Below are 72089 nucleotides of genomic sequence, written 5' to 3' on the forward strand. Positions count from 1 at the left end.
TGCCATGTAACGCTCATCAAACAAATATTCACACTAGAACAGTAATTGCGCTATAACGCTCACCAAAACAATTTTATACAAGAACCACGATTGCCCTGTAACGCTTACCAAAACAAATGTTCATACTAGAACAGTGATTGCGCTATAACGCTCACCAAAACAATTTTATACAAGAACCACGATTGCCCTGTAATGCTCACCAAAACAAATGTTCATACTAGAACAGTGATTTCCCTGTAACGCTTATCAAAACAAATGTTCCTACTTGAAGTGATTGCCCTATAACGCTCACCAAAACAAATGCTCATACTAAAATAGTGATTGTCTATAACGCTCACCAAAAAATATTCATAATAGAGCCGTGAAGGCTCTAAAGGCTCACCAAAACAAAACTGATCATGCTTGAGCCGTGAAGGCCCTATAAAGGTCACCAGAATAAAAGTTCAACTTGAAATATATAGTTTATGAAACACTGTCGGTAAATTTATATTGTCACCAATTTTTGTTGAGAAATTTATTGTTTTCAATGCTAACTCGGGTGACATGTTGAAACTAGAAACGAGTAAGTAATATACCTTGCTTTTCTTTTAGTTATAGCTATGATAGCTCTTTGACAGAAAACTGTTCCCCTTATTGCTGAGGGGTTGCCTTTTAAGGGTTGAGGGCATCAGAACTGCAGTCACTGTTCATCATTGTGTGATCGTAAGAGGCGACTATATGGATTCAAACTACTAGAGTCTATGCATCTCTTAGTTCTGACCTCAAATAAAAGGGGTCATCTACTATAAAGACCAACCTCCACACCAAATTTCAAGATTGTAGACCAAAACATTTCCTAGTTATGGTTGCATTCAAAGTCATGACTAGTCATGACCAATCTCCAAACCACATGAAAGGACTGCAGGCCAGACTTCTCCAGTTGCTGACCAGCTTTTAGCAGTATTGTCCACAGTGAACTACCTTTAACCTGAAAATCAATAGGGGTCATCTACTGGCCGTGGGCAATGTTCCTACTAAGTTATATAAACCAGTGATTATTCCTTCTCAAGTTATTGATTGGGGCAAAGATAAGTGATGTACATACAGGAGAATTGACATATGGATGGCCCGAGCTTGGAGCATAAGTAACCAAGTAGAAAGGTTGGCAGTTTGGGTCAATGTTACTGGTATGTTTACAGCAACAATACAATTTTTAATAGATCAGTATTGTTTATTCACAAATTGTTCCATACAAATTTGAACCTTCTTACATCAAATTTAACCATCAATAATCAAGAAATTTAAGAGGACTTTTCTTTACTTAAAGAGAGAAACTAAATAAATAAAATGCTTCTTTTAGGATTTTATTTTGTATTTTTTAGTATTTTTTTTCCAAAAAAAAGCACTGTGCACAGTACCCCACACAAATAATGGCTCTTTAACAGAAATTAACAATTTTATATGTACAATCAATTTCTCTTGCAGCAAGTTTTATAATGTGCTGTTTCATTTTTCCTTTCTTTTGACAATTATGGTAGCTTTCCCAGGTAACAAAACAAAAACCACATGTATAACTTTAAATCATTTGTATACATGTTAAACTACATTCATGTCACCGTTCACAATTGCTACAACGACCATGTTCACTACATCTCTGCAGATCCGTTGTTTATCTGTTACTCTGTAATCGAGCACTATTATTTACTCTGCAGTTTTATAGAGTTGATTTTCAGCTGCTCAAATCCATGTCAACTGTTTGCTGGTTCCCGTTTTTTACCCCACCTTGTTTCTCTGTGGAGTTTGAACTGGTACCGGCTGGTTTTTCTTTTGTAAATGCAGGGTTTGGTATGTCAGTTCTCAGCTCAAAGATCTATGGATAAAAAAAAAAATATCATAATTAGAAGACATGTTAGACTGTATGGGTGAATGCTGTATTTTATGACTAGACAATACAGAAATATCACATATCATATAGAATGAATCAACTACTCTTTAATACATCAATACCTAAAACAGAAATAATAAAAGAAATAAATATTTCAAACGTTACATATTTTATTTGGCCTGATATTGCTTGTACATTGTGAAATCTATCTTTAGAAAGATGTCAGTGTCCTGTTCCCGCATGATAAGTAGATTAAGTTTTGTGATAACATCTGTTAAAAAAAATCAGTATGGTAATTTATTGATCAAGCTGTTGTGCCCAATACAGTGTATTAGCCATATTCTGAAATATAGCTCTTATTTTAAAGGCAAAAGCTAAAGGGTTACCAAAATTATTTTTCTTGAAATAATTAAGAATCAAGAAACTCTTTAAGACCAAAAAAAAAATTGTAATGAAATACAACCAGCCAAAATTTAGAAATTTATGATGACTACTTTCAAGAAGACATTTTCAAGGTCATACAGCAGGAAACAGACAGACACTCAACTATCCTTAAATCTCATACTAAACCCTGTTTTGCTTAAAGTGGGCTCAAATATGCAATAAAAATACGTTTTTACTAGATTTATGTTTTTTCATTTAAACAGAAACAAATCTTGTTTTTCAAATGCAGAAAAACAAACCAAAGTATGAGTACCAACAATATATACGATAAGATTATTGTGTAATCTAAGACAGACATTTATTAAGTTAATGATCTGATGCGATATCAATTTCGACTTTTTGTAAGTGCCTTCTTCAGTTTTAAGTGTCCTAACTTCACCAAGGTTATGATAAACATGAAACATCTCCTTATTTCAAAAGGAATATTATCAAGTTAAAGTTGAGGGTTAAAAGTCTACTGTACCGTAATTATACAAAAAAAAATTCTTTAACTTTGATGGATATATTTTTTTGTCTTATATGTGCCAAAAACATAAAATAAAACCAGTCACAAAGCAAATTAACTAAATCCTTCATTAAACATATACGTTCTAATAAATACATTACATTTTATTTTTCCATGTAACTTTGGCAAGAATAATTGACCAGTTTTAGGACTAGATTGATTATGTCAGTTGTTTTTCAATAATGGTCAGATCAACTGGTTCCAGTACAGAGCTTATCATATTGATACACACAAGGTTTAATAGAGTATTTATTGGGTTTTATGTCACACCAACACAGTATAGTTCATTTGGCGACTTTCTAGCTTTACTGCAGGAGGAAGACCTCGGGTGTTCTTATGTGTATTATTTCAGTGACGAACAGGCTACCGAGTAAAACCACCAATGTTCCGTAAGCTAACTGGATATTTTCCTCACATAAAAGAATTCAAAACCTGTCTGGACTGAACCCACAATGGTGAGGGGCAAGTGGTTTGAAGTCAATGACCGTAACTACTTGGGCATGGATGCCCCAGATTTGATAGTTCATGTAATAATGCTAGAATATAACATGTATACCTGTATATAACTCTCTGATAGTGTGATCATCTGAGGGAGAATATCTGCTACATGTAAATCTTGTAACTCATACCATTTACCTGATCCCTGAAATATAAAACTGACTCTGTAATATGTTGTCTAAACACTTTTAAATCAACTATCATATATTGAAAATCTTGCATGTATACTATAACTTACATCATTGAAAACTGGGAACATAATGCTGAATAACAAATAAAGTAATTTACTAGTATTTGAAATTATACATTCTTTCACCTATTTACAAAGAATCCAGAATTCTCAATTAAAGTAACAAATAGTCTCCTGCAGACATTTTCACAAAAAAACTTACGACAATTTTTATCGTAAAAGAAATCTTACGATAAATCTCCTTTTCACAAAAAATCTTAAGTGCAAAATCTGTTGTAACTTTACGATAGGTTATCCCCGTTCGTAAGTGCATTTTTTTCTCTCTTAAGAGTAAAATATCATGTATCTCTTACCTAAACTAAACAAGAGGGCCATGATGGCCCAAAGTCGCTCACCTGTATATAGGCCCCTGGAGTGGGGCCAGTTTAAACCCCAGGGCTTTTATTTGAACAAACTTGGTTGTATATGTAATGCATGTATATATATATATATATATATATATATATATATATATATATATATATATATATGTATATATATATGAATATATACTATATATATATATAATATATATGTATATGAAATATATATATATATATATATATATATATACACATACATACATATATATATATATCATATATATATCTATATATATATATATATATATATATATATATATATATATACATTTATATATATTCAATATATATGTATATATATAATAGTTATATATCTAAAAAAAAAAAAGTCAAGCTAATGAATGACCCCCGGGGCGGGGCCAATTTTGACCCCAGGGCTTTTTTATTTGAACAAACTTGGTAGACACCCATGAGAACATGTTTCATGCTTAATATCTTAGCTCTAGCTCTTTGAGTTCTTGAAAAGAAGATTTTTTAAGTTTTGACTATATGCATATAGGGAAAATCAATGACCCCCAGGGGCGGGGCCAATTTTGACCCCAGGGCTTTTATTTGAACAAACTTGGTAGACACTCATTAGAAGATGTTTCATGCTAAATATCTTAGCTCTAGCTCATTGGGTTCTTTAAAAGAAGATTTTTTAAGTTATTACTATATGCATATAGGGAAAATCAAAGACACCTGGGGCGGGGCCAATTTTGACCCCAGGGCTTTTATTTGAACAAACTTGGTAGACACTCACTAGAAGATGTTTCATGCTTAATATCTAAACACTAGCTATCTGGGTTTTTTAAAAGAAGATTTTTAAGTTTTTGCTATTCACAGTCATATAAGGAAAATCAATGACCCCCGGGGCGGGGCCAATTTTGACCCTAGGGCTTTGATTTGAACAAACTTTGTAGACACTCACTAGAAGATGTTTCATGCTTAATAGCTAAACTCCAGCTATTTGGGTTTTTTTAAAGAAGATTTTTTAAGTTTTTGCTATACACATATAAGGAAAATCAATGACCCCCGGGGCGGGGCCAATTTTGACCCCAGGGCTTTTATTTGAACAAACTTGGTAGACACCCATTAGAACATGTTTCATGCTAATATCTTAGCTCTAGCTCTTTGAGTTCTTTAAAAGAAGATTTTTTAAGTTTTTACTATATGCATATAGGGAAAATCAATGACCCCTGGGGCGGGGCCAATTTTGACCCTAGGGCTTTGATTTGAACAAACTTGGTAGGCACTCATTAGAAGATGTTTCATGCCAAATATCTAAGCTCTAGGCCTTGCAGTTTCTTACAAGAAGATTTTTAAAGTTTTTTCTATTGGTTGGACGGAAACCAGAGTTTTCAATGGAATTTAATTTTTTGAACACTTTTAACGGGACCTTCTTAGGATCATTTCTGTAAAGTTTGGCTGCAATTATTGGCCTTATAGTTTAGGAGGAGATATTGTTTGAAAAGTTTGACGCCATTTTTTGAAGGACGCACGACGCACGACGGACGCAGAGTGATGACAAAAGCTCACCTTTGAGCACTTCGTGCTCAGGTGAGCTAATAAAAACTAAAAAAAAAATGGAGGACAAATATATGTTAAGCAAACAGTATGTTATAAATAACACAAATTAACGTATAATTATTTTTCAACATAAACATTTGTGATGTCATGACAGAGGGCTATGAATAGTTTAAATGTGAAATATACTATAGTATTATTGAAACTAATAATTTGTACAATTTTGTGAGTTCGATTTTATTGCCATCATGTACTAGTGGCACCTTTTTATTTATAAATACCTTAGCAATAAAGTAGCTGAATCACTTAGATACATAAAATTATTTTCAATCAAGATAGAAAATATTTTAGTTTGAATCATTTTTTTTTGTTCTTATTGAAATTTGACTGTGTTCAATACATATTTCAAACTCTTTATTACTTGATTTTTAAACCGATATCAAATAAAGAGCATGCACATCAATATCAAATGAACGTTGCTAGGGATGTTTTTATTGTAAGATTTATCGTAAGTGAAAAATCGTAAGATTTTTTGTGAAAATGTTTTGTGAAAATGAATAATAAAGATTTCCATTTTGTTTCTTCTCAATCACATCACTATAATGGTACAGTCGACTCTCGTTATCTCGTTGATTGACTTAAGTCTTCGGGACCGTCAAAAAAATATCGAGATAACGAAATGTCGAGATAAACGTATGAGGGTTTGAACCTGTCAAAAACTAATTTTTACAGAAGACATGGGCATACCTTATAAGTCAAATAAGTACGATGTTTCATTATCTTGTGTCAATTCTTATAATAAAAATTAACAGTTCGTTACATAATTTAGCGGATGTTTACCAGCGGAAATACAGCATTTAGGTGCTATGTGATTGACACATAGTGAGGTTTACTCAGTTATATACCACTAAAACATAAACGTTGTTTTCTAACTTTATCTATTTAGTATTTTAACATTGCATAATAACACATATAAATTACATGAAAACATTTCATAGCGATCATTTTGTGAGAGAAATAGCACATTTATACAAGAGCGATCAGTAATCACATGTGTCGCCTCATGATGGCCAATTTCATGTTGGGACAAATTTTGTGACAGACGGACAGACAGACGGACAGTGCACAACTAGACTAACCACTTTGTACTGTTCATTCCTGTAAAATTTGGATAAAATTGCACCAGTAGTTTATGAGGAGTAGTCCGGACAAGCTTTTGCGTATCTGGCAAACACACAGAAAAAAACACCTTTTTATCAAAGGGCCATAACTCAGCCAAAAATCATTCAACCGGAAAACCCAAGCAATATGCGCAAGGACTTGAGCTACAGATCAATCCTGTAAAGTTTCACTGAAATTGCATAAGTGGTATAAGAGAAGTAGTCTGGACAAACTTTAAAAATAAGAATTATTAAAGGGCCATAACTCAAACAAAAATCATTGAACCGGAAAATGCTGATAATATGCACAACTAGACTTGGTACTGATCATTCCTGTAAAGTTTGGATGAAATTGCACCACTAGTTTATGAGGAGTAGTCCGGACAAGTTTTGTGACGGACGGATGGACAGACAGACAGACGGAGGAGAAGTGATCCCTATATGTCGCCACTACTCCGTAGAGGCGACACAAAAAGCACACAATTTATGAATAGTTAGCACGTTTATTTAATTTACCGATTATTCGATAAAATTCACTCATTTTCGACATAAGTCAATCAACACGCTAATTAACAATTTTTTCAAAACACCTTGACTTAATTTTTACAAACATATCATCATTAATTATTACGACACGCACTTTAAGCGATAACCATCCGCTTGGTGTTTTTCACACCTCTAGCGGGAGGGGTAGACGAATAATTATTTGTCAAGATAAACAAAGGATTATAGTGTGAAAATAACTGTTGGGGCTGAAATATCAAATCGAGATACTGAAATTATCGAAATAAAAATATCGAGACAAAGAAATATTTTCAATATAGATAAAGAAGGGGAAAAAACGGGACTTTCAGATTTTAATCGAGATAACGAAATATCGAGAAAAGCGATGTCGAGATAACGATAGTTGACTGTATTCAGTTTCATATTTTGGATGATAAAATCATGCAGTTTTGCCAACACATTAAAGATCCCTGTCATAAAAAGAGTGTATATAATAATACTATATAAGGGAGAGGGTGTCCTAGTGGTCCTCTCAACCTAGGGAACGTAGGTTTTACCCTAGTCTGTTACTTTCATGAAATGACACTGGACATGTAAGTGATTAAACTTGTTTTAAACCTGACTTAGATAAATGTTGTTAAACTAAAGTGAATTCAACTTACCTTATGTAGTATATGTGCCCTGTAAGTTCCCTTCCCCGGCCCTGGTGCTCCGTCATGGATTATATTAGCCATTAGGTCATATGTTGTGTTTCTGTGAATGGCTCGCACCTCCGGTGATAACAAATCTCCAAAATCTATGTTCCTTGAAAATTAAATATTCCATATTTCTAAAATTATGTCAAACAAGAGCTGTCACCCAAGTGACGAATGCCCCCAAAAAGGTTTCTTAAGCATGTATGTATTATGAAAAGAAAAGAGAATGAAAGTAACTAATTGCTTAATATTGTTCTTTGTATTATTGTACCTGTAATCTTTAATTGTGATAGTATGAACCTTCAAAACTTAAGTGTGACCTTGACCTTTGAAAAAGGGACGTGGTCCCTTGACGCGAAAAAATGTTGTTATGAGATAGACATTTGTGCCAAATTATTTCAAAATCCCTCAATGCATGACAAAGTTACAGTCTGGACATGATTGTTGTGTACTGTAAGTGGGGACACACGGACAGACGGAAATGAGCCTTAGCCGCGACACATTGTCTTGATGTGGTAGACATTTGTATTTTAAAATCCTTCGATGCATGACAAAGTTACAGTCCGAACATCGTCTTGATGTTGTAGACATTTATGCCAAGTTATTTTAAAATCCTTCCATGCATGACAAAGTTACAGCCCGACCACGCTTGTGTGAACCTATTAATTCTAATTGTGATAATGTGAAACTTCAAAATGATAGTGTGACCTTGACCTTTGAGGTAGAGACGTAATTGTTGGACGATAGACATCGTCTTGATGAGGGAGACAATTATGCCTAGTTAATTTAAAATCATTCAATGCATGACGAAGTTACAGTCCGGACACGAATGTGTGTACCTATTTAATCTAACTGCAATAATGTGAAACTTCAAAATGATAGTGTGACCTTGACCTTTGAGGTAGGGACATAATTCTTGGACGCAACAAATTGTCTGGATGAGGTAGACATATGGGCCAAGTAATTTTAAAATCCCTCCATGTATGACAAAGTTACAGTCCCGACACAAATTAAGTTGGGACGCTTCAGGGGCATAAAAATCAAGCAAACAAATAATAAAATATATGCATAAAGCATTATGTAGTGAAAATAATATGAAACCTTTGATATAAAAAATTTCAAGATTCTGAAAGAGTTCAATAAAATATTCTAATCTCAACAATTTAATCTATTTTTTTCTTTCACAAAAACATGCCCTACTTACTTGATTGGGAAGTTGACTATAGTAGGATTCTTCTCTTGAACAAAGAAATTCTTTGTAAATCTCTGAAATTATACAATAGTATTACATTTATACTGTTACTCTATTTATTATAAATCTTTAAACTTTTACAAATGTTATTCTATATTTCTCTCACCATGAACAATACCAGCTGTACAAGGGCACATGTATTATATTTAAGATGACACAAAAATAATCCATTTAACTGAATGAAATGTTAATATTACAGCTACCTGCAATTCACAAAATTACAAATATTTGGTTTGAATTTTGAAAAAAGAATAATACAAACATGCCTGTTAGGGAAGAAATATGTTGGTACATGTATAATTCTTTTCGAGCAAATGGGGCATGTACATAATCATTGCTAAAAGGTTAATACCTACTTAAAATACATATCATATATGTTGCTCTAAAATATTTTATTTTGTAATCACACAATTTTCATGTGTGTTACTTAACAAACATTCTGTATTACAACACTACGAGGAACAACCATAAGATAATGGAAATAACATAAATTCACCATTTTTAAATTTCCTTAAAACGTTTCATATTAAAGATAGCTTTATAGCCTTTTATGTTATCACTTAAATAAAGACAATACCTTTATAAATGCTAATGAAAGAAGGATTTATTATATTTTAAACTATGCACATGCCTTGGCAAAACACAAATAATACACAAACTCAAAACAAGGTAAACAATCCACAGTCTAATTCATTTAAATTCAACTTTGATTACTTCCCCTTATATTTTTCAATTAATTTATTATATTGTACTTTACATGATAAAGGAAGAATAATTCAATTACTGAAGAAAGGCAAAGTCTCTGTATTGTCACATACAGTCAACTCTGGTTATCTCGAAGTCATCGCGACAGTCCAAATAATATCGAGATAACGAAATGTCGAGATAAACATATTAGGGTTTGAACAAGGCAGAAACTGATTTTTACAAGACATGTGCATCCTTATGTCAAATAAACTATGATATCTTCATGTCTTGTTTTCATAAGCCTAGTATCGCAAAGTCAATATTTAATAAAATAACATTAGCGGATGTTTACCAGCGGAACATCTGGTGTCTGTGATAAAAACACATAGTGAGGTTTACTCAGTAATACCCCAAAATAGTGAAAACATTGTTTTAAGGGTGGTTGATCTGGATATCCTCCTGGGCTAGTTAACGGGTCCTTCCCGAGATTGTTTGACTGTTATATTTTTTGATTTTGTGAAACAATATTGCAAAGATAACGTTAACTATTTCACTATTTCATTTACAGTTAAAGTCATAATGTTCGAATATTTATAGACAACGTAAAATTCACTCATTTTGGACATAAGTCAATCAACGCGCTAATTATATTAAATTTTATAATAACAGCTCAACTTGTTACAAACATTTTCATCAGTATGACACACGATAAAGAGCAGTTATCCTCTAGTTTGTGTTTTTTATACGTTTGAAGGGAACAGACGAAAACTATTAGTCGAGATAAACTAAGGATAATAGTGTTGGGGCTGAAATTGTACATCGAGATAATGAAACTATCGAAATAAAAATATTGAGATAAACAAATATATTCAATATAGATAAAGAAGGAAGAAAATTGGGACTTTCAAAATTCCATTGAGATAACGAAATATCGAGAAAAGCGATGTCGAGATAACGATAGCTGACTGTACCTGCATTGTCAACTCATAAACACACTTAATATTCTATATGTCAGATGAATAATAATTGGAACTCCCATTATTCTGACAAGTTTTGTTCTGTCTCATCAAGACAGTGATTAATTATAAAAAACAAACTAGAAATGTGTCCATAGGACACAGATGCCCCCACATGCCACTGTTATGTCAATCTTATGACTCTAGGTCAAATATTTTTTGGACTACATGTGCCACAAGTTGAAAACTAAAAATAAACAAAGGGCCATAATTCTGTTAAATTTGGTCACAGCAAAAATTCCTTCCTTTACTACCATCTACACATTAAGGTTGTTCATCCCTGGAAGTTTAAGCAAAATCTGCCATCAGGTTTAAGAGGAGTTGCGTTCACAAAATTTCTATATGGTATATAGTGAAAAAATCAACAAAGGGCCATAATTCTTTTAAATTTGGTTGCACCAAAAATTCCTTCCTTACCATCTACACATTAAGGTTGTTCATCCCTGGAAGTTTAAGCAAAATCTGCCATCCGGTTTAAAAGGAGTTGCGTTCACAAGATTTCTATATAGTATATAGTGAAAAAAATCAACAAAGGGCCATAATTCTGTTAAATTTGGTCGCAGCAAAAATGCCTTCCTTTACTACCATCTACACATTAAGGTTGTTCATCCCTGTAAGTTTAAGCAAAATCTGCCATCCGGTTTAAGAGGAGTTGCGTTCACAAGATTTCGGGACGGACGGACGGACAAGTGCACCGCTATATGCTCCCACTTTGTGGAGGCATAAAAACATTTTTGCTCTAAAAAGAAATATTTTTGCTCTATCAATTTGCAATAAACGATAAAACATTTGCTTATATTTTTCAAATATTTTGGTTAATTTCTAGTATGACAATCATTCTTACAGTAAACTAAAAGTAAACTTACTTTAAACAACACAGAATTATCTCTTACCTTAACATAAACAATGATGTATGGTGGTAACCTTGTTAACTCAAATCTCTTTAATGTTGAATCTTTATATGTTTTATATTCCTTCTCAAAAGTACCGTTGAATTTTGCTAGAATTGTGTGAAAGGGAACCTACAATATATTATATCCTTTCTTAATTTATGACTGGCTAAAGCCTTCTTTATGACAGCTTTATCAGTTTCACTTACAATTCATTTCTAAAGACTTGACCAAGAATTCATTCATTGACAAAGCAATTTAACAGAAACATTAACTAGATATTAGACAAAAATTACAGCCAACTTTTCACATAACAATTGACCACAGACCTTGATGTATGCAGCAAATTAAATACTGTGCAGTTACTTAAAAGACAGTTCTCATATACAGTCAAGACTGTCTTATGTGACCTTCTGCGGGACTTCACAAACAAGAGGGCCATGATGGCCCTAGATCGCTCACCTGATTTATCAAACTCATCCAAACAATTACCTAGACAAGCATTCTGACCAAGTCTCATGACAGGTGAGTCAAAAATGTGACCACTACAGTGTTAACAAGGATTATCCATATTTGAGCAGTGCGACCTAGTTTTTTACCCAGGTGACACATATTCAAACTTGACCTAGAAATCATCAAAACAAACTTTAAGACCAATTTCAAGGATACTTGGATCAAAACAGTAGCAACTAGAGTGTTAACAAGATTTTTCTATTTTTAGCTCCGGTGACCTAGTTCCACATGCGATTTCGAACTCATCCAAGCAATTACCTATACAAGCATCCTGACCAAGTTTTGATGATAATTGAGTCGAAAATGTGACCACTAGAATGTTAACAAGGTTTTCCATATTTGGGCGGTGTGACCTAGTTTTTTTCATCCAAGATGACCAATGTTCGAACTTGACTTAGAAATCATCAAAACAAACTTTCAGACCAATTAACAGAATATTTGGATCACAACAGTAGCCACTAGAGTGTTAACAAGGTTTTTCTATTTTTAGCTCCTGTGACCTAGTTTTCATCCGAGATGACCCATGTTCGAACTCATCCGAGCTATCACCTAGACAAGCATCTTGATCAAGTTTGATGATGATTGATGCAAAAATGTGACCACTAGAGTGTTAACAAGGTTTTTTCTATTTTTAGCTCCGGTGACCTACTTTTTCATCCGAGATGACCCATGTTCGAACTAATCCGAGCTATCAACTAGATAAGCATCCTGACCAAGTTTGATGATGATTGATGCAAAAATGTGACCGCTAGAGTGTTAACAAGGTTTTTTTTTTTTTTTTAGCTCCGGTGACCTACTTTTTCATCCGAGATGACCCCATGTTCGAACTCATCCGAGCTATCACCTAGACAAGCATCTTGACCAAGTTTGATGATGATTGATGCAAAAATGTGACCGCTATAGTGTTAACAAGGTTTTTCTATTTTTAGCTCCGGTGACCTACTTTTTCATCCGAGATGACCCATGTTCAAACTCATCCGAGCTATCACCTAGACAAGCATCTTGACCAAGTTTGATGATGATTGATGCAAAAATGTGACCGCTATGTGTTAACAAGGTTTTTCTATTTTTAGCTCCGGTGACCTACTTTTTCATCCGAGATGACCCATGTTCGAACTCATCCGAGCTATCACCTAGACAAACATCCTGACCAAGTTTGATGATGATTGAGGCAAAAATGTGACCTCTAGAGTGTTAACAAGGTTTTTCTTTTTTTAGCTCTTGTGACCTAGTTTCTCATCCGAGATGACCCATGTTCGAACTCATCCGAGCTATCAACTAGATAAGCATCCTGACCAAGTTTGATGATAATTGAGGCAAAAATGTGACCGCTAGAGTGTTAACAACTAAATGTGAACGGACGACGGACGGACGGACGACGGACAATCATCGATCCTAAAAGCTCACCCTGAGCATGCTCAGGTGAGCTAAAAAGGTCACATTTGACAGGGAGTCTTTAAATCCAGTCTCAAATATTTTTGACTGAACTTGTGTTTACACTAATTTAGCAACATGAGTAAGACACAGAGTTATTATAAGTTATATATTCATTACTTTGATAAACAGCATACATCTAATATATTTAAGATGAATCTTACGACTTATTTTGTAAAATATATACATTTGATAAAACTTTCTCTATTTTAAAAGACATCGATAAAAGATACTGTACATCTGTCATAAAATTGAATAATTATATGAAAAAAAATTACTGAGTTAAAACAATCATTTTATGCATGAATTCTACATGATAAAATAATTAAATGCTACTGAATAGACATGTTCATGTTTAAAAACTGCTAAAACTATATAAAATTGTCTGCCTATGACTAAAACTTTTTTTTTTTGTTACAGAAAATTATTGCACATCACTGTACACAAGTAATTTAAGTACATATTACAATTTTCATTCTTTATCAAAAAATGATATATATACACATGCATAAATAGTAGTTTGAAAATCCTGTAGATTGGTTGAAATAAATGTTTTAACTTCACATACAGCAATATACATGTAATTTCTTTTTTAGTAACTTTTTCATTGTTGAAATGAAAACAAGATTTCTGATTAGTGATAAAGACAGACCTGTGGTATGATATTTTCCTGTAATTCATCAGGATATAGTGGTTGTGCTGGGAGGTCACAGGTCAGATATAACCAGGGTATCTCAGACATCGTCTCTTGATATTCCTCTGTAAGTAACAATTTCTGCTTCTCATGTTCTGCCTGTAAATATACAACATTACAAATATAAAACTAAAGTTAACTAACTTGTTTCTTGTTGGCTTACACTGATCTCATGTTACTATGTTATAATTAATAATAGCTTTTAATTAAATATGACAAATTTATGTTTGTCAAAACAAGGTTACACTAACATATACTTCAGGGTAGCAAATCCTAGTGACTTTTGAACAAATATACAGCAGAAAAATCTGAAGCAAGATGGACATCATGGCCCTGGACGCTCACCTGAGATACATTGCTAGAAAAGCTCACAATTTTTATTTTTGAATGTTAAAAATAAGCTCATGTTGAGTTTGTCATTTTTTTACCTAAGCTGCCATTTTTTTTTTTAGATGCCTGCTATGAAATGCTTAATGCAAAACAAATATATAAGCTCTTTGCATTGTAGTTTTACAAAAGAGGACTTCATTTGACGGAATTCCATTCAAAAGTTAAAAAGAAACTGCAAAACTATTTATAAGAGTTTGCCGCCCTGCCAGTTTGAGGATCAGACAGGACCTTAATGATCATCAATGATTCTAGTTTCTTATTTCCCCAAATTTGATAAATCAGGTTTGAAGATGAAAAGCACCCTTACACTGGACTGTTATCTAATATCACACAACTGTTATCTGAATTAATGTTCAAATATTGGAGCTTGAATCAAAATATTTTGTTTCATGTAGACAATTACTTCACTTTAAGAGAATGTGTTCAGTGTTTACAGTAGTACGGTTACAATATGAATCATAATAATGTACTAAATCAAGCTATAGTTTCCCTATACATTAACTTTAAGCCCTCAAACTCCATCCCTACACATTGAAAGCTTAGCTTGTGAGTAACTAAATGACTATGATATATTTTCTTTTGTTTTATTATCAGGTAACAACCAGCAGTAGATAAAAATAATATTTAGCACACCTTTTTTATTTACACAGTCAGAATCTGTGATTTATTATATTAGGTTATCAAAGCTTGTAATCTATATATAGGTTATCTAGTATAGGTTAATTCAAACATCTACACCCATCATCTATACTACAATACTCATGATCTATATTTATCCACTTTATAAAAATTTATTTTATAAGTACTTGATCGTAATATAAAACTTTTTATAATATTTCTAATTATTCTTTATCAATTATTAACATCCAATCAATGTTTTTAAATTGTACCACATGACTATCCAATATATTCTCATACTGGATGCTAAATTATTTAAAATATGCATATAATTTGCCTATATTGGACGGTTAAGTGTGTCTTGCATTTTCCATGTAACATCAATGATAAAAGCTGTTGATGACAAAAGTATCTGAATGAATCCTACTAAGAGCATTTCGAATGTGTTGCAATATCAAATACAGCTTCTATAGCCATGTAACCATCTTAATATATTCTCATATTGTACAGTCAAATGTTAAACAACTTACTATTATTCATATAAGTAATTGTTAATGAGCTCAATATACAGTATGACTGATGCTGTCATGAAATCAGACTTTCTATAAAATTTCATCTTTGATCCCTCAAAGTGATGGACATAAATGGAAGCTGAAAAAGTTCATTTAAGAATTTCAGAAACTTATAGGTTATGTTTATGATATACATGTACATACATATTAACATCAAACAAAGTGGTGGTAGATAATTTATGAACAGACCTATACTAAGATTAGGTGAGACATATTTATATGAGATAAATTATATCATACTATATCATGTAATGATATATCATATGCATGGTTTAATGAGGACAACTTAATGAGAACAAATTATCTCTACTCTAATAACAAGCAGAGCAATAAATGATTGCAAATATAAAATTCACATGATGTTTAATATATAAAATATTTACAATTTTTTTAAACTTCAAGCTACTGAAATGAGCATTTGTAAATATACAAGTTTAATATTAATCAAACATTGGATTTAAAATAAATGTGAAAATATGTCTGATGAAGAGAGGAGCTTGATTCAGCAGACAGATGTACATACAAAGAAAGACAACTCCATTAAATTGAAATATGTGATGATAATTCCTGCTGTATTGTTTCTATTAGTTGGAGGTGGAATTCAAACTTATGTGATTAATGAATGGACACAATACAGAATTCGTACAGAAAATTTTCCAAACATGTCTTCTGTACACAATTTTTCAGCATGTAGTCATAGCAACCATTCTGATGAGACCTATAAACACTACAAGATTGTGCAACAGAAGTCTGCACTCTGGCTAGCTATTTATACGACTGCTCACCACATTCCCATGATATTTGCTAACATTATACTACCCACTCTAACAGACACACGAGGTCGCAGATTTCTGTTTGTAATAACATCTCTGGGTATGTTATTTCGTTACTGCATGATAACTATTGTGATATATTTCAAACTGTCATTTATGTTTGTTGCTGCAGCCTATGCTTTAGATGGCCTAACAGGTTCAAGTTACGCTCTATATAGTTCAGTATTTTCATATGTTGCTGATATAACTACAGGGGACAACCAGCGGGTACAAGGTATCGTCTTGATGGAAATTGTGATTGTTATCTCTACAGTTTTATCAAGCCTTTTTTCTGGTTATTTCATAGACACATGGAATTTTGGATTCTTCAACACTGGACTTATCTCAATCTTTATTGCATATGTTGGATTTTTTATTTTTGCTTTTCTTGTACCAGAAAGTTTAAATGAAACATATCAGAAGAAATCAAAATCAAAATCTATTCTAGCAACAGTGAAAAGATCAACACAGTTTTATTACAGTGCAGAATTCAAAGGAAAGAGGACTTGCTATATATTATTATTGCTGTGTTTCATATTTGCTGAGTTAAGTGAGACAAATAGGTCAACTCTAGAAACACTTTACTTCCTGGGACAACCATTTTGTTGGGGGCCATCTCAAATTGGTGTATTCTCTATGGTAAGGCATGCATCTAAGGGAATTATAGGATTATCTGTTCTACATGTATTTCAAAGATTTATGTCAAATCAAGTTATTGCAGCAATCAGTACACTATCTACTGCAGGATCGTATATGATAGAGGCATTTGCTACATCTACAGTGATGATATATATGGTACCCGTGGTGGGAGTGTTAGCTGTTCTCTTGATTCCAATGATCAGGGGAATAATGTCCGCCATGACAGACAATGATAAACAAGGTGCTCTATTCTCTAGTTTGTCTTCAATACAGGTTATATGTAATTTAATATCTTCATATACAGCAAACGGTATCTATGCTGCAACGTTCTCCTTCATGAATGGATTTGTTTTCCTTGTGTTAGCATCTTTTTGTATGATAGATTTTACATTATTACTAGTATATTGTTGTGTCAAACCTTATGATGCAATACAACCAAATGCTAGAACTCACTATACACAACATAGTACTAATGTGTAACACTTTTTGACACATCTCTTTGCTTATTTTGAGGCAGCAACAAAATAGCATAAAATATTTCTGCATAATGTACCATATGTCTCATTTCAATTTTGTATGTTTTATTGTATCTCCCACATACCACCTTAATAAACTATTACATACATCAACTATGAGTTCTAAATCTTTTATCAAAACTAGGTGAACATTGTTTTGTTGAGTTTGAAGTACCACATACTCAATTAAGGTCAAATGGCAACTTTCAAGCCAACTAGTGGTGGAAAATCTCATGTCAGGAAGAATGAAATGACCAAAATGTGACAGGTTTCTGATATTCTGAAAAGACTTTAACATTGGTCTAATATAAATATCATTATACAATATTTAAATGTACTCACCATTTCTAGTGGTGGAACCTTTCTAGAGTACACTCTCATCTTGCCTCTGAATGTCTTGTTGATTATAGAGCTATTCAATTTCTTTGTACCATTTAAAGCTCCATGCAGAGCATTTAGAAACCAGGACATGAATTCCAGGGCATCTCCTGACATATTAAAAAATAATATATGATTATGTTCTAGTTTACAAGGTACTGTTTGTTTATTGTGACTTATTCAATGAATATTTTACATAAGAATTTATTTCTAACCATTAATAACAGATTTCTGTATAAATAAATCTATTAGTCAAACTCCTAAAATATAAAATGCCAAAGACGACTAAACTTGACCAACATTTACAATACCTTCCTTTAAAATAATGATATGAAGATATCTACAAACCTTGCTGTGTTATCTGGAATTTCTTCTTACTGCATAGTACAACAGATTGTAACATTTCATGTGGACTAACGTGAGCCTTGAAATTACGTGGATTCCACAATTTACGTAGCAACTCCCCAAACCTCTGTACCACGAGAAACATCTGGTCACCTGGTGGTCTCTTGATTCCTTTATAACTCTCCTCTTGTAGAAAGTAGTTCCTCAGTGGTGACACATGTGATAGTGCCTTAGATATAGAAATAACAATATTACTATTGTGACATGGTTAACTATAAAGTGCATGTATAAGAAAAGTACATTTTGGAAGTATATAAATATTTCTTACACAATAAAGAACAGACTATAATACATCTTGGCCAGATAAGACAGAGAATCTGAATGAAGTCTATTATTTTTTCACTGATTCACTGGTTGTTGATTTATTCAATACATTAATTATACATGTTTTGGAAAAACACTTTTTTTGAATGGCAAGCGCCTAAATGTATGTTTACTCATGGTGAATTTGAAAGTTTTGTTGGCACTGAACATGTTGATGTTCCAATTTTAAGGTATTTTTTTATATTTCATTTCAGTTCAAGTTTGAAGGCACATTTAATAATTTTCATTTTGTGCAACTCATGGTATGAAAGTCATGTTACAATCATCATAACCAGTCATACTATTCAATTTGACACAGACATAAAACTCCTTACTCTGCTTTTGGATTCTTTATTTTGCTGAATACTTAAAACATTTAATTATGCATGAATGTAATAATACAGACATGACACTATAGACATTATAACAATAAAATAGACTTTAAACTACAAGACGTGTACTTACCTGCAATATAACATTACAGTAGTCATTTGCCTTTATGTTGTTTAAACCAACAATACCTGAAATCAACAAAAACATTACATAACATGATTAGTTTTTAGAGAATTTATTTCAGTTTGATTGTGTAAGAAGATATAAGTTTAACTTTAAAGACACGTTCTCACCTCTGTTCCTTGAATCAACCTGTACTTAAGAAATGAGTCTAAGGTTTTTTGCTTAAGAAACAACAACTTGCCCTTGACAGGGTTTAGACCAACAGGCCAAGAATCCTTAGTTTATAATAAACTTAAACAATATTCTTTGTTTCTGTCTATCAATAAAACACTGTATTTATCCTTTTCCCTGTTTATTCATCTTATAAATTTCAAGTCAATCCCTAAGTTATAAATTTCAAGTCAATCCCTTATAACTATTTTGCACATAACTTAGAATAAAGTAAGTTAGTAATATGGTTCTAGGACATGTCATTTCCTAATCCGGCCTAACTGTTTGAATCTTTAATAAAACAAGAGGGCCATGATGGCCCTGGATCGCTCACCTGACACAACCGCATCCAAGCAATGTCTAAAACAAGCATCATGACCAAGTTTGATGACAACTGAGTCAAACATGTGACCTCTAGTGTGTTATAAAGATTTTTCCATATTTGGGCAATGTGACCTAATTTTTGACCGGACACGACCCATATTCGAACTTGACCTAGAAATCATCAAAACAACCTTCCTGACAAATTTCCAGAATATTTGGATCAAAACTGCAGCCCCTAATGTGTTAACAAGCTTTTCTATTTTTAGCTCCTGTGACCTAGTTTTTGACCGGAGATGACCCATCTTCCAACTTGACCTAGATATCATCAAAACAACCTTCTTGACAAATTTCCAGAATATTAAGATGAAAACTGCAGCCATTAGAGTGTTAAGAAGCTTTTTCTAATTTTAGCTCCTATGACCTAGTTTTTGACCTGATATGACCCATCTTCGAACTTGACCTAGAAATCATCAAAACAACCTTTCTGAAAAATTTCCAGAATGTTTGGATGAAAACTGCAACCATTAGAGTGTTAACAAGCTTTTTCTATTTTTAGCTCCTGTGACCTAGTTTTTGACCAGAGATGACCCATCTTTGAACTTGACCTAGAAATCATTAAAACAACCTTCCTTACAAATTTCCAGAATATTTTAATCAAAACTGCAGCCACTAGAGTGTTAACAAGCTTTTTCTATTTTTAGCTCCTGTGACCTAGTTTTTGACCGGAGATAACCCATCTTCAAACTTGACCTAAAAATCATCAAAACAACCTTCCTGACAAATTTCCAAAAATATTTGGATGAAAACTGCAGCCCCTAGAGTGTTAACAAGCTTTTTCTATTTTTAGCTCCTGTGACCTAGTTTTTGACCGGACATGACCCATCTTCGAACTTGATTTAGATATCATCAAAACAACATTCTTGACAAATTTCCAGAATATTTGGATGAAAACTGCAGCCGCTAGAGTGTTAACAAGCTTTTTCTATTTTTAGCTCCTGTGACCTAGTTTTTGACCGGAGATGACCCATTTTCAAACTTGATCTAGAAATCATCAAAACAACTCTCCTGACAAATTTCCAGAATATTTGGATGAAAACTGCAGGTGCTAGAGTGTTAACAAGCTTTTTCTATTTTTAGCTCCTGTGACCTAGTTTTTGACCCAAGATGACCAATCTTCGAACTTGGCCTAGATATCATCAAAACAACCTTCCTGACAAATTTCCAGAATATTTGGATGAAAACTGCAGCCTCTACAGTGTTAACAAGCTTTTTCTATTTTTAGCTCCTGTGACCTAGTTTTTAACCCGAGATAACCCATCTTCAAACTCGATCTGTATTTCATTGAGACAAACATTCTGACAAAGTTTGATGATGATCCAATCAAAACTGTGACTGCTAGACTTAACAACCCAATTGTTAGAGTGTAAACAAGCTTTTTCTATTTTTAGCTCCTGTGACCTAGTTTTTGACCGGAGATGACCCATCTTCGAACTTGACCTAGATATCATTAAAACAACCTTCCTGACGAATTTCCAGAATATTTGGATGAAAACTGCAGGTGCTAGAGTGTTAACAAGCTTTTTCTATTTTTAGCTCCTGTGACCTAGTTTTTGACCCGAGATAACCCATCTTCGAACTTGATCTGTATTTTATTGAGACAAACATTCTGACAAAGTTTGATGATGATCCAATCAAAACTGTGACTGCTAGACTGTTAACAACCCATTTGTTAGAGTGTTAACAAGCTTTTTCTATTTTTAGCTCCTGTGACCTAGTTTTTGACCGGAGATGACCCATCTTCGAACTTGACCTAGATATCATTAAAACAACTTTCCTGACAAATTTCCAGAATATTTGGATGAAAACTGCAACCTCTAGAGTGTTAACAAGCTTTTTCTATTTTTAGCTCCTGTGCCCTAGTTTTTGACCGGAGATAACCCATCTTCGAACTCGATCTGTATTTCATTGAGACAAACATTCTGACAAAGTTTGATGATGATCCAATCAAAACTGTGACTGCTAGACTGTTAACAACCCAATTGTTGACGACGCACGACGCACAACGCACGACGACGGACGCCAGACATAGCCCCATCACTATACCTCACCTTGACCACTTTGTGGTCAGGTGAGCTAAAAATAACCTTGGATAGTTTACAATTTATGCTATGGACAAACATGAGGGACTCACAAATGGACAGCTTGAGACTACTAACATATCCCTCACTGCCTCTTTTGTGGGGAGGGGGGAGGGAGGGTGATAACAAGGCTGTAAAAACACCATCAGTTACCTGGTAGATATGTTGTACCATCATAAGCCCGAGACATTTTAGCACTTTTATCCAATGTTTGAATGTGTCTAGTGCTGAATGTTGGATTCAGAACATACTGAAATTATAAAACAAATCATATTAATATAGTTAGTAAAATAACTGTTAACTTCAGCTTTCAAGAAATAACATGCTTTTTATTTTTAAAATAAGGAGGTATTCAAATGTCAAAAATTATACTTTTTCCAAGCTGTGAACGAAATATTGCAAATTGAGCAGCCTAATTTATTTTGAAGAATTGCCTTCGATGAAAAAACAAGAAACAAATAATATGGAAAACATTGATTCTGAATTTGTGAAATGCATCAATCGCAACTACTCGGCCCTTTCCGTCAGTCTTCAGATAAGGACCTCGAACACAATAGTATGAATACACAGAACGGATGCGGTATTTCGGTCTAACCTATGCTAAGAAACAAAACATGTAAACAAATAGTAATTTAATGCTGGGAGTTGTTTGCTATATGTAGTAAACTTTCACCTAAAATAAGTGAATTCATAGGTACAAAAGCAAATAATACATTATTTATATATTTATTATAATGGTTGTAGAAACCGAAAGTACAAAAACCAACGGCAACCTGTTGACATTTAGTCGGATTTGTTTAAAATTGTACATCAGTGGGCATATTAACATTACAAATTGTTGTCAGACATATTTTCAAGCATAACAGTACCAAAACAGACATTACTTTTCTTTTGGATGTCAAATATATATACATTCGTTTTACATTATCCTTGTACTGTTTACATCTGAAACCACGTGGTAGAACTACTTTCAATCCGTATTGTTTCCGAGGTTATTATAGATAATAGCCGCGGCATTTCCGAGTGTGAAATGCATTTGACTTAAAACATGGTTACTAGCTTAAGGAATATAACAAAATGAATACATACAATTATATCTTCTAAAGATGAGTCAATAACTTCATAATTATCAGGAATACAATAAAACTTGTGTGTTGATAAATTCAGGAAGACATGATGGCTATCTTGTACACTGTGTGTATATGCATGTGACAACTTTCCTCTACCTGTACAATATAATAAAATACAGGTAAACAATGTAGTATAATAGCTCTATATGATACAGTAACATTAAAATAGTACAAACTAGAGCTGCATCCGTACTAAAGAAACAATATTTGTTGATGTCTTTATTACACACCATCTGTTCTTAAAACATTTTGACAGAACTTTATTACTTAGAGTACAACAATGATCTGATACGGACTCAAAAAAATGATACTGAGGCTATTATTGATATGATTGAATCCAATCATGATTTATATTAATAAATTTTGGAGATCACATGATATACATGTTGGAGGTTCATTGCTTACATTTTAAAAAGTTGTAATAATACTGATTTAAATTGATGTATTGATCATCAATATTAAATTATTTGTCATCAGATATTGATAGATCATCAATATGCTTTGGACAATGGCAGCTCTTGTACAAACATGAATAGAATTGTTCTTATAAAACAACATAATGTGTTTCTGCTTTAAATCAAGTAACTGACATTTGTATTAAAAGAATAATCTTACCTTGGTAATACTTTCCACAAACAAGGCAGGCATAAACATTAATGTGAGATAGAGATACTGAACACAGCTTCTCAAAGTCAAAGTCTAATACAGATCTGTTGATTGTATCAAGATATGGACAAATCCTACTCTTATCAACTTTAGGGTCTTGAACTGGTGCTGAAAATATACAAAGAGATCTAAATAGAAACTTATTGTAGCCTTTTGAAATTGATAATTTTGTTGATTTTAAAGAATTTTTATACTAAAATTAAAATGACACTGAAAATTCAGATTTGTAAAAGAAGTGCTAAAACTGTTGAAGTTAATTTCAGGATAACTTGCTATTATGAAATAGGTTCTCCTGGTTGACAATTTCTCCAAGCAAAAAGTGAATATCTTTGTGGATTAATAAAAATTTTAACATATCAAATGACAAATGTGCCACAAAGAAATTCAAGTTTCCCTGTCAATTTGAAATGGATCCTAAATTACAAAGTAAACATATAAAATTTGACATATATATGTTCAGTTTTTTATCATTATTTTTTGTGTGTGAAATAAACCTAAGTAAGTCATTGCCAAATCCAACAAGGTATTTTGACTGTGGTTTCAAATTTCTCTTCAAACTGATCACTTGTTACTCCCAAATGCTTTTTATTCAGGACATTTACACAAATCTAACAATAAATTGTGGAAACCCTGTCAACTCTTAAGTAATTTTTATCATTGTTACACAAATGTGGCATGTGTAAATCATAAAATGTCTTTAAATGAATTAAAAACAAAAGCTCGTGTTTGATACCACACTTGCCTCTGACCAATTTTAAAAGCAAGAGGGCCATGATGGCCCTGAAATCGCTCAAATCGCTCACCTGAATATAGAAACATTCCATGACAAGGAACAAGTAATATTGTAAACTATAAACATAAACTATAAACAAAAGCAGATATAAAATTTAAATCTTCAACAGGTATCACAGAGTTCATATTTGTATCTGAAATAGTGCATACTGTGTAAAAACATTACTGGTTGCTATTGCTAAGGGAAAACAATAGTTTTAATTATCCAAAGAATGTGTGCATATGAGGATTATATTTATCAAAAATCCAAATTGGACTGACTAAAAGGCTACCATATCATTTACACATTATTTATCAAAATTACAAATTTGACCGTGGCAAACAATATCTCTTGCTCCGTTTGGCTGCATTTACTTTGTGACAGTCTTGGCTATAAAAATTTTGGACGAAGAATGGCTTTATTAAACATTTGACTTCTTTAACATAAATGTGTCTATGGCTTTCCATACATTTTATCAAAATGAAACTCAAAATTGGACCGACCGAGGCAGGATATACCTTTTTGAACTGTGACCTCCTGGCAGCTGGATCACTTTGTGAATAGTAGCCACCTATGTGGCGATTTTCTAAAAATTTTGGGGATCTAGAAGAGCAACCTGAAGGGACAAAGAAGATCGCTCTGAGGGGATGAAAAAACCATGACCGAGCCCAAAAAGTGTTGCACTTTAGAAGTAGGCATTACAGGGGGAGGTCAAAGAAGATATCTTTGAAGATCGAGACAAGAAGCAACGCTTTAAGATCCACCAGATGAGGGAAGCCAGTATTTTTTACCAGGATTTTGGGAACATGACCCATACCCATGGAATTGGGAATTTCAGCAATGTTTAGTTACAAATTGGGAAAAAATGCATGACTTAAATTTCGCAGTGATTAAATGAATGCAAAGAATCACTGTCTAGGATGGCATCTTCAAACATTTTAGCATCATCACAGTCAAGAAGCACTTATTTTCAAAGATTTTAGAATTTGTTATTCAATATTTTTCAGTGTTTTTTCTCACTTTTTGGGGAAGGGGGACGGTGCCCTTTGGAGGAGGAAAATGCAATAGGAGGGGGAATTTTATTTGTTTACTTATATTATTTTGTTTTCTTTGCGGTAGAAAAGGGGAGCAACTCTTGCAACACAAGTTTAAAATACGTCGCTTTTTCTTAATATACGGATCTAAAATATTGATGTGTCGCATGTTAAACTTGTTGGGACACCGGGAGTAGCTCCCCTTACATACCAGAGAACGATTTGTAAACAACCTTGCTTAACAGTAACTCTTACAGGCATAAAATAAAGGTTTTTCGGCGGTTAGTTGCAAAAAAAAAAATTCATTGCAGGAAAATTCGGGCTGCCATTTAGGGGGAAATTTTGGCATACTATTTTGAGGGGGGAATGGGGCCGAATATTTTGGTGAAAAAAAAAACACTGTTTTTATTTTGTAATTTTCAATGGGAATTTTTTTCTGTAGATTGAGAAAATATTATACTATTTTCAATTGCAAATAGGACTGAATATCGGCTATAAAATAACTAAAAGAAATCTCTGGAAGGAGTCCATGGTCTCATGACAGAATTTGAAAACTGGAAGGAGTGAACTTGTCTGTCTGAAATGCATGTCTGAGGCACCGAACAAATAACACCTGTCCAAAGCACCATTGCTTGCCCGTGTATCCGTATGGCCTTTGTCAATGTACCTTGCGCATTTGCTTCTTGATCCTTTATTTTAGGAAGCAACACATTCAAAATCTTAACATAATGCATATAATGGTCTCATTGGCCTACCCTGCATTATTTCATTAAAATATCATAAAAAAGTTTTGCATTCTCCTTGGTATCATTCAGTTAATAACTTAATTCTAATCAAATAGGTAACCACGTTTGATGTTAATATATTTTAAGGGCATGACTGGTGACATGTCAGGGGTCCGAACTCTCAGGGCCTGAAAGGCGGATGGACCCTCATTGAACATAGACTACCTGACCTGACCTGCTGATATGGAGTGTTTCTTTGACTTACATGCCATATTTTTAGGCTAATTTCCAGAACACTTTTCATTTGGAGGCTGGGGGGGGGAGGGGGGTTGCACTGATCAGCAACCATATTGTTTCTAAAATTTACATAGTGGCATACAACTTATATATCTGGTAAAAAATTTCACAACTTGCAAATTTAATGACAACATAAAAAAGGCAAAATGTCAATAATTATTAACAGTTTTCTATCTTCGTAAATTCAATCAGTCACAGAATAGAATAAAGCTATGTTAAGTAAGGACAGTTAGCCATGTCGTTTAGTAAAAATACCTGAAACTTTCCCAAAATCCTGTAGATTTCATCACCTCATATTAAGCGGTAATTTTCATGGTATTTGAGCACTAATAATTGCCTGCAGGCAGATTAGATTTATGCTGGCCAGTTGTTAAAGTTTATTACACCTTTGTTCAGAAAGCCACAAGGGGTAAACAACTAATCTTTCAACTGATCAAAACTGTTAGTTGGAAGGGCCACATAGATTTACCAATCAAAGGAAAATTGTCACCATTTACTGTATATTGCAATGATGTATGTGGATAATCGTTCGTAATTAGTGTTCTAGAATAGTTAATAACGGGCACCGTTAATAACTTGACAATAAGATTACATCAAAATGTAAAATTTCTGGCTGCAAGAAAGATTATTTTAGATTTCTATTTTTACCGCAACATAAATCATCTTTAGGACGCCTCCAGGACAGACACCTTATTTCCTGGACATTCCCTGCCTTCCCGGACGTTATGGCATGTATGTCTTTGATAATTAAGGGATGTCGGGAAGATAAATGGATGCTGCAACTATACCCTTATGCCTGAAGGCATGTCATGCATGACATGCGATAACAGGCTGGCTAGAACACTGTAAAAGTTATTATGCTAAATTTGGTTTAGTTACAATAAAAAAACATGCAAAAAAGGTGTGTGTGGTGGGGGGGCTTACAGACAACTCACCCCCCAGACAATTCACCCTGAGCCATTTTTTCCAGACAATTCACCCATCAGACAGTTCACCCCGCATTATTGGAAAAATGACACAGACAATTCACCCCTCATTTTCTTAAATTTAATTTTGATGAAATTCATCTTAAAATTAGATGTTTGCAATAAACAAATTTTGTTGTGTTTCTTTACTAAATTGATATTTATAAAATATTTAGTCATATTTAAATTAATTATTATAATTTATTACTTAAAAATAATATTTGTTACTATGTGTTAATATTTTTACATATTATTTACATACAAACTGTAAAAATTACAAATATATGGACGAATTGTTAAGTGAAGTGATAACTAGTGATTAGATAGATTCCTGGCAGAGACATGTAATATTCCCCAACCCAAATGATACTAATCCCCATTATATGTGCTAATGACATGAAATGACAATCATGCAATATTTCCCAAACGTCCCGATTATAGTTTACAGGGATAAAAACTAACCATTTAAGCTTGGTGGCCACCTGGGCCACTGACTGTAAAAATTTGGTGGCCCAGTAAATATATTAGTGGACCAACAAATTATGAACAGAAAAAGGGTAAGCACTGGCAAATTTTTTTTAGCCAATTTTTTGGCAACGAAAATTGCGTGCCTGTATTTTTTTTCAAATAAGGCAAAATGGTACAGCATGAGGTATTTAGAAAAACATAAACTATAATGTCCACTTTTATTTTTGGTACCTACATTTTTTATCACATTAACACATCAAACTTATAAAATTTACAGTCAATAATTATAAAAGCTTCCAGCTCAGTAGCTATGACATTTGCCTGGTTAAGTCAGTGGCATGACAGTAACAGCAGAAACACATTCCAATGTGCTGCTTCAGCTTGCTTGGTTAATGAAAAAGAATTGGCTTGAAGACTTTCTGTATCTGAAATAATACAGAAGAAACAAGTTTGAAAGTAAGAAGAGTGAAGAAAATGATATTGAAAATTCTAAACTAAAGAAAATTCAGGAATATAATCACATGTACTACTGTCATTATAAGTGTACAGGAATCAGTATAAGTTATCTGAAGGCATTTTCTGTTTGTATGTTACTTAATGTTACAAAACTTAAATTTGATTTTAAGTCAAATCAAGGTCAATCTTTTTTTCCAAGGAATTCTCTGTAAAGCCAAATGTCAAATAAATTTCTTGTAAAGGCATAATTAGGTTAGAATAAAATGGCAATCAGCCCCCATCCCCCGAAGAAAAAAAAAAAAAAAAATCATAAAAAAACAACCATTACTCTTAGACCGTGTCTACACCTATTCAAGTTTCTTACATGTCGCATTTAGATAAGCTAAATAAATTGCCCTTTCAACATTTTTTCAGGCACAATTTTTACTGAAATGTCTCATTAAGATAGCCCAGGATTTATACCTTTGTCTTTGCAAAACTATCATGTTTCTGTAAAATATGTGAAAAAAAGCGGGAAAATGATGCAATTAGCTATAACAGAATGGAGTTAATGAAATTTGTCATTCTTTTTTAAAATTGAAAATATGTGACAACAAATTATTTTGATGCAAATTCTTTATTTGAGGAAAGTTATTCACTTTAATGAACAAGATCATTTTAAATCCATTTTGACTTTACTTGAAAAAGAGCTCTTTTTTTATTTTTTTACAGTGTAAATTATTTTTATTTATTTATTTTTTTTTTTTTTGCTCTTCTGTGTATCAGTGTATTGGTTTGTTCCTTTGACCAAGACATTGTAATCATTTAATGAAATTCAAAGGGTATGTACACTGAATCAACAACAAAAAGTCAGAAAATAATAAAAATAACAGCACTATCAAACCTCCAGGCACATGTTTTGTGTCAAACCGGTGTTATCAGTGTCTTGACAGCAAAAAACTTGTAGAAAAATAGAACGTGTTCTAACTTTCTTGCAAGGAATTATCTTCTTGGATGTCACATTATTTCTCTTTAAAACTCATTCAAGTAGGGTGTCTACACTATCCAATACAAGAGAATATGATACTTGAATTCAAGACTTGGAAAGGTGTAGACGGGCTCTAATTAACCAATATTTTCTTTTGATCTGTTATCTACAACGATAAGATTTACTGAATGCAAACTTACCGTCAACAGGTCAAGTTGTCAACTGCAGAACATAATTTGTCGCTATTTCATACCCAAACTTCTGATTTGATTAGCGATAATCTTGAGTAATCTTGGGATGCCGCTACTTATTGTTTCATATTAAATATTTAGACCCGATTTTCCAATGCATATTCAACAAACTGCCAGGTATGTTCACTACAATAAGTGTCATATTTGAATGTCAGACATAATCCCCTTCGGACAAAATCCCCTTCACCTACCCGGACAAAATCCCCTTCATGGGTGGACATAATCCCCTTCATTTTTTTGCAAGGCTGGACAAAATCCCCTTCACTACCCGGACAAAATCCCCTTGTTTCATAGGTTTCTAATGTATTATTATGCTCCATAAAAATTGATGAATAATGAACTTTTTTTATTTATTTATAATTATGTATCAATAGTTACCTTTATTTAGTTTAGAAGTTTTCATTAAAATTATGGTAAATTATCAACTGCATAACACATATTTGATTAGGCAATTTCTTTAATAGTTTTAAATTGATTAGTATGAAAAACATTTTCATTAGCCAATAATTGTTTCATTGATTGTATAAGTTGATAATTCTAATTGATAGATACTATCCATTGTTACAATTTCTACTGATGAAAGAGTGATAATTTAATCAAACCACAGATCACTGCACTACTTGATTGATTGTTATGAATGCTTTAACAAAGCAATTTTAATGTGATTTAAATGTTGCTAATTGAATGTGCTTTTCTGCTAAAATATGTTCTACTCATTTATACATTAAGATATTTACTACACAGCATAATGCAGTATGTGGCTCTCATACCCACTTAAAAAAACAAAAATTCCTCTGAGGGGGATTTTGTCCTAGGTAGCAATTTTATGAAGGGGATTTTGTCCACTTCAAAATTTCACACATGAAGGGGATTATGTCCACCCATGAAGGGGATTATGTCCGGATATACAAAAATACATGAAGGGGATTTTGTCCGAAGGGGATTATGTCCGTACACCGTCATATTTATCAGCTGATGTAAACAAATGGCGAGGGTCAGTGTATTAGACTGTGTTACTTTTCATATCGATATTTAATACAGAAGGGGAGGTAAAAATATAAACCAGTCAATGACCCACAAGAAGTAGACTGTGTCGCTGTGTTTTGAGATAAGAAGCGGTAAAGCGGAAATTGAAAATGGAAAACCAGATGTGTACTTTTCCATTATTAAAATAGCAAATGCTAAATTTAGACTGGAGATTCCAAAAGTAATACTTTTTGGAAGTTTGAGCCAATCGTGATTTTCTTGAGCAAATTTAATAATTTTGTAGCCAATTTGCTCCTTTGAATTTTCACATGAGTTGATTTAATGGCGGATATTAATTTAATCTACGGCCGATTTTTTTGGTCGCCGGCTGGACGACTATTTTGAAATTTTTGGTGGCCCAATAACAAATTAAGTCGCCGTGGGCGACTGGGCGACCGCTAATTTTCAGCCCTGAGTTTATACTTAAATGACATAAAATGACATTTTGAAATCTTAAAATATTCCCAAAAAGAAATGATACAATGTGCTTCTTCTTCATGATATTTTGTTGAAGTGACAATCAAGCAATGATAAGGTGTTAAGTGCTTCTGATAAAAAAGTGCATGTAGAATAGACAATATGTTTTTCAACACTTTAAGATAATGGATAATTAAACAGTTGTACATGTTTGCATCATATACAATAAAAATATCAAGACTCTTTAAAAAATGATAGATAAATATGTCTATGAAAAATGCATACATTATGGGCATTTCCCTCAATATAAACTTGATTTGATTGAATAAAATTATATTTTTTGTTGTATACATCATGGTATACTGTATGTGCTTTTTATACAGTTATATTTTGTAAATATGACATAATAGATAAATAAAAATAAATAAATAAATATCTCGACTTTCTTATTCTTTTTTAACCATAAACATGATTATCATTTATGAGGGGTGAATTGTCTTATCTACTTTTGGGGGGTGAACTGTCTTGAGGGGTGAGTTGTCTTGCTTTTTTGGGGGGTGAATTGTCTGGAAGGTGAGTTGTCTTGTTACCGGTGCGGGGGGGGGGGGAATACCTGCAAGCATGTACATGTAAATTTATTGTATTTATTCCATGTTCCACTAAAGATGTAAAAAGTATATAGTGAAATGTCAATCTACATATGTTACCAATTTCTTCTTCATAGAACTTTTCATCTATTTTTTCTTTCTTAACTTCTTTCATTTTTTTCCTTTCTTCTCTACTTCTTTTGGATTTTTTCTCCTTCTTTCTCTCTTTTCTAGTGTCATCGTCATCATTTTTTGATCGTTTAGAAGAAGACTTTGAGTTGCTCTCTGTCTCCGTTTCATTTACTTTACGCTTAAGGGGACTGACTTCTTTGATAGAATCATTATTATCACGCGAAAACGTTACGTTTTCCGCCATGTTTATATTGCTGATGTGTAAAACGTCATTAAAATAGGGGAAATTAGGCTGAACACCCCCATTTTTGGTTTACAAACAATGCGTTTGAGTGATTGAGATTAATAATAGCACAATTTATGATGACGTTTTTAGAAGGAAATGTATTTTTATGAAACCGAGAGAATGTTCTCATTTTTCTTTGTTGATTTTATTGTTGTTTTTGTTTAACGATTGATATATATATTAAAGCCATTCATGTATTATCAACAATGGCGTGTAATAAGCTTGATTTGAAGCATGGCTTCATGAAAAGTATTATCAGAAATCAAGTAGAAAGGTAAATTAATAAAACTAAAACAACTTTTTGAAAATTTGAAGTTAAAAATATTTATTTTTGTTTAAAACAGGCTGGTGAAAATGCCTTATCGGGCTTATGACATGAAAAATCATAACTCTAGAAAAATGATAAAGAGATTTTTTTAATCTGTGTTTATTGAGCATAATATATAAAAAAACAGAAAGAAAAATATTTGGTTAGTATACTGTCCCCTTTGTGTCGGAGAATTATTTCCCCTTTTTCATGTTTATATGAATTAGTAACGATTCGCCACATAACGATTCGCCACAGTCAAATAACGATGCGCGACAATCAAATAACGATTCGCCACAGTATGATTACAATAATAATTTTCTGAGTTTGAATGGCCCTAGTTCAATTAAATCAACAAACTTTTTAAAAATAATTTGACAATGACAATAATTATGTTTCTTTATATTCATAATATGAAGTTAAGGCCCCCAGCTCAGATTTTCAATTCATCTGAATAACATTATTACTGGTGTACATTTGCAAGAATTTCAGTAAGTATATGTTGAAATAAATATTAAATTAAACACAAACATATATGTCAAAGAACGCATGTCGCATATCTAAAATATTTGTTACACCTTTTGGCTTTTATCTAAACAAACCAATCATCTTAGGATTGTTGTAGAAATATTTAATTTACTCCGAAATATTCCTTTTATTCTCTCAGACTTCCCGAAATAAATACCGATAAATTTTGATCAGGTCCGACGAGTTTTTATTCCGGATCGGTCCGACTGTCCGGCTTTTATCCAAGCCGCATGTATACAAAATGGCGTCGCTAAAGGTGCCAAACATCGGAAAAATAAAAAATCTACGTCAGAGGAACAGGCAAAACAGCAGTAAAAGGATAAAAAGAATAGACCTGAGACAAAATTTAATGAATAATAGAAGCAAGATAGTGAATCGTTTGTGTATGATAGGGAGGAGATGAAAATGCGCTGTAAGGAATGTGCCGATTTTTACGGCGAAAAAAATAAAAACAAAAAGTGTCTTAGAATTACAAACACAAGTCATTCTTTGATTTTGATCAATTTTATTTGGTCCGACAGATTTCGTTTCGGTCCGACAGATTTTCATGGTTTGTCAGACCGAATGTCTGACAGTTTTTTTCAACTTTCGGGAAGTCTGTTCTCTGAGAATGTGATTAGATTTCAAAACAATTAAATCATCAATATATCCATTTATACACTCAGATTTTAATACTTATCAATTTTCTACATCAAAATCAAAAGCTGTTATAACAAAGGAAAAAGAAAGAAGTTTATAGCATAACTAGGCTAGTTTAACGTGTATTTGATCATGAATAACTTTCAATTCAATAAAAGATATTTATGTATAATTTTCCAATTTATTTATATATATAACTAACGAATGTTAACTACATATGTGACTTAATTGTACAATGTATTATGTAATTTTGGTAATCAAATAAGTTTGTTTTCATGTGATTTTATTCAATAAAAGCTGTTTTCAGTATAGTTTTCCAGTTTATTTATATCTGGATCTAACCCAGTATATATATAATTAATGAATGATAACTACATATATGTAACTCAAATGTACAATGTGTTATGCAATTTTGGTAATAAAATATGTTTGTTTTCATGTGATTTTATTCAATAAAAGCTGTTTTTAGTATAATTTTTAAAAATTATTTCTATAATTAACGAAGGAAACATAAAATGGAGAAAAAGATTTCATCAACAATTTCATTAACTTCTTTATGCTCCAATTCATTGCGCCAACACCTGTCAGCATACATTTCGTTCAGTTTTCAAAGAAAACTTCAAAATATAATGTTCAGTGTCAAAGAATTGTCAAAAGTATTTATGTCACAAACAGAATATTAAATCCAAATATATAGAAGAAAGGTACTGGCGCAATAATCTTGAGCAAAATGAAGTTGTTGGACACATTTCTGTTAGGCATTATACATTAGAACATAATATTTAAGGACTTCAAAAACTATGTGTTATATAAACATGAAAAAAGGGAAATAATTCTCACGGTGTACGGACATAATCCCCTTCGGACAAAATCCCCTTCATGTATTTTTGTATATCGGGACATAATCCCCTTCATGGGTGGACATAATCGCCTTCATGTGTGAAATTTTGAAGTGGACAAAATCCCCTTCATAAAATTGTTACCTAGGACAAAATCCCCCTCAGAGGAATTTTCGGTTTTTAAAGTGGGTATGCGAGCGACATACTGCATTATGCTGTGTAGTAAATATCTTAATGTATAAATAAAAAAGCACATTCAATTAGCAACATTTAAATCACATTAAAATTGCTTTGTTAAAGCATTCATAACAATCAATCAAGTAGTGCAGCGATCTTGGTTTGATTAAATTATCACTCTTTCATCAATAGAAATTGTAACAATGGATAGTATACATCAATTAGAATTATCAACTTATACAATCAATGAAACAATTATTGGCTAATAAAAATGTTTCATACTAATCAATTTAAAACAATTAAAGAAATTGTCTTATCAAATATGTGTTATGCAGTTGATAATTTACCATAATTTTAATGAAAACTTCTAAACTAAATAAAGGTTAACAACTGATACATAATTATAAATTAAAAAAAGAAAAAATCATTATTCATCAATTTTTAGGGGGTATAATAATACATTATTCATCAAATTTTATGGAGCATAATACATATGAAACGAGGGGATTTTGTCCGGGTAGTGAAGGGGATTTTGTCCAGCTTTGCATAAAAATGAAGGGGATTATGTCCACCCATGAAGGGGATTTTGTCCGGGTAGGTGAAGGGGATTTTGTCCGAAGGGGATTATGTCTGACATTCAATTCTAACAAAAGTGACAGTAACCAAATATTTTTCTTTCTGTTTATATTATATTTTATGCTTAATAAACAAAGTTAAAAAAAATATCTTTAATATTTTTATAGAAAATTGATTTTTAATGTCATAAGCCCGATCGGGCATTTTCACCAGCCTGTAAAAGTTCTAGCTATATGAGTCTATACACACACTGTATACCATAAAATATTCTATTCCATTCTGTTCTGTTTTTTTCTTCAGTGATAGATAAAAGTAGTGGAGACATTTATAATAAATTAATTTAACCCTTTACCTCATATATACGCGAAACAACGCACTTTCAACCCCCACCCCCTCTTTTAGGCCTCAAAATAGTGAAAAAATGTCCTTTTTGGGCCCCAAACACATGTTTTCGTTTGAGAAATGTTAATAAAAAAAATTGACTACTTTTTCGGCACGGCCCCCGTACCAAAAGATACATCAGGGGGTTGCCAGAAGGGGGATGTGCCAAGAAAATTTTGGACTTGTGAGAGGCTAAAAATGACCCCAGGTCGATTATAAGGTAAAGTGTAACCAACGCTGAAAAGCATTTGAGTCTATCTTTATCCATTGAGAAGTTGCAGCACTTTGAAATTAATTTTGATGTAAAAAATCAACGCAAAATAGTGATTTTTGGCAATTTTGTGATGTCCCCTCGTTGCCATGGTAACAGGAAATTTAAGCCTGAACATGTTGTTACAAAGGCAAAGGTCCAGTCAACATTTGTGCCAAGTTTGATTAGTATTGAAGCAGTTTTTATAGTTTTATAGCAATTTGAACTTGTAACGGGAGACTTTTCAATGAAAACAGCCATTTTTCACAAAATGCTCATGAAGTAATGGGTTAAAAGAAAATTGTCCTGTCCATGAGTCAGATTTCTCTTGATATGAACTGATTACCACCAATTGAATTTATATTATTTTAAAAATACACCCATTGACTGTCTCTTTATGAAGTATGTAAATAACCGCGGTATATCAAGTGAATAAGACAAGTTGTTTCCCTTATCTTCGAGTAAAATCAGTATCTCTATGCGAAAACAATGCAAATTTAGCTGTTTTAAACCGCTAGTTTTGGATCTAATGTCAGGTTTTAAAATTTATTACACCAATGAAAAGCTGGTGATCTTAGCTTCGTCACAGTATATATTTCAACACATTGTTTGACTCTAAAGCCTAAGGCATTTAAATTTACAGTAGTCAGACCATTTTACATACATTTTATACAGTGAAATACGCATCCGGTTATCTTTACTCGCAATTCTACTGGTAAGAAGAGTCTAGCTCAAATTCAAATATGGGTCATCTGCAGTCCAATATTAGGTCACAGCCCAAATATGGAAAAACCGTGTTAACACTCTACGGGCCTCTTTTTTGGTCCAAATGACCTGTAGGTTGTTTAGATGATTTCTATCTCAAGTTTGATATGGAAAAACCTAGTAAACACTGGGGCGGCTATATTTTCCGTCCAAATGTCCTTGAAACATTTGAGGTTTTTTTCATATTTTTTTCTGGGAGAAACCTTGTTTTGCACTGTTTTAGTTGCAGATAGGAACATAATGTTATTAATTTAAGATACTGACATTTTAATCGTTTTCATCTATTGCTAGCAATATTGATTAAGAGCCTAATCAGGTAATCGATATAAGGGCCATCATGGCACTCTTGTTTAAAAAGATTACTGTGTGACTACTTAAAAGAAAATTATTTGGGACTAGCATCATTAACAACTGCATTGATAAGATTAAAAGAAAAAAAACTCAAATCAGTTTCATCTTTTTAGATTAAACAACAATCGTTACATCCTGTGGCAATTTATTATAGTTTTTACATATTTTACTAGACTTGGAAAGTTGAAATACATGAATATATATTAATATTTTGATCATATAGAGAGAATTATTAAAAGATATTAAAAGATAAATATTTCATGACATAGATACATGTATATTAAAAGTATTGATATTGGAATTCAATATATTTTATTTAAGAATAATAAAATCAAGTATAAAGTTTTAAAAAGGATATATTTAATTCTAAAAAAGCATCTGATGAACAACAGATTACAGATCTTTTGTAAAATATCTCACTGAACAACAAAGTAAGAATTAACATTTAAAACTTTACCAGCGATATTCATCATGATTGAAAAATGATAAAACACGCAATGATGCTTTTAATTTCATTAAATAACTTCATTACTTCATCACTAGGACAGACAGTCCTTTGAAACTCTATTTTTGAAACAACTACTCAAAGTCAGTCATTTTAAAGTTTGAGTTGAGTTGTCTCCATTTATCTTTTGAAATTATGATAATTATATGTTACAGTTTACCCAACTTTCACACCTTTTTGAAGGTGATGGCTTTTTGGAAGAGATTATCCCAAATTATTTGCTCAAGTTAGCTTTGAGTAGTACTTTTAAACTGACATCCAGATTTGATTGAATCTTGAAAGTTCTCTTTACATACCATAAAAACAAAAATTCTTCAAATTTGATTTATTAAAAGTTTAGATCAAGCTTTGAGTTTGAGTGGTTCTGTCAGAGCTAACATTTTTATAAAAAATCATTTCAGAAACTTCACTTTATGTTTTTTAAAAACAGGTTTCTTCAAGTTTGATTAAGGAAAAAAAAGTATAAGAAGCAAGTATATATTAATTCTGTATAGGTACTTGAGGAATAATGAACAGGCCAATTAGACCTTTTTTGTGGCGCAGCAGGTATGTTTTCTATCATGAATTATGTATGATACAGTCTTTGAGTTTATGTCAATTTATACAGTTCTAAAGTTCTTTTTGCTCTGTCCATGTATCTATGTCCTGAAATATTTATCTTAAAACATCTTTAAATAGTTCTATTTATATAGATATTTATGATATAATCAAATATTTCAGGGATAATTATGACAAAGAAGTGAAAGCCCACAAACAAGACAAGAGACACCAGTTTTCTTTCAATAATCGACCAAGACGACCAGAAGCACCAAGGTATATCCCTCCAAAGAGAGAAAACTGGGACCAGCCTGAACAAGAATCATCTGAAGGTAAAAAAGAATTTTACAAGATTACTAGAAACTCTTAAATACTTCACAATCTAAATTTTTTTTTCATTTATAAATTACTCTAGATGAATTACTGAAGATTTATTTTTGTTACCTTTGGAATGAAAAAACAATTCATAAAATGCTTTTTTTAGATGATTCTTATATTTATTAAAGCAAGAGCTATTCTTTTCACTTTGATGTTCACATCACACTTTTGGTTAAAGTTTTTAGTACAACCCCACCTTTTTCCAGTACAAGCCCACCTTTTTCCTTTTAGATATTGTTTGAAACTTGGAATACTTTATGAAAATCTTACTCAATGCAAAGAAGGAGAACATAGCTCTGTCATGAATTTCTTATAAAATTGTACCCCTTTTTCGATTCATAATTTGTTTCAAGTTATTCCTTTTTGCTCTTTTGCAGTTAAGAATATTTTGTTATGTTTTGCTATATTGTGCCACACATAATTAATATTTGTCTTCACCTGACTTATTCAATACTTTTTTCGCTAAATTAGTATCAAGTACAGTTTGAGCCTGACTATTCAGAGAATAAGAAGAACTATTTTACTCACTTAGGTGATGCCATCACACTTTGGTTAAGTATGTGCATGCAAGTTGAGGTCTCCAAAACTACAGAAGGGAATGATTTTAAATTTAAAACACTTATTTGAGAGCACAATAAGAAGATATTGTGTAGATTTGACAGAATTATGCCCTTTCTGAAGTTACAAAATTCTACATTATCCAGGGTCTTGTATTACTATTAGGCACTAAGAATTGTCAGGCGCACTTTCCTACAGACAGCTCTTGTTAACGTCCAGTTCTTATTTCATTATCAAGTACCTAATATAGTATTTTGACTTACCAACTCTTCTTTTCTTTACTAAAGTTAATCATTTTCAAGGTATTTTATGACACTTCTACGGATAGAGACTGGATTTTGTACATTTGTCTTTTGTACAGTTATTCTACAGTGAATGAGCAAATATTGATTTTATTTCAGAGGATGATATGCCTAAAACCTTATTCAGGTTTGAGTTTGAAGACAAAGATGGTAAAGTTTATAAACAGTATGTGAAAGAGGTATGTTTTGACTGTTTAGAGGAATCAGATTTCTCTAACACATTTGGTAACACAATCTACTGGTCATCTCTCTAGTTCAGAATATATCATAATAATATGATTAAAAAGTGAACATATTCACAGCAACATACAATTAACAACATTTTCACATGCAGTAAGAATGCTTTATCAATTTGATGTAAAATACTATTATGTAGTCTATTGACAATTCATACATGTAATGGTGGTGGTAGTTTACTCTCTCTATCATGATGGTAAGCTACTTCAAATTCAACAGAGCACAGTTCAGCCAGCGCATTGTTCCTGGGCAGCCTGTCAAGCAGTTAACCAGTACTTGAGTTGCATTCACTTTTGCAAAGATTTGATAACTTTTGTCTATGCCAAAACAGAGATACAGTGTGAATGACCATAGCAAGAATTTCATGATCAATTACAACATAAGTGACCTGCAACATTCAGAAATCAAACCTGGGTCGCTTAATTCACAGGCCCACACACAGTTTGAAACATGTTAGGATGTTTTGAATCTGTTAAATAATATTGTAAAGTCAGAAATTTTTGTGAAAGATTAAATTACCTAATTTCTAATTTTGAACAAATTTAACAAAACTGTGGAAATATTTATTGTATGGTAGCTTATATTTCAGAAATGCTGATATTGGAAATATCATTTTATTATTTTCAGGGAGTACAGGCAGAAGTGTTAGCAATGAGAATGGGATATGATAGAAAGTTGAGTAAAGGAATGGTTAAAGCTCTAGAACAAAGATTACAAGCTGAGATTGATAAAAGAACAAAATCATGACAGGAGTCGAACATCTCACCTCACACACATGACTTGCAAGCCACTATACCACCTGCACTCTGACCTCAGCTTGTTACAGTATACACTGCCACAACCGCTAGTGTGCCAATATAATCAATGTTAACACCTCATCTGTTTTGATAACATACTTGTTTAATGTATCTTTGATAGATATTGTGTAATCAATTGAATATACATGAACCATTTCAGAATGAAATATATTGATAATAGGATTTATAATTTATAATGTATGTTGCCATATATAAAGCAGCATGTAAAATTTCTGTTTTAATGCACACAGTATCTTTTGCTGTACTGGCTTCTTTTTAAATGGTTGATTTTATGAATTTTTTCACAGAAAGACAATTTGACTGTCTTTACCCTTAAATCTTGATTCATCCAGACTCTTGAACTTTGTTATTGCTGTTATATGCAAGACTGGTTTAAAATTTGAAAATAAATAAGCATTAGAAATAAATTATTTTGAGGTGTTTCTTTTTAAAACTTCAGTTAAAAGTGACAGTTTTAACTTGTTAGTATAAACAGTTACCCTATTATGATATAACCCTAAGAATTTTAATGCAAGCATCCTTGTCTTGTAATTCATGTTATTAGCAAAGTAAGTACAAAATTAGAAGGCAATATACTAGTATTTGATTATAGTGCTTAGATTCGCAGTACTGGGCCTATTTTATACAATTTGATTTATTTTAAAGGATGATACAAATTTTAAAGCTGTGGGTTGCTAGTGTTTCAAAGTTAAAGTTTGTGAAATTTTAATAATATTTTATAATTATAAATGTTAGCATATCATTTTGTTGTATTTTTGAATCAACAACTGGCTCTAAGTCAAGTTGTTTATTTATTATTTATGTGTATTTATTGTAATGTTTTTGCTCCCTTAAACTGTTTACAGGGGAAAGCAGTTGCCACTTTGTCTTTCCTATGGTCTTACAACCACATCCACATGACAAACATAGTCATAGAATTTACATGTATCAACTCATGATATTTTATATTTAACAAATAATACATGGGCTTGAGGGCAATATGCAAGTTTACGGACTGGTTGGTCAGACTGAGGAAGGTATATTCCTTCTGAGGTCTGACCAACCAGTCCGTAAACTTGCATTTTGCCCGAAAGGCCATGTTTTATTTGTTATATTATACCGAATCTAAATCCTTTCATCCATTTGTTTTTTTTGCTGTCATTTTACTATTATTTGCTTGAAATAATAATTTTACTTGTTCAGTGTGTGAAATATCTCAAACCCTAGTCGGATTTTGTTTTATTATTTTCAAGCGATGCAGCAAATAATCATGCTCTTCTTTTAATATTCCATTTTTAAAAATCAAATTAAATATTTAATTTTACCAGGCAAAAAACCCGGACTTTAAGAATTTCACAAACTGTATAAATAAAATTTATAATTAAATTAAAGACAAATCATGACTTTTGATCAACATGTAATGAATTTATGTCTCTGATAAAAAGGTGAGTCGCCTGGCCATTTTGGCAGTTATCGTCTGTTTGTGCATATGCAAATGAGGTATAATATAATATATTATGCCTTTCATTGATGATATTTTATATAATAAATTATACCTTTCATTGACCTGTATCTTTGGATGAGTTTTAATGTCAATAAATTGAAAAAGCTGTTCAGATAGATAGAATTTTTATGTAACAATTGTGAAATTGATGTGTTGCTAAGTTTTAAGATTGCCTTAAATGTTTTGCCTGTAATTGCTATACTGTTGTTTACATGGCAAATTTATTGTAATATTTATTAAAGGATTTTACATGCTCAGTATTTAATGCTCCTGTGGCGGAACAATGATATTTACACATAAAAATTGTAGCTTGAGTTGAAAATACATTTTAAAATTTGTTATTGAAACACTTTTTAAAAGGGACTGGTCATTATAAGGTGGCCTTTATTTTCTAAATCAGAATAAAGAGTTTAAAAGTTTTGTTTTTACCGGTATTTAGCTTAGATGTAGTGTAGTCTTCTTTGACGAATGAGTTATTATTATCAACAAGATGTTAAAAACATTATCATTTATTATAGACTTATGAATGAAATATTGATGAAATAAACTGCGTATTTGCATTTTACTTAGTTTCACTGTAAAACATTAATTTTTCACTGCAGTGAAACATATTTTTTTGTATTTTCACTGGTGTCTTGTCAGACTACTTTCCTTTAAATTCAGCCAATACACAAAATTTAAGGGGAAATTTTTCAAATTGTAATATCTAAAAGAAAAATGTATATAGTGATCAGAAAATTCAAGTTTTTTTTTCTATAAAAACATTTTTGTACAGGATTTATTTTCATACCACACGATGAAAATAAATCCTGTATTTATAGAAAGAACTTGAATATCCTTTATTTATTGTTATTAAATGAAGAATATTGCAGTAGTTTTTGTATGAAGAAAATTTAATAAAGCTAATTTTTAACACCATTTATAATACCATTTATTTAATGTATGTAGTAGTTTAAAGTGTTTTTATAATTTTTGTTAATGCATGAATATTTCATTTAATTCAACCTGTAGACCATTTACTAAACTGAGCAAAAAAGAAAGATCTGATTTCAATATTATGTCATGATATTATTTTGTGAAAAATGAATCTCTTCTACAGATAAGTAATTATAATTATTTCAATAGACTTTCCAGTAGCTGGTAAAATGAAAAATGATATGGCCTTTGTTTTGTTTAGCTCTATTTTAATGTCATTATCTTGATATTTCAAAGAAAACATGAACATATTTCACATTGTTTTGTTAATGATGTACAGTAAGATTTTATTTTTTAGTAAGTTTTTGACAGGTAACTTATTAAAGGAACTTCACTAAGGTTCAAAAACAAAAAGGTCTAAAAACGTGAAATTTTACTTTCAAACATAGATCAGCTTAAACTTATTTTGATTTTCACCTGTTCACTAACTATATATCCCCAGATTGTCATAATGTCACTTAAAAGGACCTTTTTTCTATATTTAAAGACATTTGTTCAGTGGTTGAGATTTTATATTGTTAAGAAATTAAGTTAAAGTTTAAGAAAGAGTTATTTTGTTTTGATATAGAAAGGAAATTGTGGTGTTTTGATATTTGTTATATTTTTACTCAACATGACATGTACTGAATTGTAAATAACATATTTATACACCTTAATCTAAATGGTAATGAATTGCAAATAACTCATTTATACACCTAAATAATTGTACAGTGTAACTTCCGAATTCCGGAACTTCTGAAATCCGGAAACTTCTAAAAACCGAACAATTTTTTCGGTCCCGATTTTTCCCCTTCTATTTTCTATTAATATAATACTTCTGAATTCCGGAACTTCTAAATTCTGAATTCCGGATGATATTTTTGTAAAATTAGAGTCAAATCAATGCAATTTTACCTCCAAAAACCGGAAATATTCAAAGGTGTGAAATACATTGTAATTCGAGAATGTTTACCCTGCAGGAAGATTTAATCTCCCTATCGATTGTTTACTAATTAGCGGTGATCGTGTAATTTGACACGCGTTAAAATCACAAACTATGAAATGGTATGTTTGAAGTGATGCGGTTAATCAAAGTAATTTACGGCGGTCAGTTAATTTGAAGTGTTTATTACGGTTTAAATGACAATTATTTGGACAATGTATGCATCAAACGTCTGTAGGGATTTTATTGCATTTGATGTAATTATTAATTAACTAGCATCGGACGATATGTAACTTGTAAGTTTATGCAATTAACAACATTTATACAAACTGATAGAAATTCAAAAACATTTGCAGGTACTTTAGATAAAAATGTATTCTTTTCATTCACATCTTTATCTTGATTAAAAGACTATTATATATGATATTACAGTTATGGCCACATCTTCCTTGATATTTAGTGATATTAAAAAAGTGGCTTAGTCTTGTCCACATTATCATAAACCTCTGAATTCCGGAAACCTCTGAAATCCGAACTTTTTGACAAGTCCCATGGGTGTTCGGTTTTCGGAAGTTACACTGTACTATTATTAAATATTGATCAATATACCCCTGACCTACACAACAAAGTTTAAGGGGTGTATACTGGAATCAGCTCGTCTGTCTGTCTGCCTGTCTTTAATTAATGTTTGTCAGGTACACAACTAGGTATCAACATACATCATAAATGGATAGATCCCATTGAGGTCTATAAGCATTAACTATCCTGTGCATAATTTTGGAGTTATAGCCCTTTGAAGTTTTCCTTCCGAAATATCTTGAGTGTAACTGAAAAAGTGTTGGCAATATAAACTTCAGACATTAGATGAGTAGATCTCATTGTAGTAAATGTAGTTTTCCAAGAACCAAGAATCTTGTATAATTTTACAGTTACTAACCTTTGTATGTGTAGTTTTTAGAAAATAGCTTAAGCTATAAAGTTTAGAAAATATGATGTATCAATTATACCATATTGACAAAGCTCAAAGAGGGTATCTTATTATGTCTCCCCCACCTCGGGGGGAGACATATTGTTTTTGCCCTGTCCGTCCGTCAGTCCGTCCGTCAGTCCGTCCGTCCATTCTTCGTTTCCGGACGATAACTAGAGTTCCTTTTGAGCAGATGATCCCTATTGTTTTTGGGGTCAGTAGTTCAAAGGTCAAGGTCACAGTGACCGTTGGTCGCCGTCCGTCCATTCTTCGTTTCCTTTTGACCTACAGCTCTCAAACTTCATGGGATGAATGGTCTTATTGAGCAGATGATCCCTATTGTTTTTGGGGTCAGTAGTTCAAAGGTCAAGGTCACAGTGACCGTTGGTCAATTTCTCGTTTCCGGATGATAACTAGAGTTCCTTTTGACCTACAGCCCTCAAACTTCATAGGATGATTGGTCTTATAGAGCTGATGATCCCTATTGTTTTTGGGGTCAGTAGGTCAAAGGTCAAGGTCACACTGACCGTTGGTCAATTTCTCGTTTCCGGATGATAACTAGAGTTCCTTTAGACCTACAGACCTCAAACTTCATAGGATGATTGGTCTTATTGAGCAGATGATCCCTATTGTTTTTGCGGGGTCAGTAGTTCAAAGGTCAAGGTCACAGTGACCGTTGGTCAATTTCTCGTTTCCGGATGATAACTAGAGTTCCTTTTGACCTACAGCCCTCAAACTTCATAGGATGATTGGTCTTTATAGAGCAGATGATCCCTATTGTTTTTGGGGTCAGTAGGTCAAAGGTCAAGGTCACAGTGACCGTTGGTCAATTTCTCATTTCCGGATGATAACTAGAGTTCCTTTTGACCTACAACCCTCAAACTTCATAGGATGATTGGTCTTATTAATCAAATGATCCCTATTGTTTTTAATGGTCAGTAGGTCAAAGGTCAAGGTCACAGCGACCGTTGGTTAATTTCTCCTTTCCGGATGATAACTAGAGTTCCTTTAGACCTACAACCCTCAAACTTCATAGGATGATTGGTCTTATTGAGCAGATGATCCCTCTTGTTTATGGGGTCAGTAGGTCAAAGGTTAAGGTCACAGTGACCATTGGTCATTTTCTCATTTCCGGATGATAACTAGAGTTTTTATCAGTGAGGACATTTAACTATTATTGATATATCAGTGATATATCAGTTGTCTGGTTTTATATACTCTGTTCTTTTATCTCCATTTCCATTCCTGTTTCCATTCACAGTTATTCTCAGCAGTGGGGGAGACATGCGCTTTTTTACAAAAGCATCCTCTAGTTAGTTCCTACTTTTGTACAATTTTATTTTGTTATCTAGCATTGAAAATTGTATATATGTTGTTTGAAAGAAATAATTTGTTTAAGATAAATTTACATATTGTTGTAGTGGCTTAGTCAATCCTATGCATGCATTTATATACCAATTTCAGTTAAAAACTGAAATAATAAAATCATTTTCAATAACTATCTCTATTATTTTCTCTTTATGTTAATCATTTTCTAGTGTTGAAAAATGAACTTACTCAAGCATATGATCCCTTGGATCAGTAAATACAACATAATATGAAAATTGCAGACTGTTTGAACGAGCCGGTTTATGAGAAATGATGTAGAAGTACAACAAACTCCAGTCAGCAGTTTAAAATAAATGAGCCGCTTCATGACAAAACCAACATAGTGCGTTTGCGACCAGCATGGATCCATGCTGTTCGCTATCAGTTTCTGTACTTGTTATAGAGTTTGTAAGCAAACGCACTATGTTGGTTTTGTCGTGACACGGCTTAAATAATTATGTTAATTGACTGTCAATAAACCTTTATCTCTCAGAGATTACGTTTGATATATTTGAAATATCATTGAGAAGACTTCGAACTTTTCTCTACCACAATTACGTAACTGACCGGTTCTGTGTTGAATCCCAAAAATGTTATTATTGTTATATATCATGAAGTTATTTGAATAACCAAAAACAGTCCGTCCGGGTATAGCCTAGTGTGAAGCTTTCTGTTATCTTGTAATTAATGATGGTATTGCATATCAAACTGCTAGTTTAATAATATACTGATATTATAAGAGATTTTCAAAAGAAAAGAAAAACGGACTCGTATTGTTCTTTTGTTCTATAAACAAATGTTCAAAAAATACAATGGCACTATAATAACTAACAACTATAGCACTGCATGATGCAGAGACAGGGTCTGCAGTCTTTGTTTTATATACTAGGTCTGTATCATTTAACAGAAATTCCTTAATTCTCTAACCATTGATCTACTGTTCTATACACACGTTTGGATGTTCACAGAATAAATACAGTTCCATAAATACATTTAATATCATACAGTCCCAATGTAGTTCACATTATTTTTAATTAAAGATCCTGTATGTTGTAATTAAGGATGTAACAACACTTGAGTGAAATTTTATATATGTACATAATTATTCTTCAAAAACAATTTTCAAACATCCAAGAATATGTTAAATATGTACTGCAAATGTTTATTCGCATTATAAGTAATCATTAAAATATATGCATTCATTTCTTTTTGAAACATTTGGCTTAGACTTTATAGAAAATAAATTTCTAATTACCTCCCTTTAATTACATGAAATGTAAATTCGGTAATATATTTACAAATAATGATTCAATATTGATAAATCTTTATTTTATCATCATATTTATGATATAAAACCATAAAAAAATTGAGTTACAGGATCTTTAAACTGACAATTTAAATTAAAATATTAAAAAACTCTCGGTGCCAAAACGGGTACGTTTACACTGAAGGATGGGAATCATTAAAACATCCAAAATGTTGACATTTCCAGGTTAATGCCACTTATTTGGTACCTTAGATTTGATTTCAAAGACATTCTAGACGGATGCTTAGCACACTATAAATAACGACAGTCTCTTCAAGTTGGCATAATCATTCTCTGATTAAAATAAGTTATTTGCGGAGAAACATCAATGAAATATTGTGGAACTGTCGTCTGGTAAACTGATTTAAACATTATATGAATGGTATTTCGAGTCCATTTGGGAGGTTGAGACGAGACATATAATCGTTTTTCTTCCTGTTGCTTTAACTGAGAGATATAAATCGATTGCATTTTCCTGAAAATCTCCGCTCACCAGGCACTACGTCTGATCACGTGTGTATAGAGATATACCAGACTATCTGAGAGAAATCGGCATTCAATATGGTGGTTATAGAAAATATGTTGTCTCTTTAAATGAACGAAATTCTGAGGAAACTGGAAATATTGATGGAAAACAGAAGTAAAGTTTGTTTATGCTTATTATACTTTTGTGTTTTAATCATATATTCGTAACATCGGCTGTTAGTGTCAAATTAAATACTCGCGATGGTATTGAAAAAATATTACCGTTGTCTATACGTAGAAGATTTTTTTTATTTCTTTTATGGCTTTTAAAGGAAACTGAAATTTTAGGAAAAATTAACTTATATGACATCAGCGTCTTACTGATTTGTAGAAATGCTAAGATGTAGATGTTTTGCTTCATTTGTACAATATGTACTAGTTTTCTGACCAGCCTTTATATACAACATTGTGCGGAAAACATCGTGAATTACCGAAATATGACGGCAGCGGCGCAAAGATACATTCAGTAGATTCAGTGCATTATGTTCAAAGTTAAACTAACAAAATTGTCCACTTTAATTAAATGTAATAATGTCTCTTTTTTCCAGAGGAAATGTCAGAACAAGCGTCTAGTGAAAATGCCCCTTTGAAAATTTCTGTAGACACCACAGACACACTGGATTTGACACCTGACAGTATTTCTGAGGAAAGGGAACCGGAAACAAAACGGCCGCCTTTTCAGATAGTATGGCGGAACGCAGTAATAATGGTGTCACTACATCTGGCCGGAATATACGGCGTATATCTCATACCAAAAGCCAAAATATCCACACTTGTTTGGGGTGAGTATTTTTATGTAGCATGATGTAATATCATTTACAGAAATTAAAATATGGCTGTTCGGAAAATATAATACTTTTTAAACGGTAGTGACCTTCAACAAATAATGCTGCGTTTAACTGTACATTCACAATAAGCCTACAGAACATTTGCACACGTTACTGGACTTTAAAGAACTGATCGATATGATTATTTACTATTTACAGTTGTGTTATTTTGATGTACTCAATTATTACAGTCAGTTTGTTCAAAACATATTTTGTTATCAACTCCTTCGCCAAAAGTTACTATCCCAGGACATGGAGCACGCATTCTTGTTAGGATCTTCTAGAAATTTTTGGATTTAGAATATCTGAATCCCATGTGACAAAGATTAATGTCCTAATTCAACACTAACTAGGTTGTTTTGTTCACTGGCCCAATGATGCTGAAATATCGGTTTCTCCGTTGTCTCGGTATACGTTTAACTTTTTGGAGAAATGAAGATCCTGGCATTAATATAATCTAATGACTTGTTTTGTATCGGCTATGAGAATACTCTAGAACATGTCTTGTATAGAAACATCATATATCGGAGTTTTGCCGATTTTCTAGCAAATAACAATTTATGTATCGATTTGTACACAGCGTTTCCTCTCAACTTGGATCTCTGAAGGAATTCATCTGCAGTTACATGTTATAGACGGGAAATCTATACGCTCACAAGTTATAACCTCCTCTTTGTTGACACATACAATATTAATTTGGTAATAAAGATGTTTACGAAAGGGAGGTGTCTGTTACGTACCATCGTGAGACTTTGGGGAAATAGCCTTCTGATCTTATATATTAATTAGTGTGGCGTTATATAGGAGCTTATTGTAATCAGATTGGGGAATAGCGAGCAATCACCTTCCTAGAAACTACGTTGTATTTATATATTTATTTTCTGTTTTCAGCTTATATACTTTATTTATGCGGAGGGCTCGGTATAACTGCTGGTGCTCACAGGCTCTGGGCTCACAGGTCTTATAAAGCGGAACTGCCTATGAGGATTTTACTTGCTATATTTAACTCACTGGCTTTTCAGGTATAAATAGTTTGATGTTTAATTATGAAATGATTTTCTTTCGTCTATCAGTCTTTTTATAAGTATTCTTGTTTTTATTCATGTCACTTTGTCACGCACCCGTCTTTAGTTGTAGTAGCAGGTCCGTTTCCGCCCCATTGTCAATCTAGAATAATAATAGCTGTTTAGATAGGTATTTTGGTCTGAGTATCACACTCAAAATTTAATGATCTTTAATTACTACCACGTTTTTTAGCCAGACTTGTTTTCGAAGAAAAAGCAAATAGAGGTATTGTTACAGCCATGGCAGCGTTACCGATGCCGTTTCTGTTGCCGTACGCAAACTTTAACCTTGATCAAAACCTTTTAAGTTGTTGGTGTATTGTCTTTATACATGGCCACAGAAATCTTGGACAAGAACGTCTAGTAGATCTATTTAAACTTGACCTTCGTTCATAAATGACATTGACCTTCAAGGTCTTATGTCTAAATTTTGCTGATTTTTTTCTCTTAGTGGCTATTACTTTGTTATCTTTTTCATGGATTATCTTCAAACTTGAACACAATAATCCCAAAGGACAAACCTTCAAGTTAATTAGGCAGACCTATACCTTCACCTGAAGGTCAAATTATTGAACGCGTCTCTTTTTTGCTGTAACTGGCCTTGTACATCAAACTCAATTGACCTTGTCTCATTTATAATCTTGGCCTTGGAATTATTAAATGTTTACTGATTTTTGTTATAATGTACTGTAACTTGAAAATTAATAAATGGATTATCTTCATATATGGGCAAAACAACCTTTTGGACAATATCTCTAAAAGGTAGAACTTTCTTTGACCTTGATATTGACACCAAAGGTCAAATTTTGGATTTTTTTAAATTCTCATGATTTTGTTATTTATGTACGTATTTGATTTAAACTTGGATAAAACCAAGACCGCCAAGGTAAAATTAATAAAAATAAAAATATCTTGTTTTACCTGTAACTATAACCTTGTTATTTATAAATGGATTAACTTCATATTTAGACACAACATATTTTAGGTCAGGGCTTTCATATGTATAAAACTTAAATGGACCGCGACTAATGTATGACTATGACCTAAGAGGTCAAATTATTGAATTTTCACTGATTTTTGCTATAACTGAATGAATCTTGGAAATTGATAAATGGATTATCTTTATACTTTGTCAAAAAAGCCTGTTAGAAAAGACCTTCTAAAAGGTTGAACTGATCTAGACCTAGAGCTCTATAAGTTAACTTTGGCCGTCAAGATCATATTATTGAATCTGGTTAAATTGTCATAATTTTGGTATTTCTGTACTGTGGTCAAATGGACATGCTGAATAATTTTAATATGACATTGACCTTCAAATGACATTGACCTTTAAATGACATTGACTCTTAAGCTCTGGTAATTCAATTTTGCTTATATTTTCTGAACTCTGTCAAATTTTATGGAAACTATTCAAACTTGGACCGAAGAACAAATGTAACTAGACAGACCTATTTAAAAAGGAAAAATTAATTTTTCTTTAATTTTGTTTTTAAAGATGTGTTTAAACCGTTTATTGATTTGCTTTTAGAAAAAGTAAAAATGGTTTAGAGTTACTCCCGCCCGGCGGTGGCTCTTGTTTTGATTCAAATGCTCTAATCGCCAAGTTGAATTAATGCATCGAGTACAGAAACAAGAAAAATCTCTTTCTTAATGAAGGCTTTATATATCTATTACATGTATGTTAAAATACATGTATCAATGGAAAGGCATTACGTCGGAAAGCAAATTAATTGAACCAAGATCTTACATCTTAACCATAGTAAAACAGGAAGCTCTTAAAGCAAACCATAGTAAAACAGGAAGCTCTCGAAAAGCAAACCATAGTAAAACAGGAAGCTCTTAAAGCAAACCATAGTAAAACAGGAAGCTCTTAAAGCAAATCACGGGCAAACTAAAGCAATTCCTCTTAAACCATTACAGGCTGTCCAGCACCTTCTGACAAACAATTAGGGCAAATTTTAGGGCAATATTTAAGAAATTTTAGGGCTAAAATTAGGAAATTTAGGGTAAGTACAAGAAATTTTAGGGCTAAAATTTGTTTTTTTTTATAACTAAATTATGGCCCCAGAAGACCATGATATAGGCTCAACTTTGCATATTTGACACAAAAGTAACTCACAAATTTATAATGCTCTAGTTAAGTTATAGCAAAGGTGTCTATCAGTGTTTCCATAGTTACAAGTGAATTAAATGGATTCAGTGTTCAACTGCTTTAACTGCTTTCTCTTAATAAGAAGAGCTGGAAAACTACATTAAAACATAACTAGCATGAAAACATATTCAAAGTTATATGAATCCCAGAACAACCAATATTCAATTAGTTAAGCTGTTATTAGCCGATAATAAATGGGAGGGGAAATTATGCTTTAAATCTATTTTAGCTATAAATGCATTTATCAACATTTATTCATTTTAAGGTTAGTATATTTTCAACAAGTTTTAATTTGTCTTAGAAAATAATAAAAACGGCCCACCCAGGTCATTCCAAGGAATTGTTTAACCTAATCAAGACAGCAGGGTAAACACACTGAAGAATCTGTTCCAAGATAAATCAGGGCTTCTAAAAATTGTAGAAATTTTCACAACAGTGTCAGTCTATTCAATGGTTTTTTTCCGGATTATAAAAAAATTACACTAAATGTTAAAGCATATGTACAAAAAGGACAGCTGAAGGTGTCGTTTCTTAATATGCTAATTGGGGTGGTAAAATCATCCAATCATTACAGCCAGTTTACCATACCCACTTTATAATATTACCAAACATTGAAACTTGTCTAGATCTGCCGGCTGGTATTACTTACAAAAGATCTATTCTACAGTCATCACTTGAAATATCTTGATTTCAAATTAAGCTTTTATTAATAAGGACCCCTACATAAATTCGGATGGATATTTAGTGGTACATCATATAAATAGTTGTTTTAAATACATATAAGACTGAGGCAAATGGTAAAACTCTGTAGCCAATAAAAATTTAACTTGCTTGGTTTTTTTTATCCCTATTTTAAACAAGTGACTATTTTGAAATTGTCAAAGTCGGACAATTTTCATTGATCCATTTAAAACAAACAGTTTCTTATTGTTTTTCTGATAACATCTGACAATTAATCAAGCACGTATGGCATTTCTGCAGGAGTTGAAGAAAATACAACATGTGACTTTATGCAATTTAGTCAGACATGAAATCGGCGCCACAGACTGTGTTCGAATAAAGGTTGTGATTGAAAAATGATTGTTTCGGGATATGTTTATAACAAAAGATCAAAAATAGGAATTTAAGAGAAAAATTACGGCATTTTTAGGAATTCCACTTGAATTTTTCATTTTTTTAGGAATTTTATCCAACCTGAACAAAAATAGGATTTTTTAGGAATTTAGGGACGCTGGACAGCCTGCCATTATTATCGTTAATTCATTCATTATTCGTCAAAATATTTTACCTTGAATTGCAATTTCTGCTATCATATTAAAGAATGACGTCATCGAATGGGCACGTGATCACAGAGTTCATCATAAATTTTCCGAGACAGATGCTGATCCCCATAATGCAAAGCGCGGGTTCTTTTTTGCACATGTTGGGTGGTTATTAGTACGGAAACACCCGGATGTTAAAAGAAAGGGCAAGCTTCTGGACATCTCAGATCTCCTCAAAGATCCTGTTCTTCGTTTTCAACGGAGGTATGGTATAGCCTTATTCTCCCAGCTCAATGATTCAGTATAAGGGGCCGATTTCTTTTCCATTAAAGGCACTGTCACACTGAACTGCGACACCTCGCGAGATGTTTGAGACACAAATTTAAGGCAAATTTTGCGAATTTTAGCGACAAAACTCGATCGGGGTTTCACGTCCTTCTATAAACGACATGAATGCGTATGTCGCAAGATTGATGCACGAATGTCGCACATATTTCCTGCGAAATATCTCATATGGTTCTCAAATATGTCGCGAGAATATCGCACGACTATTGCACGATACATTTTTGTCATCTATTTTGCATAATTGCAAAATTTCTGTATACTTGTGAAATACGCGCGAATTTTGTGCGAAAATCGCACAGTAGTTATGAAATGCAATAAAGAAATGAGAAAAGTCAGACAAAAATAAAAGCAAACTCAAATTTCAGTGGTCAGACATTATTTAAGATGGATCAACCATTGGATGAGGACCCTAATTTGGTCGCAGACGACAATGTCTTGCTGAAGGATGTATCATTGCTGCTGCAGCGGTTCAAGAAGCCTCGACAAAAGCCGGAGAGCGAAGAAAAAAGAAGATCAAGAAATGGAAGAGTGTATGGATGAAAGAATGGCTTTCGATGGGACCTAAGTATTCGATGTAAGAGAAGTTAATTAAGCACCATAGAGAAAGTGATGAAAATACTTTAATAAACTTTGTTAAAGTTGATCATTCTGCATAATGGTGGAAGATTTAGGCCCTAAACATCAAAAGAGAGAAACAAACTTCAACTGTCCACAGAGCTATGCCAGGTCATATACGACCACTATCATAAGGAACATTTAAATTTCCAAAAACAGAAGGAAGTAAAGTAGGTGGCGCAGTGTTTCTCATAGCAATGGAACTTTCATCACTGCTTTGGCAAAATTGATTGCAAATATGTAAGGATACAAGCCCCGTCGAGGTCAAACAGCGTCTACTACGATTACAAAGAGGCTTGGTAGACTCGAAGTTTATATAGGTTAATGCTGGCATATATGGTGCTGACTACGATGCTGGAGTGTTTTCTGAGTGCGGCATACTCTGAGACGGGCTCCGTTTTTTCTGTGTGTGGCTGTCGGGGTACATAACTCGGTCACCAGTCATTCCCTTGGAAAAGTGATGATTATTAAACTCCGTGAAATTTAAAAATATTAGCCACAGAGATGAATTTAAGGCCAAAAGTAGTAGATAAATGAACACCTCAACGTACAGTAACCCGAGACTTTATGAAAAGTTGAGGAATGTATATTTGTATGTATGTATGTATGTATGTATGTATGTATGTATGTATGTATGTATGTATGTATGTATGTATCCGCCGTTACAGGCACTAAGAGAACAGACCCAGTCGCCATGAATGTCCTCTGCCAATAGATATCCTTTTAATTTTGAATTCAATTATGATACGTAAGTCGATTTTTTGTGACGTTTAATATTTTGATGCAAAAAAATGCATTGCTGCCAAAAAAAAATGATCATATTTTTCGGACGTGCTTGAGGTTGGCTCAAATGACTGTATTTGTAAGTTTGGGACAAAGTCCCTCCCACATTCTAAAGAATATGTCTCATATGGAGTTGAAAAGAAAAACAGTATTTATATTAATGGATCTAGCTTGTCAAACATTTTAAGAAATTGGTTGATATGGGACAGGTCTTTATTTCACTTTGATTTTAGGGCCTTAAAGTGTTCAACTTTATATTATCTGCCGGTTTTATTCGTAGAAACCACAAAGAGAACGGTTTGTGATGGGTTCGCGATATATGCGATGATTTTGTGAATACATTGAGAGAAATTAAGTCGCACGATTTTTTTTCAACATGTTGAAAATTTAAGCGACAAGATAACGAAGACGTGCGACTCGTGCGACGAAATTAAGAGCTTTCGAAACATTTTTTGAAACTATCTCGCGAATGCCGTTCGCAAGTGTGTCGCTCACATTCGCAGGCCAGTGTGACAGGGATTTTAGTAATGGAATACATGTATTGTGTTTTTGTGTTTCAACATACTTCTTGCTTAAGAGGTTTATTTTAAATTAAAAAGATTATCATAAAATTAGCTGCAAACTGTTTAACACTGTTGGGATTTTAATATAACAATGCCTGGTACAATACCAATGGAAGTTTCACACTTCATTGATGTATGTGTTGTATGAATTCTAAAACCATATGATGGTTTGTGTTTATAATTGTCGTTTATATTCTGAAGGTTCATTCCATGAATAAATGAATATTAAGTTTTAGTCATATTAAATGGCCGTTATTATTTCTGTTTTCGTTTTTCAGGTTTTATCTTCCATCTGTGATATTGATGTGTTTTCTAATGCCGACGATTGTACCGGCGTATTGTTGGGGCGAATCTCTTGTCAACGCTTACTTTATTTGTGCAACATTAAGATATATAATCACATTAAATTTCACATGGCTCGTGAACAGTCTGGCACATATGTGGGGAATGAGGCCGTACGATGTCCGCATTAATCCAGCTGAAAATGCGTTCGTTGCTTTGGTGAGCGCTGGCGAAGGTTTCCACAACTACCACCATACCTTCCCGCATGATTACTCAACATCAGAATTTGGCTGGCGTTTGAATTTTACAAAATTTTTCATTGATATTTGTGCAGCTTTACACCTAGCGCGTGACCTGAAGACTATTCCAAAAGAAATTGTTGAACAAAGACGTCGGAGAACAGGAGATAAAAGTCTTACCAAACCAGTCAACTCTCTCCAGTAGGAGATAAAAGTCTTACCAAACCAGTCAACTCTCTCCACCAGTAGGAGATAAAAGTCTTACCAAACCAGTCAACTCTCTCCAGTAGGAGATAAAAGTCTTACCAAACCAGACAACTTTCTCCAGTAGGAGATAAAAGTCTTACCAAACCAGTCAACTCTCTCCAGTAGATATTTCATGTTACCATGGTGCTACATTGTTGCTGTTTTATTTCCAAGTGTATAAGTGAAACAAAGTGTTCATAACTTTAATACTAGTTAATAAAGTGTGTAGATATGTTTAATGTCAAAGTAGTAATTTTACGATTTTTGCCTCTCTTGAAATTTTAGCCTCTTCCAAAAAATTGTTGAAAGTTTAAATATTGCTCTCTATTTGATGTGGATGATATATTTCTAAAATAATACAATGTACATACTTCTTGGGGGACTGCCCATCAGACACAGATTTCTTGAAGACATACTGTTTGAGGATATATCAGAAACAGACTTCTGGATGACCGCCTATCAGATATTTACTTCGTGTGGAAAGCCTATCAGATGCACACTTCTTGTGGACCACCCATCATTTTGTTAGCAGAAAGCAGAAATGATTCTTGTGAATTTCAATTGAAATATTACATAATTATATTCGGCTAATAATGTATAGGTGAAAAAAAAATATGTATATACATGTATAAGCATCGGTGTTTTTCTGAAGGATTATTGATAACTTTGAGTGTAAGATATAAAGAATAGACAATAACGAACGGACAAGATTTACTTTTATATTTAATGTGTACAATAACTTTAAAATTAATTACAAGATATATGTCATCTGCAGTAGTACTGTCTGGAAAAGTAAACCATTAGATACACCACTTAACACATTTCAAAGAACGACTGTCCGTCAGTTCTAAAAATCTCGTACCCGAAACAAATGGAACCTAATAAAGATATTTTTAATTAAATGTTAGGATAATGGCATATTTTTATCATTAAAGCTTAGTTAATCATTAAAATATTTTGCTTCTGGAATTGTTTTTATTTATGTTATGAGACACTTGTATAGTACCCACGACGAGAAACAAATGTTATTGTATTTACAATATCTAGATGAGAAGTTGTCGTTCATAAATTTGACATAGATTTTATCACTCCTTTGGAAGTAAAAATATCATCTCAAGAATAGCGTTAAAAAATCCACAGAGTTAGATGGGATAAGCCCAAATATTTTACATGACTGTGGTGATTACATAACACCTGCAATAACATCTATAATAAATAAGAGTATATACAGTGGTATATTTCCCGATAAATTAAAAGATGCTTACAATATTTCAGTTTATAAAAAAGGAAATAAGCAAGATCCGGGTAATTATAGACCCATCTCCATTTTACCTACCATTTCAAAAAATATTTGAACGTCATATTGCTTACCAAATGCAATCGTTTTTCGAGAAAACAAATATATAATATAAAAATCAATTAGGTTTTCGTCCGAATCATTCATGCCATAATTCTCTAACACTACTAATTGATACATGATTAAAAGAAGTCGACAGTGGAAAATACGTAGGATCCGTATTTCTTGATCTTCGAAAACCAATCGATCTTGTCGATCATGAAATATTACTGCATAAACTGAAACTTTATCATTTTAATGATAGATCTTTGAAAATCTGGAGTTCCACAAGGCTCAATACTAGGACCCTTGCTATTTCTTATATATAATAATGACATGACATTAATTTCAAATTCTATTAACATTGACATGTACGCCGATGACTCCACTTCATACAAATCCGATACCGATATTCTCGTTATTGAAAAAGAACTCCAAAAAAGTTTTAACTTGGTCAACAATTGGTGTATAAAAGATAAATATGTCTTTGCACCCAGCAAAAAGTAAGTGTATGCTATTAGGTTCAAAATTCAAAACTAAGCGGGCTAGAAAACTCGAACTTGCTATAAATGACACTATATTAGAAACCGTAACAAGTCAAACTATTCTCGGGGTTTGTGTTGATAATAATTTTTAACATGGCATACTGAAGTTCATAATATTATGAATAAACTCAATTCAAAAATGCACTTTTAAAACTAATTTCATATTTTTTGACAGATGATATGAAAATGTTATACTATAATGTATATATTTTGTCAACAATAGACTACTGCAATATTATATAAGGACAAATCTGCAAATCAGATACCGAAAAAATGTACAACATATAAAAGAGGGCACTTCGAGTAATTCTGAAACAACATGTAACAAAAAGTGCATTCAAAACCCAAAATCAACTTACTTTTTTAAACAGATGCAATTACCACATGGCCTTACTGGTTTCCTTATTGGAAAAGTGAACATAATCCAGCACCAATATATATATCTAAACTACTAGTTTTTTCTCATAATGATAGATATAATCTCCGCTCTTCAGAAAATAATGATCTTATTCACTTCAGGCCACGGACAAATTATTTGAAACAAACATTTACATACAAAGCGGTACATTTCCAACTGAAATAAAACTACAAAGTAAATTGTCATCTTTTAAGGGAAAACTAAAGGTTTATTTAATAAAAAAAATACAGCTTAAAGCGCTAAAAACTTTAAACTGATTTTAACAGAATTTTATATAGATCTCTATATCGTTTTGTTTGTTTGTTAACATTGATTGATGATTGTATGTGCATACGATGTTAAGATACTAATTTCTATAACGTATTATTTATAATCCACAAAGATGCTATGTATTTTGTAAGAGTGTTTGTCGTAATTATATTGCTGTTTATTTTAATTTCTGTTTTCTGTTTATATGTATAGAAGGCTATATTAGAAATAAGTTTATGTTTATTATGTACTCTTAATATGTCACCTTCTCAAAATAAAGTTGTTGTTATTATTATTATTATCATTATTATTATTACTGAACTGTTTCAATTGGTTAGTATCTTTTCTTATTTTAGCTTAGGTGAAGCTGACTACAACTTCCTACAACTGAAACCATAGGTCAGTACTGTTTACAGGGAATGCTGACTAACCTGTACTAAACATATGTAAAACACTGGATAATGTAAGTATCGTTATATAAGAATATTTGAGCCGCGTCACGACAAAACCAACATAATGCGTTTGCGACCAGCATGGATCCAGACCAGCCTGCGCATCCGCGCAGTCTGATCAGGATCCATGCTGTTCGCTATCAGTTTCTCTACTTGTAATAGGGTTTGTAAGCGAACAGCATTGATCCTGATCAGACTGCGCGGATGCGCAGGCTGGTCTGGATCCATGCTGGTCGCAAACGCATTACGTTGGTTTTGTCGTGACGCGGCTCATTTGTAAACATTCCGAATTCAAAAATCCTTGGATATTATGAGTACAGTCATCCTTCAAAACATACGTGAAACTAATAAAATATTTATGGTTATGTAATAATGATTTTATCACTCGTAAATTTATGCTGTTTGTTTTACCCATGTCTGGTTGGTTTGACATGGTATGTCACATTGAGAAAAAAAATAAACGATACAGTACCGCCCTTAAAGAGAAATGCATTATATTACTTATTAAACATTACATCGTAAGCATTATTCTAGGCTAAAATATTACAGAAGTCTGCATTTTATCCCAGCATTCGCGGTTCTAGCCTTACTCGGATCACAACATGTTTCCTACTATAAATTAGCTCTGGTTTGTCCCAAGCGCCCTCGAAAGTGATAAATACAAACAACCAAACTTTGCACATATGTTTCTTCAGTTTCCTGCCTCAAAAGCTCAACTTAGTCATTTCGCAAGTGATAAACTGAGGTCAACTGCATTTGCCCTAAGATCCCATTTCCTTGACGGAGGATGTGAACAAGATGCAGATCTGGGAGAAGGAGTGGACCGAGAAATTCATCACTCCAAAAAAGTCAAGAGGAAAAAAAGCGTAATTCGCATTATATTTATGACCAAGCCTGTGCAAATTATCTAGGTCAAGTCATATTCACTGACTATACATATAGTAGGTTAACATGTAACCATAATAACTTACATCTGCATTTTTTTTACAAAAAGAGAGCACATTGATTATTATCCTACATGACACATGCGAGAATATTTACAAATGATAATTTCATAACCCCCCCCAAAAAAAAAAAAAAAAGAAAGAAAAAGAAAGAAAAACAACAACAAAACCAAACAAAAACAGCAACAACAACAAATAAATAACAACAGCAAACATACACAAAAATAATACTTTGTAGTTCAGAAGCATACGGCAGGTAAAATGTAGCCCAACAACAAGTACCTCATATTCATATTATCTCATTAATTTTATGACAGGATACAAACAAATCTTTATGTCTCACACTGTCCACGGTGCTCGTCCAGTCTTGGTGCCCATACAACGGTTACCGATTCACCCCCCCCCCACCCCCACAAAAAAAAACAAAAAAAAAAAACAGCAAAAAACATTTAAAAGCCCCAAAACAACTTTTTCTGTGATAAATGAAAGAAAAAAATGATAATTTTTTTTCCCTATATACTTTTACCACGAATATAAGTACAATGTATAAGTATTACTGTATAGTAAAAAAAAAATCTTTTTTTTCTTTCATTTATCACAGAAAAGTTGTTTTTGGGCTTTTTAAATTTTTTTTTTCATTTTTTTTTAGGGGGGGGGGGGTGGGGGATTAGGGTTAACCATTGTAAGGGCACCAAGACTGAATTAATCTCGTTTCACTTTATTTCTCCCTTGTTGCCTCGAGTAACGTTCAAAATCACCCTTTTATAACATTTCAGGGAGTTTTTTTGTTTGTTAAATCGTTGGACTCTCTTTTTTAATTTTTGTTATCTAAGTGATTTTTTTTTCACATGATCTGTCTTCCTTCAAGGTCAGTCACTTATTTTAAAATTATTGAGATCAACACATTGAAGTGTAGCATTCTTTTAACATTATCCAAGTGCATCATCCCAGTGATGTCATTTTATCACTTAGACTTTGATTTTCTGGTTAAGTTGTTGTTGAATTTAGAGTATAAAGTCTACGTGTGGATGTATTTATTTTGGTGTATCCGATCAACAAACTAAGATTGTGAAACAATAGGAGAATGAACCAAACTACTAGTATCAGATCAACATATAATTTCACAATAAGAGTGCGTAATTAATAATAAATCATTTTATATAGATCAATAAAGCTAATAAACATTATATAATTTCAAAATGTCGAAATATTAAATGCACTGTTAAATGTTGATGAACTAAATGTATGCATTTATTACAGATTACATGTGTTAACTGTTGCATGATAAAGTGTTATAAACAACATACAAACCATGTCGGCTAATAAAACATACATTAATCTTAATTTTAGAAATAACCTATCCTAGCAATGCACATGTTTACCATGATTATATTGACGCGCAATACATTTATTAAGTTAATTCCTAAAAATAGCATATCATCGGTTTTTCCTACCGCCGCATGATGTTTTTATGTCGTGCCAGGTCAAAGGTCAAATAATCGTATCATGCGGTAAACAACGCATGTCCCTTTCTTTTTTTTAAACGTAAACGGATTTCGATAGAGAGAGGAGGGAAATAAAATTGCTCAACAGTATGTATTGATAATATTTCTTTCATTTAATAATTTAGGAAAATAAAATGAATACAGTACAAATCTTTATTACAGTATTTTATATTAAATTTACAATACACGCATTCTATATATATATTGCGTTTCCGGTGGTATTCAAGCTGGGCTGGAGCGACATTGAGTGAGTTTGTAGATTCTACAAAGAAATGTAAAAGCAACCAGTTCGTTCAGGTCCAGAATAAAATAAATGCATTATTAAAAGTACAAGTAAACATAGGGCCTACTTTTATTTTATATTTAATTCTGATACAGATTACGTTGTAGCAACACTAGCGCTAATCGAACGAGAAAATGTTACATATCTATTTTGATATTTCAAATGACATAGAGCTGAATTATCATGCAAGTCGTGTTATATAAATGATATTTTGGTACAAACTTCATATCATGCCAGCTATCTTACAGTATAAAAATCATGGCGCGTTCACTTGACAATGCCACATACCATGCACGGCATAAAATCATGAACCGTATGTTTGTAATATTAATTATAAACTGTTCATATGTCTAGTAAATCTTACTAAAACTTTTGTTCACGTGTCCTTATCGAACTCTCGTAAAAAATAGCATTCATATGAAATAAATGAGTGTTTATCGGCGGGGTATTTATCTAATGTAGAGAAAATTATTTTATTATTATTTTAACGAATTTTGCTGGATGTTCAGACAATAATCGATCATTTCTTGTGCAATATATGCACCCAGTGTATCATTTCTTTTAATAGATTTTATAAAAAATGAAAATGTTTGTTCAATAAATGTATAATATATATAATTTATACTTCATATTTGTTTACATTCATACAGTCAAAATAATGTTCATTTTAAATTGTAGAACGTCGTTAATATTTAAAATCGATGCTATTATGAATTTTATATTCTTTCACAGCGAATCTTTTAAATGATGGAGAACGCTCTACGTGGTATATATGAATGACTTGAATAAAAATCTATATAATAATCTATAAAAGTTAAGGTTTAAATTCGAAAGTCTCGTGCATACTTTTTTCAATGACAGCATACTTATCTTATTATTGACTTTCAAATATCGATCTATATTCCTCGATGAACGTTATTAAGATTTTCTATTTATAGCGGACTCAAGAGCAGGCTCATAATGTAATATTGTGTGGTAGTGTTGATAGAATCATGTGCGCGAAAGTGTGCAGGTGTAGTTAAAGCCCTTCTCACACAGAACACACGGCTTATACGGTTGGAAACCCGTGAAAACCGAACATACAACCGAACCAACCGTGCCATGTAATTACGTGTATGATTTTTAAAACTTAAAAAAAACTGTAGGTACGTATGTCATATCCGTGTATGATCGTATATGCGACCGCACAAGACTGTAAGAGCCCGTGTAAGACAGTTTGAGACCGTATATACAACCGTATTTGAAGTCCACTCCACGAGTGAGCCAAACCGTATTAAGATCGAATGGAATCGTTCAAGACCGCCCCCAAGTCCTACATCCACCACCCGATTAACACCCGAATGTCGGACGATCACGGTACGATTCACACGAGTGTACATACGGTTTCAAACGATCGCCATGCGACCAATACGGTTCAAGTACGAAACATACATGACAGACACGGTATAGTACGGATATACACGGCCTAACCGGCCTCGTATATACGGTCTTACACGGCCTCTGCGTCAGCACGAACTTACTGTACAACGAAAATCACAACTTCCTGCTGACACCCTCAACTGCTACACAGAGTACTTGCTGCATCACACTATAATACACCCAAAGAAAACGGTTCCCACGCACAGAAGAAATACAAGGGCCATCCAGGCCCTCCGACCACTTCAACCTGCTGGCCCTGCCGAGCCTGGTGAGCTTGTGGCCCAACAATGTCTATCAGTCGTATCATGATTTCTAATTCCCTTATCCTGCCATCTGTTGCATCTGCCATTGTTTTATAACAATTATTCACATAGATGTTTCTTCGTTGGAAGTTTGAACATTTATGAAGCCAAGCCATCAAAAGGGATCAATTTATATCAAAACATACACGAATGTGTGATAATTCGAGCATAACTCAAACAAAACTCAGCGGGATCCTATGTAAACCCTGTGAATGTCGAGTAAAAATTGTGTTTAATCGTACCAGACCGTACTAGACCGTACCTGGAACCGTGCAACAATCGTATGTATTCGTATGCAAATCGTTTCCAAACCTTCCTCGACCGAGTATAACCGTCCTTTTTCATACATACTCGTGCTACATTCGAGTCTAACTCGTACCAACTAATCCCCAGGCACGGTTGGAGCTAAATACTCGTACCAGTCAATCCGTGTATAACCGAGTATACCGTATCCAACCGTATTCTGTGTGAGACGTGCTTAAGATTGTGCATAAAATACATATAGTATTATGTATTATAAATTCTGTCAATGAACTCGCTTTTAGACTTTGCCTTATTCATAATTATTTGTTTCAGATTGAAAATGTCACCACGTGCTGGATTAGATGAGAAAATGTCCTCGTTGGAGGCAGAAACAGTGCCAGTAGACAGCCTCGGTCTCGCTCCGATCGTAGCAGAGCAACCGGAACAGGAAGTGAAGCGTCCGCCATTACAGATAGTTTGGAGAAATGTTGTTTTAATGGTAGCCCTTCATATTTCAGCAATATATGGACTATATCTGCTTCCTCAGGCAAAACTGAAAACCTTAGTTTGGAGTAAGTATCTTAATTTAACAAAATGTGTGTTTTTTAATGAAAGAACAAAGAAAAAGAGCAATTGACAATCATGAGTAAATTAATAGTCAAACTTACCATGTATTTCCTAATCAAACGCACTACAGATTTAGACCTAACTAAAATTAACAAAAGTAAAACAGCACAAAACAAAAGATATCATAAGCATGTATTATTTATTTCAGCATTGGTTTTGTACTGGTTAAGTGGAATAGGAATTACAGCAGGTGCCCACAGACTCTGGTCACATAGGTCATACAAGGCAAAGCTACCTCTCAGGATTTTACTTGCCCTGCTTAACTCACTAGCATTCCAGGTATGTTCTCAGTTTATTAATTGAAGACTGCATGTCACCAATATAGAGAATCAAGATAAAGTGGAAATTTATACTACATGGTCTACATGCTACAGATATTAAGTTATCTAAATAATTTATTCAAATAACCGTATATTATCACTTGCATTTGTAAACTTGTATAACATGTCCTAAAGTCTTAATACTGAGACATAGCAGCCACTTTCCAAAATAGGAAAGTCATCTTAGCCAATAAAAAAAATAAAAAAACACAAAACAAACAAAAAACAATAACTTTTTAGAACGTTTTTTGATGGAATAGGGAATTCTTATATTATGTAATAAGTATTTGTAAATCTTGTATAAATAAGATATTTCTCAAATCGATATATATTTTTTTACCAGTACTCACATTCCATATTGTACCTTATTTATAGAAAATATATACAGAGTTTGAATGTAAACTAGCATTATTGCAATATTTAACATCATTTTGCCCATGTAAAGTGATATACATTTGATATTTTAGCATCGCAAGAAGATGTTTTTTTCTATACCGTTGTACCCGAGTAATTATTAGATATAAACCATATAAATACTTATATGCTGACATAAATCCTGCCCTGGTTTATAACTTTACAGTGCTCATGGTGCTATAACAACCATTAGTCTACAGATGTCACATCATTCTTTATCGTTTTGTTCAGTGAGATTCATTCCGCACATATATTAATCACATGATGCTCGTGATATTTTTTTTGGATATTGCAGCAGTTATATAAAAGTTTTGTCGTCTTCGCACCAGATCTCCACACGAAAACCTGATATGGCACCTGGTACACTTGCACTTTTTAGAAATTTCTAAGAAATACAGAATCTTTAAAGAAATATTAAGACTTGCTTTTCATTGTTAAACAGAAATCGATACAGGTTTAAATATCAACAGCGTGCAGCATGCTGCACTCACTTATTTTTACCATGGCAATGCAAGCTATCTGTTAATCGATAGTTCACAAACAATAACACTGCACTAGATCTAGGACAAAATTTTGTGAGAAATATCTAAAGTAATTTTTTTGAAATATTTTTTTAAACTTTACACGTGGATCTGAGGTTATAAATAATTTTTCTGATATCAAATTCAGAATGGCCGGACACCAACATAAAATATAGACTGACCAATAAAATCCGAAATTTGAGACTGAGCTCAGTTTTTTTACAACCTTTAGGTCAGTTGACTGGCACTTGCCTAACAGAATATTTCTCTTGGAAGACAAAAACCGTTCACTTGTCCTACAATGTAGCTAAATTGAGCCGCGCCATGACAAAACCAACATAATGATTTTGCGACCAGCATGGATCCAGACCAGCCTGCGCATCCGATTACAGCCCTATAACCAGTAGAGAAACTGACAGCGAACAGCATGGATCCTGATCAGACTGCGCGGATGCGCAGGCTGGTCTGGATCTATGCTGGTCGCAAACCCATTGTTGGTTTTGCCATAGCGCGGCTCAATTTATCGTTTTTACTTGTACTGAAAGAAATTTCATTAAAATCAGGAACGTACTTCGCCTTATTTTTAGTGTACGCCGAGTGCAGGTCTTTGGCCGGAGGATCACAAGAGACTTATTTATGAAATAATGCTATATGCTATAACTAAGGATTTAAGGGATATCTAAGCTGATAGTACTACTTTTGTCTTTATCTATAGTTATAAAAAACATCAGGTAAATATATTGAATGATGTTAAAGAAATTGCACGAAGTCTAACGTGTATACTGTTTTAAATAGTTCTAGAAAAACAAAACATAGCCAGGGTCTCTCTTGTAATAAAAATGGGATTTAATTCCTTTTGTAACAAGTTTAGTTTTTTCTTTATTTTTCTTTTGTTTAACCATAACTTAACATGAGATATAATCAAGGAAAATATGCCTTTACAATGATTTGTATGACTTAATTACAAACACAAGAGCTTAAATGTTTAAGTGTACTGAAAGTTATTGTATTTTCAGCTAAAATGAAGTACCGCACGATCATTTAGCTTCCTTAAAATGTTTTTAAATGCGTATTATATCAATGTTGTAGAAAATGAAAGCTGGATACAACTACACTAAATCACACGTGTATGCAGTTTCCATAATATTAAAACTACTTGTTCTCATTTATATATGAAGGCGAATGATTACACTATTGTAGTATTTTAGCATTCTACAGAGTTGTAAATGACATTTATTTATTTCCTACATCATGTAATGTTTTTCAAGGATAAAAAAGACGATCAAGTATAGTATTTCCTTTATTTTATTTCTAGAATGACGTCATTGAATGGGCACGAGATCACAGAGTTCATCATAAATATTCAGAAACTGACGCAGATCCGCACAATGCAAAGCGTGGTTTCTTCTTTGCTCACATAGGCTGGTTGATGGTGAGGAAACACTCGGATGTGAAAAAGAAGGGGCAACAACTCGATATTTCTGATCTTCTGGACGATCCTGTACTCCGCTTTCAACGAAAGTAAGTTGTAGTTTTAAAGTTTTGAAAAAAAAAATGCAAATCCAATCAAATTCTTATCTGTTTAAACTGAATACTGGCTTTTAGCTAGTTAATTAATCTATAGATCAATTATCCTGTAATAAATTTATATAGCACGCATGGTTATTACATAACGTAATTCATATATAGAGACCGTAATCAAATATTTCTTTTAATTTTTTTTACTTCGAGACGTTTTAAAATGTTGCTTTTGCCAAAAATAAAATTATCTTTAGTGTTTTACCTCTTAAATAGTATATTTACTAATCATAATATGTCATTATGTGCTGTATAAAATAAGTAAGGAGTGTGTGAATCATCATATTATAATTTGAGTGCAGTACACTTAAACACATATTTCGTATTTACAAACGTCTGTTATTTCCTGTAGGGTTAAATAAAGTCATCATTTGATTCAAACTGCACCGGATAACATAGATAATAATATGATACATTTTATATTTCAGGTTTTATCTTCCTTCTGTAGTTTTGTTCTGTTTTGTTGTGCCGACTGTAGTTCCGGTGTATTTCTGGGGAGAGGATATTATAACAGCTTATATTATATGTGCCTTGTTTAGATATTGTGCTATATTAAACGCCACGTGGCTTGTCAATAGTTTAGCTCATTTATGGGGTATGAAACCATACGATATCCGTATAAACCCCTCTGAAAACAGTTTAGTGGCAACCGTTGCCATGGGCGAGGGATTTCATAACTACCATCATACATTTCCACAAGATTATTCCACTGCCGAATTCAAGTGGTTCCTTAACTTTTCTACACTTTTCATTGACATTTTTGCATTTTTTGGACTTGCCTACGACAGAAAGTCAATGCCAAAATCTGTTGTAGAAAAGCGCAGACAACGGACTGGAGATAAAAGTGAAATGGCATTACGAAAGAAAGAGTGATATACTTTCTGGATTGTTGTGTATTATGACGTCATGATTTCATATGTATTATAGGTGGCATTAAATTATACAATGTAACAGTTATATTGCGTTGTGAGGATTATGATAGTTCTCCTTTATATTACACATTAGTAGGGGAGTTTTACATAGATTCTAACTGGTATTTGATTGCGAAATGAGAACAGTAAATTACTTGCAATTATGCATTATGAGTTTATTCTCTAGTATTGTTGATCTCGTTGTTTTATGTGTTATATTTTGTTTCCACATCTGTGCTATAAGTAAAGTTATTACATATTGTTTATAATTGTACACTCCAAATTACTTTGTTTGTTCATTGAAAATAAAGAAAGTTTAGCAGTTGAAGTAGTTTTATTCATTTCCCCTGAACAGCTACGCTGAAGAGTTTGTTTGTGTTAAATACGTGCGTTAAAGATCCTGTATTTTGTTAATAAGGTTGTTACCACACTTAAGTGAAATTTCATATATTTATATAATTATACTTCTAAAACAATTTTCAATCATCGAAGAATATGTAAATATGATCTGCAAATATTTGTACATATTATAATTCGTAATCATTAATATACATTGTGTATGCATTTATTTCTTATTGAAAAATTTGACTTAGACTTTATAGAAAATAAATTTCTAATTACCTCCCTTTATTAACATGACATGTAAATTTAGTAATATCTTTACAAATAATGCTTTTTGGAACTAACTATATTGATAAATCTTCATTTTGAGCATTATATTTATGATATAAAACCATAAAAAATAAGTTACAGCATCTTAAAATCTTTTAAAACTTACAAAACGTATATGTCCTTGTTGGTACTCCGATTTCAAACTAGCAAATATAAACATCTTCCAGTCAAAATGGATAATGAGTATTAGCTTAATTTATCGTCTGCTTGCCTGATTACAATATCATCATTGTCCAAGACTTTAACAGATATACACAAACCTCAAGTTTCGTCTGGTGTAGTCAGTCAATCAGACCAATCTCTACTGATGAAATCACAGAAGCAAATATTGTTATAAAATATATTGTTTTGTATCAGGCAATACTGATTTTTTAAAAGAGAATTTGTGGATATTGGTAGTTTACAGTTTTGTTTACGAAACAATATCCTGAACTATTTTGATGGGTTGTATCTTGAAGCAATCGACAAGCGTATAGCATCAATCCTGTAATATTCCCTTTATTATGATTGTATAAAAGAAAATAATTTATAAACAAAGCTGAATGAATAATTCTTCCTAATGTATATATTTCTCATTATTGGTTTATTGTTTTGGCAAGCCTATTTATTGATCCCGGCGGATGTATTTCATCAATTGAAAAATCACCTTACTTTCATCATTAAACGTGTAAGTTATATTTTAGGTTTTATTTTGTCATTGTTCTTTCAAATGAAGATGTCGTCTGGAGCAAAGTATGGTACATAATATGATAGCATAACCGAATTTATAAACATGTATCTTGAAGCAGTCTCACAGACAATGTTGCTATCACATGTCATTAAATATATGAAATAGGACAAAGAAAACAGATGTGTTACTCCTGATCAACAAAGTTTAGTGAACAATTAGCATGGAAAGTTCAGGGCTTAACCAAGTGTTAAGATTTACCTCTTTCCAGGGCTTAACCAAGTGTTAAGATTTACATATCAGGAGACAGTACACAATTTTTGACCAATTAGTTTCGAATTGGCCAGTTACACATAAAAGACAGTTTTGAAATTGAAGCTGATATTTGAGGGTCTGAATATTTGAGCAGTCTGATCAGGATCCTTGCTGTTCGCTATCAGTTTCTCTACTTGTAATAGGGTTTGTAAACGAACAGCATGGATCCTGGTCAGACTGCGCGGATGCGCAGGTTGGTCTGGATCCATGCTGGTCGCAAACGCATTATGTTGGTTTTGTCGTGACGCGGCTCATTTATATTTCAAATTTCAGTGACTAGTATTGTCCATACATTTTGAGAAAGTACACGTCGGATGCGTAAGTCTATATCACGGATCAGCTATTTGTTTTAAAAAGAGTAGAACTGAAGAAAGAAGAAGCGCTTATCATCCAGTATATGGATGTGAACAAGAAACAATGGAGTATGTGAATCTTGCTATTGACATTGAAATACTTTTTTTTTTATTTCTCAAATTGATAACAATACATGTATATTTTTATCATTAATTTTCACGAAAAGAAAATCCAGAAAGAGATGTTTTGTTGACTGTTTGCTGTGATATACACATGTTAACTATGGAGATACATATACATATGTTTATGTTATTTCAGGTGTGTGAGGTTTTCATTGTGACTAGGTCTGTTCTATGCCGGAAATCTCTGAAAACTGCCTGAATTATAGATAAAGGAATATAAAGTTGAAATCTATATATATTTAGTACAGAATATGTATAGGTATGGAGTAAATGTTCAAAGTAAAAAAGGTTTGGAATCATTTAAGAAATTTCATGATAATTCATTCAATAAACCGTTAAATTTATTACAAATTAATCAGGAAATTAAAAAAGGAACATACATTATTTCACAACCAGTGTTTGTATATAAGCACGTCTCCATATATAATGCCATAAGTTATCGTAATTGCACATTATTTATATAACAAAAACATAAATTTTATATAAAATGATTTCAAAATTTTGTGAAAACTAATCACTAAACAAGTCAATGAACATGTAAAAAATCGGCCATTTTACTGAGATCTAAATGACTATTTTTCAAGAGGATTTATTCCAAATAATCACAGAAAACGAAAAGTATATATCAATAAGGCACATAAAACATGTAAATGTTTCATTCTCGTACAAAAATACATCCCTAGCGTCTCGGTGTTATTCCTCTTATTGTCTAGTAAGTTCACTTTTATCTCCGGTCCGTTCTCTCCGCTTTTCTACCAGGTATTTAGGCATTACCTTTCTGTCGTAGGCAAGTCCTAATATGGCGAAAAAGTCAATGAACAGCGTAGACATATTCAGGAACCATTTAAACTCTGCGGTAGAATAATCTTGCGGAAATGTATGATGGTAGTTATGGAAACCTTCTCCCATGGCAACCGTAGCTACCATGCTATTTTCTGCCGGATTTATATTGACATCATAGGGTCGCATACCCCAGAGATGAGCTGCACTGTTAACAAACCATGTGGCATTTAAAACACAACAATATCTTAACAATGCGCAAATAATATAGGCTGTCATGGCGTTCTCTTTCCAAATGATCACCGGAACTAATGTTGGAATGGTGAAACACAATAGAACTACCGACGGAAAGTAAAACCTGAAATAAAAATATCACATTGTTTAAGATATGTATAGCTTTGCTGAATACTGGTAATCAACTGGCATCACGCTTTACGAGTATCTCTATACCAATACTGTAAGTTGTTCGTGTCCTTTATTACTTCAAAATTAACTCGTGTAATAACCATAAGTGTTCACTACGTAAGATTTTGTTGCTACTGACATTTTAGTCAAATAAATCAGTCAATTGTATACGCAATATATGTCATAAAATTACTTGTTTAATGCAATTAGTAAACTGATTTGTTAATTTATGTTTCCTTTAGAACTAGCGTTAACAAATGACTTCAACATATTTTATGTTGGTATAATGTTCTTGCATGCAGCTCACTAGCTTATAACAGAGGTAACACATTCGTGGGTGAAAATAGTCTAGAGATATGAATATATATATATTTGATGGTATTTATGTTTTATTTAGTAGAATCTATTCTTAATTTCATTAT

At 32.7% G+C, this 72089-nt stretch overlaps 6 protein-coding genes and 1 long non-coding RNA gene across 10 annotated transcripts in view; 5 read left to right on the forward strand and 2 right to left on the reverse strand.

Annotated features, from left to right (window-relative positions):
* Positions 1 to 1329: 1329 nt before the first annotated feature.
* Positions 1330 to 32205, reverse strand: LOC132731312 (ubiquitin carboxyl-terminal hydrolase 39-like). The gene is made up of 13 exons (XM_060717477.1): positions 31916 to 32205; positions 23780 to 23938; positions 23124 to 23260; positions 22188 to 22284; positions 19372 to 19427; positions 18547 to 18772; positions 18163 to 18308; positions 14233 to 14373; positions 11637 to 11765; positions 8993 to 9054; positions 7756 to 7897; positions 3370 to 3456; positions 1330 to 1849 (listed from the first exon to the last, which is right to left on the reverse strand). The coding sequence occupies exons 1-13, from the start codon at positions 32169 to 32171 to the stop codon at positions 1709 to 1711; spliced, it is 1779 nt and encodes a 592-aa protein (XP_060573460.1). The 5' UTR covers positions 32172 to 32205; the 3' UTR covers positions 1330 to 1708.
* On the forward strand, positions 16190 to 17895 carry LOC132731306 (lysosomal proton-coupled steroid conjugate and bile acid symporter SLC46A3-like). Its single transcript, XM_060717465.1, has one exon. The coding sequence runs from the start codon at positions 16331 to 16333 to the stop codon at positions 17783 to 17785; it is 1455 nt and encodes a 484-aa protein (XP_060573448.1). The 5' UTR covers positions 16190 to 16330; the 3' UTR covers positions 17786 to 17895.
* A 72-nt stretch (positions 32206 to 32277) lies between the features above and the next one.
* LOC132731313 (UPF0561 protein C2orf68 homolog) lies at positions 32278 to 40731 on the forward strand. Its single transcript, XM_060717478.1, has 4 exons — positions 32278 to 32487; positions 38252 to 38400; positions 39406 to 39485; positions 40171 to 40731. The coding sequence occupies exons 1-4, from the start codon at positions 32420 to 32422 to the stop codon at positions 40288 to 40290; spliced, it is 417 nt and encodes a 138-aa protein (XP_060573461.1). The 5' UTR covers positions 32278 to 32419; the 3' UTR covers positions 40291 to 40731.
* Positions 40732 to 44326: 3595 nt separating this feature from the next.
* Positions 44327 to 46206, forward strand: LOC132731308 (uncharacterized). Its single transcript, XR_009625863.1, has 2 exons — positions 44327 to 44783; positions 46026 to 46206. It is a non-coding gene; the product is annotated as an uncharacterized LOC132731308 (long non-coding RNA).
* A 1660-nt stretch (positions 46207 to 47866) lies between these two features.
* On the forward strand, positions 47867 to 57389 carry LOC132731305 (stearoyl-CoA desaturase-like). 2 transcript variants are annotated; one of them, XM_060717463.1, is made up of 5 exons: positions 47867 to 48022; positions 48456 to 48689; positions 49626 to 49756; positions 53271 to 53476; positions 55797 to 57387. In XM_060717463.1, exons 1-5 carry the CDS (start codon positions 47977 to 47979, stop codon positions 56242 to 56244), a joined length of 1065 nt encoding a protein of 354 aa, XP_060573446.1. In that variant the 5' UTR covers positions 47867 to 47976; the 3' UTR covers positions 56245 to 57387. The 2 variants fall into 2 exon arrangements, with proteins under 2 accessions (XP_060573446.1, XP_060573447.1); XM_060717464.1 differs by having other exon boundaries at positions 47905 to 48027; positions 55797 to 57389.
* A 4274-nt stretch (positions 57390 to 61663) lies between these two features.
* Positions 61664 to 68680, forward strand: LOC132731311 (acyl-CoA desaturase-like). The gene is made up of 5 exons (XM_060717476.1): positions 61664 to 61821; positions 64315 to 64553; positions 64757 to 64887; positions 67179 to 67384; positions 67870 to 68680. The coding sequence occupies exons 2-5, from the start codon at positions 64322 to 64324 to the stop codon at positions 68312 to 68314; spliced, it is 1014 nt and encodes a 337-aa protein (XP_060573459.1). The 5' UTR covers positions 61664 to 61821; positions 64315 to 64321; the 3' UTR covers positions 68315 to 68680.
* A 2375-nt stretch (positions 68681 to 71055) lies between these two features.
* Positions 71056 to 72089, reverse strand: part of LOC132731310 (stearoyl-CoA desaturase-like) — a 12313-nt gene continuing 11279 nt past the window's right edge. For all 3 annotated transcript variants that reach the window (XM_060717474.1, XM_060717473.1, XM_060717475.1), the window contains exon 5: positions 71056 to 71620. In XM_060717474.1, coding sequence (XP_060573457.1) covers positions 71185 to 71620 — 436 coding nt within the window. In that variant the 3' untranslated portion in view covers positions 71056 to 71184. The remainder of the gene's footprint in view (positions 71621 to 72089) is intronic.

This window comes from Ruditapes philippinarum, unplaced genomic scaffold (genome assembly GCF_026571515.1).
Source record: "Ruditapes philippinarum isolate M1 unplaced genomic scaffold, ASM2657151v2 ctg1904_1_1_1_1, whole genome shotgun sequence".
Taxonomy (NCBI): domain Eukaryota; kingdom Metazoa; phylum Mollusca; class Bivalvia; order Venerida; family Veneridae; genus Ruditapes; species Ruditapes philippinarum.

What these genes read in the sequence shown, in the direction of transcription:
- LOC132731306 (XM_060717465.1), top strand. Translation starts at nt 16,331, where the DNA reads ATGTCTGATGAAGAGAGGAGCTTGATTCAGCAGACAGATGTACATACA.
- LOC132731312 (XM_060717477.1), bottom strand. Translation starts at nt 32,171, where the DNA reads ATGGCGGAAAACGTAACGTTTTCGCGTGATAATAATGATTCTATCAAA. An exon ending in CATCTTTAGAAGATATAATT is followed by an intron (nt 22,285 to 23,123) that starts GTATGTATTCAT and finishes TTATAATTTCAG; the next exon opens with TATGTTCTGAATCCAACATT. An exon ending in TATCAGAGAGTTATATACAG is followed by an intron (nt 1,850 to 3,369) that starts GTATACATGTTA and finishes TTTTATCCATAG; the next exon opens with ATCTTTGAGCTGAGAACTGA.
- LOC132731313 (XM_060717478.1), top strand. Translation starts at nt 32,420, where the DNA reads ATGGCGTGTAATAAGCTTGATTTGAAGCATGGCTTCATGAAAAGTATT. An exon ending in ATCAGAAATCAAGTAGAAAG is followed by an intron (nt 32,488 to 38,251) that starts GTAAATTAATAA and finishes CAAATATTTCAG; the next exon opens with GGATAATTATGACAAAGAAG. An exon ending in ATAAACAGTATGTGAAAGAG is followed by an intron (nt 39,486 to 40,170) that starts GTATGTTTTGAC and finishes TATTATTTTCAG; the next exon opens with GGAGTACAGGCAGAAGTGTT.
- LOC132731305 (XM_060717463.1), top strand. Translation starts at nt 47,977, where the DNA reads ATGAACGAAATTCTGAGGAAACTGGAAATATTGATGGAAAACAGAA. An exon ending in AATATTGATGGAAAACAGAA is followed by an intron (nt 48,023 to 48,455) that starts GTAAAGTTTGTT and finishes TCTTTTTTCCAG; the next exon opens with AGGAAATGTCAGAACAAGCG. An exon ending in TTAACTCACTGGCTTTTCAG is followed by an intron (nt 49,757 to 53,270) that starts GTATAAATAGTT and finishes ATCATATTAAAG; the next exon opens with AATGACGTCATCGAATGGGC.
- LOC132731311 (XM_060717476.1), top strand. Translation starts at nt 64,322, where the DNA reads ATGTCACCACGTGCTGGATTAGATGAGAAAATGTCCTCGTTGGAGGCA. An exon ending in ACTGAAAACCTTAGTTTGGA is followed by an intron (nt 64,554 to 64,756) that starts GTAAGTATCTTA and finishes TATTTATTTCAG; the next exon opens with CATTGGTTTTGTACTGGTTA. An exon ending in TTAACTCACTAGCATTCCAG is followed by an intron (nt 64,888 to 67,178) that starts GTATGTTCTCAG and finishes TTTTATTTCTAG; the next exon opens with AATGACGTCATTGAATGGGC.